This window comes from Hylobates moloch, unplaced genomic scaffold, assembly GCF_009828535.3.
Source record: "Hylobates moloch isolate HMO894 unplaced genomic scaffold, HMol_V3 SCAFFOLD_10, whole genome shotgun sequence".
Taxonomy (NCBI): Eukaryota; Metazoa; Chordata; class Mammalia; order Primates; family Hylobatidae; genus Hylobates; species Hylobates moloch.
In genome coordinates, this window is record NW_026652285.1 from 102836728 (window position 1) to 102905727 (window position 69000).

At 52.2% G+C, this 69000-nt stretch overlaps 2 protein-coding genes, 1 long non-coding RNA gene and 1 pseudogene across 3 annotated transcripts in view; 3 read left to right on the plus strand and 1 right to left on the minus strand.

Annotated features, from left to right (window-relative positions):
* The first annotated feature begins 8869 nt into the window (after positions 1-8869).
* On the plus strand, positions 8870-9445 carry LOC116474291 (large ribosomal subunit protein eL19-like; annotated as a pseudogene).
* A 12732-nt stretch (positions 9446-22177) lies between these two features.
* PRDM12 (PR/SET domain 12) lies at positions 22178-38685 on the plus strand. The gene is made up of 5 exons (XM_032165432.1): positions 22178-22400; positions 24149-24339; positions 25722-25877; positions 35585-35696; positions 38276-38685. Exons 1-5 carry the CDS (start codon positions 22178-22180, stop codon positions 38683-38685), a joined length of 1092 nt encoding a protein of 363 aa, XP_032021323.1.
* Positions 38686-50647: 11962 nt separating this feature from the next.
* On the plus strand, positions 50648-64582 carry EXOSC2 (exosome component 2). The gene is made up of 9 exons (XM_032165433.2): positions 50648-50807; positions 52397-52498; positions 54472-54517; positions 55054-55143; positions 56218-56283; positions 57732-57800; positions 58989-59165; positions 59896-60024; positions 60540-64582. Exons 1-9 carry the CDS (start codon positions 50686-50688, stop codon positions 60618-60620), a joined length of 882 nt encoding a protein of 293 aa, XP_032021324.1. The 5' UTR covers positions 50648-50685; the 3' UTR covers positions 60621-64582.
* Positions 57494-69000, minus strand: part of LOC131384345 (uncharacterized) — an 11959-nt gene continuing 452 nt past the window's right edge. Inside the window, exons 2-3 of the long non-coding RNA XR_009215099.1 lie at positions 58583-58749; positions 57494-57785 (exon numbers count right to left, since the gene is read on the minus strand). This is a non-coding gene — a long non-coding RNA (uncharacterized LOC131384345). The remainder of the gene's footprint in view (positions 57786-58582; positions 58750-69000) is intronic.

Genomic DNA, 69000 nt, shown 5'->3' on the forward strand with positions numbered 1-69000 from the left:
TGTGGCTCCTTCAGGCCGAAAAGGGGTGTGGAGAGCAGCCCATCTGCGGCCACGGCAGGCCTGTTGAGAGCCGGAAGACAAAAAGGAGATGTGGCATTTTTAACTGCACCTCTAGAGAATCGAGTTTGACGTTGAGAAATTGAATAGTAAAAGGCACTTGGAAAGTGGGGGGAGGGGGCCGAGTGGGAGGAGGGCGTAAACGCTGATGACGGTAATGGGAATTCAGGAGAGGGCATTACAGAGAAGACTTCCTTCTAATTCATCTTCCAAGCTCTGTGCCAAAACAGCATTTGGCATGGTTCACAGGGAGCGATTGTGTGATAATGAACCCTAAGGTGTCCCTTAATTGAAGACTGAGCATTGTGGTTTGTGCCAATAGTCATAAATGGTGCAGGCTTGCGGAGGATGCATTTTCTTAAATGTATCGGTAAGTACAGATTAGCGCTTGTCCCCAGTGAAATGCCCATACTATAAATTATGGAAATCTCTCTTTCTCTCTGATGCAATCTTTTATTGGGGGGAGGGGGTGTCGTACGATAGGAGGCGGGGGGGAAAGTTTGCAAGCATATGAAATTTGGCCTCTCATTAACATGGCGCCCAAGGAAGATGATTTTCATCAGCAGTCTGGTATACTGGAAGGCTAAAGTGCTTGAAATGTACCAAGTTCAGCGGTTGTGTTCCATTAAGAAAGATGCATGGTCATCACTGTAAGGGCAGTCGGGGTCGGGGAGGCGGGGTGGGTGGTTGCCCAGTCTGTCTTCTGAATGCATGCCCCACCCCCACCCGCCGCCGCCCATGCCTACTGGGTCTCTGCCAGCCTCCCAAGTTCAGGATTCATCAACGACCCTGCTGAGCCGATCCCAGCCCCACCCAGAAGTTTGGGCTGGGGTTGAGGAGTTCTCAGCCAACGGGCCTCAATCAGTACCCCTGGCCTCTCATCAGGTAGGAGGCACCATCTTTCCAGGGTCACTCGAAAGCGGTGACCACCCATGATGTCCCAAAGCCCCCACAGTAGGGTGGGCTGGGGCACAGATGGCACAGTGCAGTGCCTGGTCCATGAGAACATGGGTCACCCCAGAGCCGCAGCTTCTAGCTGGCTACAGCCCCACTGTCTCCCAGCCCCACTTCTGGTCCACTAGGGCCCAGCTGGGGTTTTTTAAGATGGGCTGAAGCAAATGGGCCTGATAGATGCTTAGAGATTAATGGCCAGAAAGTGGCTTGACACTCAATTCCGCAGGGGGCTGCCGGCCCTGGGTCTGTGTCTTGGGTAGGGTGGAAGGGGAAGCAAAGATAACCCTCACCGCCCTTGAAACAATGGTCATCTTGGCTGTCCTTTGTCTTGAACGTGTTTCTGTAGCATCTACCAAGGGGGTCCTGGCCCTTTCTAGGTACCTGCTTCCAAGGTGGTCTCTGCACCCTGGGAGGTAGAAAGGCCTAACCTCCCTATTTCACAGAAGAGGGCTCAGAGTCAAAGACTGAGACCTGCCTTTATTCACACGGGCATGGAGGGGCCAGTTCTGTACCAGGTTCTATGCTGCACTCCGGCTGGGGCTTCAGAGGAGAGCGTGACCACAGCCTCCTGGGGGCGCACTGTGTTTTGTAGTCACCACCAAGGGAGATGGTTGGCAGGATGGGAGAAGGTCTTGAAAGTTAGGGTTGAGTACCAACCATGGCCAGCCCTGGAAGTGCATTACAGTCAATCATCATTTTCAATTCCGTATTTGCAAATTCACCTACTCCCCGAAATGTATTTGCAACCCCCAAATCTACTCCCACAGAGCATTTGCGGGTCATTCACGGTGAAAAACGTGAGTTACCAGATGCACGTGTTCCCAGCTGAGGTGGAAAAGGCGGTGCTCTGCCTTCTGGTTTCAGCTCTCATGCCATAAATAAGTACTTTTCCTTGCAGTCTACTTAGTGCCACAGTTTTTGCATTTTGTTTCTTTTTTTTTTTTTTTTTGACAGTTTCACTGTCTAAAGTGGCCCCCAAGCATGGCACTAAAGGGCCATCTAGCATTCCTAAGCATAGGAAGGCTGAGGTGTAGCTGATGGAGACAATACATGCGTTCTGCTTCTTGCAGGCCTGAGTTACAGTGCTGTTGGCCATGAGTTCAATGTTAATAGATGAACAATATACATATGAAGTAAGGAGTCTTTATTTTTATTTATTTATTTGTTGAGATGGAGTCTTGCTCTGTCACCCAGGCTGGAGTGCAGTGGCACGATCTCGGCTGACTGTAACCTCCGTCTCCCAGGTTCAAGCAATTCTCCTGCCTCAGACTCCCGAGTAGCTGGGATTACAGACGCCCACCAACATACCTAGCTAATTTCTTTGTATTTTTAGTAAAGATGGGGGGTTTCAGTGTGGTCAGACTGGTTTCAAACTCCTGACCTCAAATGATCCACCCATCTGGGCCTCCCAAACAGCTGGGATTACAGGCGTGAGCCACCGTGCCTGGCCAATAAGGGGTCTTTAAACAAAAACACACATAAAACAAGATTACGAAGTGCTGATGCATGCCTGCAGTTCCAGCTACTAGGGAGGCTGAGGGAGGAGGATCACTTGAGTCCAGGAGTTCGAGGCTGTAGCGAGCTATGTCCGTGCCTGGGAATAGCCACTGCATTCCAGCCTAAGCAACATAACAAGACCCCATCTCTTAAAAAAATAAAAAAGAGGCTGGGCGCTGTGGCTTATGCCTGTAATCCCAGCACTTTGGGAGACCGACGTGGGCGGGTTGTCTGGGATCAGGAGTTCGAGACCAACCTGTCCAACATGGTGAAATCCTGTCTCTACCAAAAAGACAAAAATTAGCTAGGTATGATGGCACACACCTATAATCCCAGCTACTCGGGAGGCTGAGGCAGGAGAATTGCTTGAACCTGGGAGACAGAGGTTGCAGTGAGCCGAGATCGCGCCACTGCACTCCAGCCTGGGCGACAGAGCAAGATTCCGTCTGAAAATAATAATAATAATAATAAAATAAAACAAAATAAGATAAAAAAGATTGTCTACAGATTGGTGTGGACACTGGCTTGCAGGGACCTTGCCTTGTATTTCCCTTAGGAATAAGGGCTTAGTATTTGATGATTCAGTGTTTGCAGAGACTTCATACATCACTACCATGAACAACTAGAATCCACTGGCTCTTACTTTCCTATAAGGAAAATCTGACTCTTATCCCATTTTGGAGATGAGGAAATAGGATTTTGTTTGTTTGTTTGTTTCTGAGATGGAGTCTTGCTCTGTCACCCAGGCTGGAGTGCAGTGACGTGATCTTGGCTCACTGCAACTTCTGCCTCCCGGGTTCAAGCAATTCTCCTGCCTCAGCCTTCTGAGCAGCTGGGATTACAGGCGCCCGCCACCACGCCCGGCTAATTTTTGTATTTTTAGTAGAGACGGGGTTTCTCACCATGTTGGCCAGAACTCCTGACCTCGTGATCCACCCGCCTCGGCCTCCCAAAGTGCGGGGATTACAGGCATGAGCCACCGCGCTCGGCCAAGGAAACAGGTTTAAATAGGTTCTGATCAGAGTCACACCATGGTTGTGCACATGTGACCTGAGAGGTAACCAGGACTATGCTCCCCATTTTACAGATGAGGGCTCAGAGCGGCTGGAATCTGTCCTTACACAGGCACGGAGGGGCCAGTTCCATGCCAAGTTTGTGCTACACTCTGCTGGGGTTTCAGTGGAGAGCTACACTCTTGCTGAAGCCTCCTCAAACCTCAGCCTGGCTGCAACACCAGCCTGCCTTGCCACACCCACACATGAGCAGAGCCAGGCACATGTGCAAGGAATAGCTAACGTGGTTCTAGTGGGGCCTGGCGAGCTCAGCCTACCTAAGGCAGCAGAGTGTGAGGCCTGAATGTGTGGATGCTTAAACTTGAGTCTGGGTCCTGCCTGCACCTCATATGACCTAATCTCTGGTATCCTAAGTGTGGGGCTAGTAGCCACCTGCCCTCCTGTGGGGCTATGATAGGAGTCAATGGCACCGCTTCACACCTGGTTCTTAAAGAGCACCAAAAACTGGCAACCGGCCTGGTGCAGTGGCTCACATCTATAATCCCAGCACTTTGGGAGACCAAGGCGGGAGGATCGCTTGCGCCAGGAGCTTGAGGCCAGCCTGGGGAACGGAGTGAGACCCCACCTCTACAAAAAAAAAAAAAAATTCTAATTATCCAGGCATGATGGCGCACGCCTGTAGTCCCAACTACTTGGGAGGCCAAGGTGAGAGGATCCCTTGAGTCCAGGAAGTCGAGGCTGCAGTGAGCTGTAATCATGCCACTGCACTCCAGCCTGGGTGACAGAGCAAGACCCTGTCTCAACAAACAAACCAAAAAAAGCCGGGCGCAGTGACTCTTGCCTGTAATCCCAGCACTTTGGGAGGGCAAGGTGGATGGATCACCTAAGGTCAGAAGTTTGAGACCAGCCTGGTCAACATAGTGAAGCCCTGTCTCTACCAAAAGTACAAAAAATGTGCCGGGTGTGGTGGCAGGCACCTGTAATCCTAGCTACTAGAGAGTCTGGGCAAAAGAATCGCTTGAATCCAGGAGGCAGAGGCTGCAGTGAGCCGAGATTGCACCATTGCACTCCAGCCTGGCCAACGAGAGCAAAACTCTTGTCTCAAAAAAAAAAAAAAAAAAAAAACTCGTCAACCAATCGTAATGATTGAGTCCAGGATTCTGACTGCTGCGGTGGCTTTGTCTGCTCCACTCTGAGTGCCCGGGACAGCCTGTGTGATGTGATAAAGCATCAGCTCAGCACTGACCCACTGGCTTCTCCTGGGTGCCCCAGAGGTCTCCAGGATATCACGAGCCCAGGGACCCTCGCTGGTCCCCTGGAGTCACATTAGCTAAACGGCTGGGAAAGAACAATGCCCACGGGCAGGTGAGCCAACTCTAAGAGCAGCCAGGACCATCCCCCAACCCCACTGCTGTGAGTAACAGATGTTTGGGTGACAACTTGGTCCATGCATGGGTGGAGCAAGGCTATTCAATCCCAGCCCACAAGACATTTCAGGAATTCCTATTTCAAGCACATTTAAAAGGAGTCAAATCCTTGGGGTGTCTCCCTCTTGTATCAGATTCTGTAACCTTGACTTCTCCAAGAAGCAGCTGCCCTGGACCCTGACCAGGGACCAGGGTCCTCCAACCGTCCCAGCTGTCGCTCACTGCCAACCATTCTGCTGAGCTCACAGCAAGCCCCAGAGATCCACACACCCTCCATTCACGAGGGTGGACTCAGGGTCTGGAGGCTGCAGCTCTGTGTTTAAGAAAAAAGGACCAAAAATAACAACAACAAAAAAAAAAAAAACAAGGTGAGCAGGATGCGATGGCACCCACCTGCAATTCCAGCACTTTGGGAGGCCAAGGTGGATGTCTTGAGCTCAGGAGTCTGAGACCAGCCAGCCTGGCCAACATAGCAAAACTCTGTCTCTATAAAAAATACAAAAACTACCAGGGCGTGGTGGCACACGTCTGTAGTCCCAGCTACTTGGGAAGCTTAGGTGGGAGGATCGCTTGAGCCCCAGGGGTGAAGGTCACAGTGAGCCGAAATCACACCACTGCACTCCAGCCTGGGTGATAGAATGAGATGCTATCTCAAAATAATAATAATAATTAATTAATTAGAAAAATAATTAATTTTTTACAGGCTCACACCTGTAATCCCAGCATTTTGGAAGGCCAAGGTGGATGGATCACCTGAGGTCAGGAGTTCAAGACCAGCCTGGCCAACATGGTGAAATCCCATCTCTACTAAAAATACAAAAAAAAAAAAAAAATTAGCCTGGCGTGGTGGCACGCACCTGTAGTCCTAGCTACATGGGAGGCTGAGGCAGGAGAATCACTTGAACCTGGGAGGTGGAGGTTGCAGTGAGCCAAGACTGAGCCCCTGCACTCCAGCCTGAGCTACAGAGTGAGACTCCATCTCAAAAAAATAAACTAAAATAAGTACGGGCACAGTGTCTCACGCCTGTAATCCCAGCACTTTGGGAGGCCAAGGTGGGTGGATCACCTGAGGTCAGGAGTTTGAGATCAGCCTGGCTAACATGGTGAAACCCTGCCTCTACTAAAAATACAGAAATTAGCAGGGTGTGAGGCTGGGCATGGTGGCTCACGCCTGTACTCCCAGCACTTTGGGAGGCCGAAGCAGGCAGATCACTTGAGATCAAGAGTTTGAGACCGGCCTGGCCAACATGGTGAAACCTCGTCTATACGAAAAATGCAGAAATTTGCTGGGCGTGGTAGAGGACGCCTATAATACCAGCTACTCAGGAGACTGTGGCAGGAGAATCACTTGAACCCGGGAGACGGAGGTTGCAGTGAGCAGAGATAATGCCACTGCACTCCAGTCTGGGCAACAGAGTGAAACACTGTCTCAAAAAAAAAAAAAAAAACCTACAAAAGTTAGCCAGGCATGGGGGCACGCCCCTGTAGTCCCAGCTACTCAGGAGGCTGAGGTGGGAGAATCACTTGAACCCAGGAGGTGGAGGTTGCAGTGAGCCGAGATCATGCCACTGCACTCCGGCCTGGGTGGACTGAGCAAGACTCCATCCAAAAAAAAAAAAAGAAGAAGAAATAAATACCACTTGCACTTGTATCCGTTCTCTTTGGCTTTCTGCGGTTTGAATACATTGTGGCTGGGTGTGGATTGTGTGTGTGTTTGGTTTTTATTTGTTTTGCTTGTGTGTGCGTGTTTCTGTTTCTGGTATTTTTGTTGTGATTATTTGTTGCTATTTATCCAGATTGGTGTTCTCTGAGTTTCCTGAACCTGTGGTTATCTGCCTGTCATTAATTTTTTAATTTTTTTTATTTTGTAAGGCAGAGTCTTGCTCTGTCACCCAGGCTGGAGTGCAATGGGCAACATGGCGAAACCCCATCTCTACCAAAAGTACTACAAAATTAGCCCAGCATGGTGGCACATGCTTGCAGTCCCAAATACTTGGGAGGCTAAAGTAGGAGGATTGCTTGAGCCTGGGAGGCCAAGGTTGCAATGAGCCGAGATTGTGCCACTGTACTTCAGCCTTAAAAAAAAAAAAAAAAAAAAAAAAAAAAACCCAAAAAAACTTGAAAGTCACCACTCTCATTATTTCATTATTAAAATTAAAAAAAAAAAAAAAAAAAAACGGCCAGGCGCTGTGGCTCGCGCCTGTAATCCCAGCACTTTGGGAGGCCAGGGCGGGCGGATCATGATGTCAGGAGATCAAGACCAGCCTGGCTAACACGGTGAAACCCCGTCTCTATTAAAAATACAAAAAAAATTAGCCGGGGGTGGTGGTGGGCACCTGTAGTCCCAGCTAGAAGGTGAACTGGAGGCAGCTTGCAGTGACCGAGATGGCCCATACCCACCAGGTGACACAAGAGATCTGTCTCAAAAAAAAAAATTTTCTTGCAGTTGAAACTTTTCTTGAAGTTCTCTGAGGTTTCAGAGAACTGAGTTTGCAAAGGCAAAGCTCCACCCGAGTCAGGAGAGACAGGAGAACCTGGAGAATCCCAGCGACATCTGTGGACCAGGAGCAGAAGCCACGGGAGCCCTAACTGGGAACACAGATGGGAACTTGGATAAATTTCTAGAGGCTGAGTGTGGACTGGCATCAGAGGGACAAAGTCCTAGAGTCTTCAGTCTAGGGGGTCCCCCACACTTTCATGGGTTTCCCTCCAGGAATCCCACTTGATTCTGTCGAAGAAAGATCCCGGGCCGGGCGTGGTGGCTCATGCCTGTAAGCCCAGAACTTTGGGAGGCCAAGGCGGGCGGATCACAAGGTCAAGACATCCCGACCATCCTGGCCAACATGGTGAAACCCCATCTCTACTAAAAATACAAAAATTCGCTGGGCGTGGTGGTGGACACCTGTAGTCCCAGCTACTCGGGAGGCTGAGGCAGGAGAATCACTTGAACCCGGGAGGCGGAGCTTGCAGTGAGCCAAGATTACTCCAGCCTGGAGACAGAGCGAGACTCTGTCTCAAAAAAAAAAAAATATCCCACAGGCTTTGGCTGGGGTGGGGGTAGAGATCCTTGTGAAACACTCAAAGCCTTCTAGCCATGGCCCCATTCCAGGAGGAAGAGTTTGCCAGAGCCTAGCCCAGGTAGGGGAAGGGAATTCTCCTTCCAGCCCCCTCCATCCGCCTCCAGGCTTCGCAAAGAACAAGCACAGTGCTCAGGAGCCAGGCTGCAAGGAATGAGGTCAGGCAGGAACCTGAGCCAGAGAAGGTAGCAAGTGGCAGGGGGGAACAGTGACACCCCTGCAGGGATACTTGTGAATGTCACAGCCTCAAGACCCAGGCCCAAGACAGGACTGACGACAGAATGTTCCCTCTCTCCCACACCTCACCACACCCACAGGCTGCAGTACAATCACGGGAATCACAGGCGACAGAACTCAAGGCTCAGACCTCCCAAAGTCAGGAGGGAGACAACAATGAGGACAGTAGAAGACATGGAGCCTCTGGCACCTGCAACCGCAACAAACACCTAACACCGCCCAGCTCCTAGAAAGAAGATAATACAGCCTCGGCCGGACACAGTGGCTCACGCCTGTAATCGCAGCACTTTGGGAGGCCGAGGTGGGTGGTAGCTTGAGCCCAGGAGTTCAAGACCAGCCTGGGCAACATGGCGAAACCCCATCTCTACAAAAACTACAAAAAAATTAGCTGAGCTTGGTGGCACGTGCCTGTAGTCCCAGCTACTCGGAAGGCTGAGGTAGGAGGATCACCTGACTCTGGGAGTTAGAGGCTACAGTGAGCCTTGATCATGCCATTGCACCCCAGCCTGGGCAACACAGCAAGACCCTACCTCAAAAAATTTAAATAAATAAATATAAAATGCGACGGAGCCCTTTCCTTTCACTGCTACAGCTGCAGCCGTTGAGTATGCTCACACTTCAGAAGAGGCTCGTCTCTAGTATCCTCCACTGTGGCAAGAAGAAGGTCTGGTTGAACCCGACGAGATCAATGAAATCCCCAATGCCAACTCCCGTCAGCAGATCTGGAAGCTGATCAAAGATGGGCTGATCTTGCGTTACCCCAAGCCTGTGACGGTCCATTCCCGGGTTTAATGCTGGAAAAGCACCTTGGCCCGCCAGAAGGGCAGGCACTTGAGTATAGGTAAGCGGAGGGGTACAGCCAATCCCTGAATGCCAGAGAAGGTCACGTGGATGAGGAGAATAAGGATTCTGCGCCGGCTGCTCAGAATCTAAGAAGATTGATCGCCGCATGTATCACAGCCTGTACCTGAAGTTGAAGGGGAATGTGTTCAAACACAAGCAGATTCTCATGGAACACAGCCACAAGCTGAAGGCAGACAAGGCCTGCAAGAAGCCCCTGGCTGACCAGGCTGAGGCCCGCAGGTCTAAGACCAAGGAGGCACGCAAGCTCCGTGAAGAGCACCTCCAGACCAAGGAGGAGATCATCAAGACCCTGTCCCAGGAGGAAAAGGCCAAGAAATAAAAGCTCCCCCTTTGTCTGTACATAGTGGCCTCCGTTATTACATGGATGAGCCATTAAAATAAAACAAGCCTTTAAAATAAATAAATAAATATAAAATGAAATATACCCTCCTCACACTAAAGACCTCTTGACCTTAGTTCCTGTTATCTGATACTGTATGTCTGGATTTCAACAAAAAATTGCAAGTCATGCCAAAATGCAAGAAAAAAACACAATCTCAGCTGGGCGCCAAGGCTCACGCCTGTAATCCCAGCACTTTGGGAGGCTGAGGCGGGCAGATCACCTAGGTCAGGAGTTCGAGACCAGCCTGGCCAACATGGTGAAACCCCGTCTCTACTAAAAACACAACAATTAGCCAGGCGTGGTGGCGCATGCCTGTAATCCCAGCTACTCAGGAGGCTGAGGCAGGAGAATCGCTTGAACTCGGGAGGTGGAGGTTGTGGTGAGCCAAGATCACGCTATTGCACTCCAGCCTGGGCGACAAGAGCGAAATTCCATCTCAAAAAAACAAACAAACAAACAAAAAAAGACCTGTTTTTGAGACCTAACCTCCCCCATAAAAATCTGCGGCTGTAAAAGTGCAGCTCCTCCCTGTGTGGCAGGGGGCTCTAAGCACCCCCTCTAAGAGCTCTGGGGAACAAAAGGACATCCTGCCCAGCTAGGCAACAAGAATGAGAGGGTTTTTCCCTCGAAATTCCATGGAAAGCAGGAGCTGGAGGCTGCGATGGGCTATGATGGCACCACCGCTCACCAGCCTTCGTGACAGAGCCCAAACCTGTCTTAAAAACAAAATGAAACAAAACTTTTGCCAGACATGATGGCTCATGCCTATAATCCCAGTACTTTGGGAGGCTGAAGCAGCAGGATCACTTGAGGCCAGAAGTTTGAGACCAGCCTGAGTGAAACAGGGAGAGCCCAACACTACAAGAATAAGTTTAAAAATTAGCCGGGTGTGGTGGCATGTACCTGTGGTCACAGCTACTCAGGAGGCTGAGACTGGAAGATGGCTTGGGCCCGGAAGGTCAAGGCTGCACTGAGCCATGATCACACCACTGCACTCTAGCCTGGGTGACAGAGGGAGACCCTGTCTTAAAAAAAAGAAAAGACAACGTCGTCCCTATAGTTGATAATACCGTATTGTGCACTAAAAAATTTAAGAGAGCAGATGTCAAGTGTTCTTACCAGCATCCCCCCACCACCAGCCCCTGGCACACACACGTGGGAGCAGGGGGAAGCTTTTGGAGGTGATGAATATGTTTATTACTGTGATCGCAGTGATGGTTTCCGGCTGTATGCATATGTTCAAACTCAGCAAATTGTATATATTCGATATGTGCAGCTTATTATATATTAATTACATCTCAATGAAGCTATTTTAAAAATAAAAATTAGGGCTGGACGAGGTGGCTCTCGCCTGTAATCCCAGCACTTTGGGAGGCTGAGGTGGGCAGATCACGCGGTCAGGAGATCGAGACCATCCTGGCTAACACGGTGAAACCCCGTCTCTACTAAAAATGCAAAAAATTAGCCGGGCGTGGTGGCAGGCGCCTGTAGTCTCAGCTACTTGGGAGGCTGAGGCAGGAGAATGGCGTGAACCCAGGAGGCAGAGCTTGCAGTGAGCCGAGATGGTGCCACTGCACTCCAGCCTGAGTGACAGAGCGAGACTCCATTTCAAAAAATAAATAAATAAATAAAAATAAAAATAAAAATGAAAATTGGGCCAGGCGTGGTGGCTCACACCTGTAATCCCAGCACTTTGGGAGGCCAAGGTGGGTGGATCACTTGAGGTCAGGAGTTCGAGACCAGCCTGGCCAACATGGTGAAACCCCAACTCTACTAAAAATACAAAAATTAGCCAGGCGGGGTGGCAGGTGCCTGTAATCCCAGTTACTCAGGAGGCTGAGGCAGGAGAATTGCTTGAACCCAGGAGGTGGGGGTTGCAATGAGCCGAGATCGTGCCACTGCACTCCAGCCTAGGTGACAGAGCAAGACTCTGTCTCAAAAAAAGAGGAAGAAGAAGAAGAAGAAGAAGAAGAAGAAGAAGAAGAAGAAGAAGAAGGAGGAGGAGGAGGAGGAGGAGGAGGGAGGAAGAGGGGAGGAGGAGGAGAAAAAAAAAGGAAAAAGGAAAAAAAAAAAAAAAAAAAAAAAAAAAAAAAAAAAAAAAAAAAAAAAAAATTATTAAAATTTTTTAAAAAAGAAATCCCAGCCAGGCACAGTGACTCACACCTGTAATCCCAACACTTTGGGAGGCCGAGGCGGTAGGATCACCTGAGGTCAGGAGTTCGAGATCAGCCTGGCTAACATGGTGAAACCCCGTCTCTACTGAAAATACAAAATTAGACGGGCATGGTAGCTCATGCCAGTAATCCCAGCTACTTCAGAGGCTGAGGCAGGAGAATCGCTTGAACCTGGGAGGCGGAGGTTCCAGTGAGCCGAGATCGCACCACTGCACTCCAGCTCAGGCAACAAAGGTGAAACTCTGTCTCAAAAAAAAAAAAAAAAAAAAAAGAAATCCCATGGGAAGGATTCTAAAATTCTGGCAAGCATCCCTCAGCATGGTGTGGACACTGTCCACAGGAAACAACACCTCATGGCCAGAACCCAGCTGATTCTTCTTTGGCCTCTCGGTGTGTGGACAGCACCAGCAAGGGGCAAGTTCCCAGTAGCTGCCAGTGGAACTGACTCACCTTTAACTAAAGTCTCCAGTGACCAGGGGCTGCCAGGGCTGGGCTGGCCAAGCACCACATGACTAGCCCTTGCTCCAGGCCCCCAGCTCCAGGTCCAGCTTGATGCATTGTGGGTGTGCATTAAATATTTGCATAATTAAAATAAATACATGATGATCTGAGAGTCTGGCGTGTCCAGAAGGATCTGGAATACTTGTGTCTTCTTGAACATTTGGAGCAGCAAAATTCTCCTTCATTGTAACTACAACTAATTGAACTGGTCTTCAAATAAGTTTCTTCCCTAATTATCCAAGGTCTGACCCCAGACACAGAGGAGGGGACAGGTGGGAAGGAGTGAAGGGGGTGGGGAAGGGAATCTAGAATTAAACATCTCTGGCCGGGCGCGGTGCCTCACGCCTGTAATCCCAGCACTTTGGGAGGCTGAGGTGGATGGATCACCTGAGGTCAGGAGTTCCAGACCAGCCTGGCCAACATGGTGAAACCCCATCTCTACTAAAAATACAAAAATTAGCCAGGCACAGTGGTGTGCACCCGTAATCCCAGCTACTCCGGAGCCTGAGGCAGGAGAATCGCTTGAACCTGGGAGGAGGAAGTTGCAGTCAGCCGAGATTGCGCCACTGCACTCCAGCCTGGGTGACGGAGTGAGACTCCATCTCAAACAAACAAACAACGGCCAGGCGCAGTGGCTCACGCTTGTAATCCCAGCACTTTGGGAGGCCGAGGCGGGCAGATCATGAGGTCAGGAGATCGAGACCACAGTGAAACCCCGTCTCTACCAAAAATACAAAAAAAATTAGCCAGGCATGGTGGTGGGCGCCTGTAGTCCCAGCTACTTGGAGAGGCTGAGGCAGGAGAATGGCGTGAACCCGGGAGGCGGAGCTTGCAGTGAGCCGAGATTGCGCCACTGCACTCCAGTCTGGGTGACAGAGCGAGACTCCATCTCAAAACAAACAAACAAACAATAGAATTAAACACCTCCTTCCAGGCCAGTGTAATACACGTTTTCTGTCATCTCAACATTTGTGAGCATTGGACTCCCGTGAGGGCAGAGGGATAAGCAGATAGGACCCCTGAGAGTTTTACTCTCTGAGCTATGGAGAGGGGAAGGGCACAGGCTTAGAGAGCATTCGAGACTCTCGCCAAGCCTCGGTTTCCTCCTCTGTAAAAGTAGGCAAACGCGGGGACACATCTCACAGAGTTGCAAGGAGCTGCCTACGTGTGAATGTGCTGGACCCAATGCTTCACCTGGGAACAGAAAGGATCTCTTGAGGAGCAGGGTCACTGGTGCATTGTCCTCCATGCTGTTGACAGTTTGGGAGCTGAGGTGGTGGGGATGATATGGGAGGTGCTGGGGAGGCACCTCACAGGGTGGACAGGCCAGAGGCTGGAAGCAGAGGCCGGGGGAGACTGAGGCCCTGGCTGCAGGGAAGGGGAGGGAATGGAATATCTTCAGTGGGCCCAACCCACTGCAGCGGGTCCCTCCAGCTCTGATCTGGGGTCTGAGGACACATCCCGCTGTTTGTGTCTACTTAGGAGGGAGCATTTATGACTGGGCTTCACCATCTCTTTCCACATCCTGCCTGGGCCCCCGGGTTCTGAGGATCTGGGCTGCCCTGGCCTGTTGGCAGTTTCTGGAGCTGCCATCCACTTTGCTGGGATTCAGAGGCTCCCTCGTGCCACCCAGAGGAGGTAGACAAGGCCAGAGCCCTCACTGTCCTTCCCTAACCTGTCCATGCCATTGTGGCTCCATCTACCCTGTCATTCACTCACGGGCTGAGCACTCGCTGTGTGCCAGGCCCTGGTGCTGGCGCCTGGTGCTGGCCCTGGAGACCAAGGAAGATTCAGACCAGATGCCTGGCCTCCAGAAGCCCCAGTCCTGAGATGGGTCAGGAGGGAGCACGGAGTTCGTCTCTGCACACCTGGTGCCTAGTTTCTGTGCAGTAAACAAAAGCCGCTCCCTGCCCACTGGAACGGGCTCTCGGGATTGGCAGACAGCGCATGGATCCTCCGACTCATTGTTCCTCTGGCTTGGACAGCCTTAGCCAGGAAGTTGTAGTTAAGGTCCCAGGCTGGACTCAGGTTGCCTGGATTTCAGTTTCACCTCTCCTCTTTGCTCACTGTGTGTGACCAGGGGCATGTCAGTGAAACTCTGCCCCTTCCTCCTCCCAGCCTCTAATGTGATGGCAGGGCTGCAGTGGCCATTGGGTCACCATGAGAACAGAAGGAACCTCAGGCCTCACATCCTTGAACTGCTGAGCCAAGATCATAGACACGCACCCACCTCTGTACCCTGTTATGTGAAAAAATAAATCTCTTGTGACAGCAGCCTTTGGGGTCAGGTCCACTTTTGCTTGGGGACAGAGGTGTTCCTGGCTGAGATACTTAACTTCCCTGTGGCTCAGTTTCCCTTTCTGTGAGTTACAGATAATGACAGCAGCTACCTCAGGGTGCAGGGCTGAGGATGGATTGAGGTACCCTGGGTGCCTAGCAAATGTTCATTATATGATGACTGTTGTTCTTCATTCCAGCCACTCTTTGTAAGATATGGCTCACAGACTCCTTGCCGTCCTGGTCAACTTTCTTAGCATATGGTTTTGCTTTCAGTTATGTCTTTATAGGTGATATTTGCTACCTACCTTTGTTCTTTCCATATTTCCCAAAGCCATGTAGCCATGTGGTGTTTGTTGCTGTTGTTTTTGTTTGTTTTTGTTGTTTTGTTTTGTTTTGTTTTGTTTTGAGACAGAATTTTGCTGTTGCCCAGGCTGGAGTGCAGTGGCACGATCTCAGCTCACTGCAGCCTCCGCTTCCTGGATTCAAGTGATTTTCCTGCCTCAGCCTCCCAAGTAGCTGGGACTACAGGTGTGTGCCACCACACCCGGCTGATTTTTTGTATTTTTAGTAGAGACGGGGTTTCACCGTGTTGCCCAGGCTGGTCTCAAACTCCTGTGCTCAGGCAATCCTGAACCCACCTCAGCTTTCCAAAGTGCTGGAATTATAGGCGTGAGCCACCACACCCCACCTACCATATGTTATCTTTTATTTATTTATTTATTTATTTATTTATTTATTTATTTATTTATTTTTATTTTTATTTTTTTGAGACAGAGTCTCGCTCTGTCACCAGGCTGTAGTGCAGTGGCGTGATCTTGGCTCACTGCAACATCCACCTCCCTGGTTCAAGCGATTCTCCTGCCTCAGCCTCCCGAGTAGCTGTGATTACAGGCACCCATCACCACCCCCAGCTAATTTTTGTATTTTTAGTAGAGACAGGGTTTCTCCACGTTGGCCAGGATTGTCTCCAACTCCTGACCTCGAGTGATCCATCTGCCTTGGCCACCCAAAGTGCTGGGATTACAGGTGTGAGCCACCTTGCCCGGCCATATGTTGTTCTTTAAATGTAATGAAGGTGCCCACATTTTTCGTTCAGTCAAGTGCATCCTCTCTCCTATTAGCTTTTCATGCATCGTCTTTTATCCTTTACAAAAGCCTTCCCAATGGAGGTTCTGTTTTTGTCTCCATTTCGCAGATGATCAAACTGAGGCTCACAGAGGACAAGTGGGTGCCTTGGCTCCTGGCCAGTAGTTGCTGGAACCAGACTTGGACCCACATCTGCAGGTCTCTGGGCATTTCTTGATGGCCCCAGAGGACCTATTCACCTGGCGAGTGGTCTCTGGGGAGGGGACAGTAATAGGAATGCCAGCCACAAACACCTTTTCACCATTCACCATTTCACCATTCTGCAACTCGAGTGTGAGCTCATTCACCTGCCACATCAGGCATCACAAACAGGCCTAGTTATTGTTCCCACTCTACAAATGAGGTCACAGCCTTTTCAGCAGGAGCCCTCAGAGAATGCTGTCCAGAGAGACCTCAGAGCCACCAGGGCGACCTAGGAGAAGCTCTGACCTACCAGGGTACAACGCTTGGAAGGTGGTCTGAGAAGGCAAGAACTGGGTCTGCCCTGGTCACTCGGTGCCCCCAGGGCCTTGTATGGGACCTGGTACACAGTAGGTGCTCAAAAAATGTTTGTTGAACAATGCAGTGATTCCCCATGAGGCAGGAGATGGTCTGGATGGCAGCAGGTGACCTCAGGGAGCAGCAGTCAGGGCTCAGCCCCCTGACCCCAACCCCCTGTCTGCTCTGGGGCAATGCAGGGAGGACATTTCAGGTGGAATTGAGTGCAAGGTTCTGGAAGGCAGCAGGCTGCGCAGGGAAGTTGTGGAGGAAGGGCTGGGTGTGGGGTGGGAAGGGACTCGGGCAGAAGAGGAGGTTGTGAATGGGTCGGAGAGGGCTCCTTCTGGCTGCCCCTAGACCCACCAGAGGGGCAGGCAACAGAGGAGGGTGAGCTGGAGGCCGGAGGGGCCAGGAAACACGGAGAGGGAGGGCGCGCTGCCTCCCGCAGACCCCAACCAGCCTGCCCTCTTCATCCTTTCCCTCCTGTTTTCCCCAGGACTCCTTTTGCCCTCACACTCCAGTCTCTGTAGCACCCTGTCGCTCCCTCTTGGTGATCCAGCTCTTGAAAGCCTCTCCAGGCCTCGGGTTCTTTCGGAAGCCGTGCCTCTCCCCCTCTGCTTCCTTCATCTCCGCGTCTTTGTACCCCTGCGTCTCCGACTCAGCCTTTCATCTATTCCCTCCACCTCGGCATCGCCTTGCCTCAGTCTCCCCCCACCCCTGTCTCGCCCCCTCTGCCTCCAGAAGCCTGCGCCTCTGTCTCTCCCACCGCCCCGTTTCCTGGTGTCCCCGGCGTCTCTCTCGTCGGTCCCGCCGCCTTGATCGGCCTGGGCTGTGGCGCTGGCATCGCTGGCCTGGGGGCCGGGGTGTGGGCGATGGAGGGGGGTTCGAGAGGCTCAGGGGAGGGGCTTCCCCCCCTCCGCCCCTGGGCGCCTGGGGAGACTCGCGTGCCAGTCACCTGCCGGTCGGGGCGCCGGCTTCGCGCCTACGCACTCCACGTGGGCGCCCCGGGGCGCGCCTTTGTCTCTCCCGAGCCTCGAAGGCTAATTAGATTAGGCGGGGACAGGGGTGGGGTGGGAGAGGGGGCCGCTTTCCCCATTCACCGCGCCGAGGCCGCCACTCCGCCGGCAGCCCCGTGCAGGCCCGGCCCCGAGTCACGTCTGTTGAAACCATTTTTTTCGGCCTCGCGCCCACCCGCCTCCGCAGCCCGCCGCGCCTTTGTACGCGCCGGCGGGGGCGCCCTGGAGCCCTGAACCGTCGTACGGGGAACAGGGGATGGGGCGCGGGGAGTGGCGCGGGCCCCACGCGAGGAAGGAATTTCTTGGGCCACTGCGATAATGGGAACAAGAAAGACTCAGGCTCAGAAAGCCAGAGACGTGCGAGGAGGAAGCGGAGAGGGTGTGAGAAGCTGGAGAGGGGGCCGGAGCGCCAGCGAAAGAGGGGAGCGCTGGGGAAGGAGGAAGAGAAGGAGAGGGGGAGAAGAGAGACGCGGATGCTGGGCGCGCCACGGCAGCGGGCGGAGGAGGGGAGCGGACCGGAACCTGCGCGCGGGGGAAGCCAGGCCGGAGCGCAGCAGGGGCAGGGGAGGGTTGCCGAGGGGCTGTGCTGAGGAGCCCGGGGTGGAGGCGGCTGGACTGCCGGCCGCGAGACTCACAGACAGTGCGAGGCGGCGCGGGGGCCCCTCTCCCTATGCGGGGCTGGGGCGCGGGGGCTGGGCGGGGCGGGTGGGCGTCTGGGCGCGGCGCGGGCGCATTCTTCGCCTTTTCTTCCTCGGGCTCATTCCGGCCGATCGATACCTGCGCGGGACCTGCCCCCGCCGCTAATATCTTTTTAATGAGTTCGCCAGGCTTAAAGCGAGTGCGATCTGCCCTCCAGGGTGGATTTTCCCCCGGCAGATGTTTCGGGAGGAGGAGGCGCGCGGAGCTCCCGGGAGGGGGGACAAATCTCTCCCTCCGAGGGGCGAGAACAGGAGACTTTCTTCTAAAGTTCAAAAGAAAGACGGGCTTTCACTCGGCCCCCAAAAATGTATTTCTCGGCGGACAATGGGCTTCTTTCTGCGCTTCTGAGGGCCGGCGGGGTGGGCGGGGCGGGGACCCGTGCGCTTTGGCCCCGCCTGACCGACTCGCACCCCCCTCCCCCACACCCAGGCCGGGGCCCCAGAGCTAGGTAGGGCGCAGGAGCCGCGAAGGCGGCCGCCGCTCCGAGCGTCCCCCTGAAGCGCACTGTCGGGACCTGGCTGTCCTGGAGCTGAGCCCGGGTGCACCGGCGAGAACGAAAGCGTCGTGCGGGACCCTGGGCTGTCCCACACGCCCCCGGTCTCATAGGTGCCTCAGCCAGGCCGAAGGGACGCGCGCTGGTGCCTCGAGGGGAGGCTGGACGGACCTCCGGGCTTGGGCCGCGGCCTCCTTCCCCTCGGCGCTCCGCCCTGAGCGGGGCAACAAGTAGAAATTTAGCCAACCCCGGGCTGCTGCCGGGCCCTGAGCCTGTCTTGCCCGCCCCGGCGCAGCCACTCCTCCGGGTCGCCCCTGCTCTTCTACTCCACTTCCCCTTCAATGTCCCTCCGTGGGGCCGTCGGCCTGCCGCAGCAGCCCTCTCTCCTCTCCCGTGGGCTCAGGGGAAGGGGGCACCCGGGCGGCGAGGATGACCTCCGAAGAGCCGCGGCAAATTGATTCGTTCCGCCCGGAGCCGGGGGCCGCGTGAATGGGGGCCCGGGCGGCGGCGGCAGCAGCGATGAGGATAAAGATGTTCTCCCTGAAAGGGGGAGGAGGCGCGGAGCGGGAAGCGGGGCCATTCACTCCTGGCCCGGCCCCTCGGGAAGCCGCGCCGAAGAAAGGGGGCCGAGGCCTATTCAAGTCCTACGAGCCTCCCACAATGGACCGATATACTGGGGGCCTCTCTATTAACGCCCATGAATATTAAAGAGATCGCCAAGTGGCGGCCAGCGGGCGAGGGGGGCGACGGTGCCTGCGAGCTCCGGCCCGGCCGAGGGGAGGGGGGGCTTTTGCGCGAGCACATTCCGCGCCTGGGCCCCGCGGAAAATGACAAAATAACACGAGTCATCCGCTGGGAAAGCCCGGAATGTTTCCCCTCGAAATCTCCCCCCGGGGAGATGCGAGCACAGGGTCTTGCTCCCTATTTCAATGCACCTTGAGACTGGGCGCTACCTACAGGCTCCTTTTTCCCCGGGCGGGGGTCTAGGTGGGTTTGCGGCTAGACCAGAAGCACAAAATGTGAGCGCGGTTGAGATCTGGGCGCACCAGCTGGGAGGCCGTTCTGGGCTCCGCTTCTGCCCGGCTCCCAGCACTGGTCCCCGGGCTTGCGGGTCCAGAGGAGAGGAACAGGACTCCTTGGCCGCAGTCCGAGCCCGTGGTCACTGAGCCAGCGGAATCCAAGCCTCTGACTCTAAGCTGGGGTTCAGGACCCAAACGCTGCACCGCAGCACGGAGGATGCACAGACCTGAGGGCTTCCCGCAGTGGGACGTGGCCCTGGAGAGGGCAAAATCCTCGGGGTTGTCGTGGGGGAAAGTGATCTTACCCAAAGTGAGACCAAGCAAAGAAACTTCAGTTCACAAAGTCCAACTCAAACCACTGCACAGACAGGGACACTGAGGCCCAGAGAGGAAAGGGGCATTCCACAGGACACACAGCAGTCCTTATCCCCCTTTGGTCTCCTGGAGGAACTGAGGTCGCTTTCGGGGCTTGGGAGCTGCCGCAGCGCTTGGCTCCTGGCAGCGCTCCCGGACGTCGTCTCCCTCGCTCCTAGCACTTTGTCCTGTCCACCTGGGTCTTCCTAGAAGCCAGAAAGTAGGCGCCGGTGAGGCTCCCCTGCAGGAGCCATCGGACTCCATGCGCCCCCTCAGATTCGAGCTCTGGCCAGGGAGCCGATGTGACCCGCCGGCTGCGTCGGAAAATGAGTGGAGGGTTCGCGGACCCTAACCCACCTCCCTCCTCAGCAGCGCTGCCCTCTGCTGGCGCCCTGCCCAACGGTCCTGCCTTCTGCCAGGTGTGCCCTTCCTTGGGCTCCAGCCTTGGGCGGACCCGGCGCAGGGTCTGAAGGCCAGCTACCGCCGCCTTCCTCCCTTTGCGTCCCAAAGGGGACGGGGTATGCCGGAGACTGCTGGCAGGAACTGGGAACCAGGGGTCTGGAGTCTGGACGCCAGGTGTGAGACCCTCTTAGCCAAGGCGCGTCCGGGTGGTGGAGGGGCGTCTATGCCAAGAGGCGCTTGGACAGGGTCTCGCTTATGGGAGGTCAGCTCGCTGTTCTTCCACCCAAGTCCTCCGCGCTGCGGAGAAGGTCTGGAGAGTCCACACAGTCCGGCGGAGACTAATCCGTGAGCCTGACCCACGCCGAGAGGGTCCAGGCACCTCTGTTAGCGGCATCTGAAATTGTAGCCTCGTGATGGGAGCCAGAAGTGCGGCAGGTGGGGTGAGCTCCCTCACCCAGCATGTCAGGGCCTGGGGTCCGAGGCTTGAGGCTGACATTGGGGAGCGGCGAAGCCTGCAGGAAGCGGAGGCCTTCCGCCGGGCTCAGCAGCTACCTGCTTCGGGAGAGGGGATCGCTGGGCTCCTAGGGCCTCGAAACCGCCGCAAAGCAAGTCTACTCCTGGGATGATGGGCAGGAGGAATAGAGGGGAGGAAGGGAAAGAAGAGAGAGGCAGAGAAGAAAGAAAGAACTAGGAGGCAAGAAGGAAGGGGCGCCGCAACGCCACTGGCTTCCGGAGGTTGCAGCTCAGCAAGGAGCCCGAAAGCCGAGCCGCGAGCCGAACCCGCACTGAGGCCTCTCGCGGAGCTGCCTGCAGTTTCTGAGGGACTTCGCTCTCAGGCACGCCTGCTCCCACCTAGGAAGGGTCTCGGGACCCCTTTCAATCCCCCTATATCCCGTAGGAAATTCTTTTCCCAGACACAGGCTGCCAGTGCGATTCCGGTCCGCCCATCTCGACCCCCGACCTGGCCCCGCAAGGGCTGGGAGCCTGGCCACCCAAGAAGCTGTCTCAGGCCGGGACTAGCCCCAGCCCCGACGGCGGCTGCGCTCCGCCTCGGCAGCCCCGTGAGCCCGCGGAGGAGTTTCGCACCCGACTGCGCACAGCGAGCGAGTTGGCGCGGCCCGTTTGAAGCGAAGCGCCGGCTTCAGCAGCGCAGTCTGAGCAGGGGATCCGCGTGGCAACTGGGGCTGCGCGCGAGCTCGGGGCGACTGTGGCGGCCCGGGGAGTGCAGGGCCGGGGAGGGAAGAGGACTCGGGCCCTGGCCAGGGAGGCAGAGCGGTGCAGGGCTGGGCCGGCCAGCCGGGGCAGCAGAGGAAAGGTGAACGCCGGGCTGGGCCAGGCCGGTGAGCGTGGATCGGGCCTGAGGGGAGCGCGGCGCCCGAAGCCAGGCGCTCTTGTCTAGCCTGGTCCCTGGAGTCCTAGCGAGCCTCGCCGCACCCCCTCCCCTTCTCCGTCCCCTCCTCTCCTCAGAGCCGGCTGAGCCTCCCTCCCTGCCCGGCGCTTCCCACGGGGAGAGAAGAAAAAACAGGAGGGGGAAGGAAGGACCAGGAAGGGGAGGGAGGAGTGGAGGGGGGCTGTTTGGAGCGGTCCGCGGGCCCCCGCCCCTCGCGCTCTCGCGACGAAGGCTCCTCCAGCCTGGCGGGGTACAACAAGTCTGTCCTCCGACGTCAGGGGGTCATTAATAACCAATTAGGAGGGTCACTGCGGCTCCTATAAAGGCGCTGAGATTTTGCCAAAGGGAAGACGGCCCCGGCCGAGTGTGCGAGAGGCTAGCGCGCGTCTGAGAGCCCCTTGCTGCCGCTTCCCTGCAACCACCCGCCTCTCACCCACCCCGCACCCCCCGCACCCGCCTCCGCCTCCACCCTCCGCGCCGCCTTTGCCATCTCTACAGATTTCACCATCTCTCTTCCTCTCTCCCCCTCGTTCCCTTTCCTCCCAGTCGCCCCCTCACCTCCCGCTCCCTCCTGCGTCCTCCTCCTGTCCGTCCTCCCCCTGCTCTGGTTCCTTCTCCATCACAGCCCTCGCCTCTCGCCCCTTGAGCTCCCCTCTCGCCCGCCCACCTCCCCCGTCGGCCCGGCCGTCCCCCGGCGCCGGGGAGCTCCGGGCCGCCCATGATGGGCTCCGTGCTCCCGGCTGAGGCCCTGGTGCTCAAGACCGGGCTGAAGGCGCCAGGACTGGCGCTGGCCGAGGTTATCACCTCCGACATCCTGCACAGCTTCCTGTACGGCCGCTGGCGCAACGTGCTCGGGGAGCAGCTCTTCGAGGACAAGAGCCACCACGCCAGCCCCAAGACGGCCTTCACCGCCGAGGTGCTAGCGCAGTCCTTCTCCGGCGGTGAGTCCAGCCGTCGGGGCCCGGCGCAATCCCTCCTCCCGGCGACCCCCATTCCCGTCCTGGCGATGCGCGAGACGCGGCTGGGATACCCGGCCTCGCTGCTGCTCGCGCCAACCTGGGCTCTCCCGGCGCTCGGTGCACCTCAGTTTCCCCATGGGCCAAACTAGGACGCGAGCCACCAAGCCGAGGTGGGGCGCGGGGCACCTCCGCAGGCCACACGGCTCAAGGACCGACCCCGGCGACCCCGTCGCTCGGCCCCGTCGCCCCCGCCGGCCCCTCCCTGCCCCTCCCGCGCTTGAGCTGGCGGGTTCCCGGCATTTAAAGCCTTACTAGGCGTGTAATAGCAGTTGACTCAAAAAGAAGGGGTTTTAAATTCATTTAGTTAACTTGGGCTTGACCCGCGAAAGTTCCCACTTAAACCAAGAACTTTAAAAGGCAGCCGGGGCTGGGGAGGGGGTGGAGGGAGGGCGGGCGGGGAGAAAAAGCCGTGGGGAGAGCGAGGGAGAGAAAGAGAGAGCGAGAAAAGTTTCTTTTCTTTAAGATGTCTCAAGTTCTTATTCCTCATTCATCAACCCGCAAACAATATCTTTCCCTGGCTCTGGCATCTCTGCGCGTCGCCCTCTTTTCCCCCTTTACGATTTCTGTTCCTCTCTTAATTTACCGTGAAGACTAATTCCACTTCCATTCACGCTATGTCAACCATCTAATCCCCCCTTTTTGTAAGGGGAATTCCTCGGCCCCTTTTAAACAAGTCCCCTCCGCATTGAGCTACAATTTACTGCTACAGCATTCTTCCAGGGCTAATGAATTTAGAATTAGCAATTTCTTTCGAATGGAGCCGAATGAATGCGATCACTTTAACAGCGTGACAAATTGCCGGCCGCGCCGCAATGGACACCGTTTAACCCCCCCTTTCAGCCGGCCCGCTCGCCGGGTATTTTCCCAGGTAGCTTAGAGGGGATCCTTGTAAGACATGGAGGCCGCCCCTGTGCGCCTCGCCGCTCCCAGCCCGGCCGCAGAGGCCCGACAGGGGAACCCTCGGGGAGCTGGGGGCCGCCGCGGCTCCTCCCCGCCCAGAGAGACGACATCGGGGTTTGTCTGAGCCCGGGCGCCGCCCTCCCTGGCACCCCAGGGCCTGGGAGCAGAGAGGGACTCGGGCGCGCCCGGGGTCACACAGCGAGCGCGGAGCCTGGCCAGCTGCTGCCGGTGCTTCTTTGGCACCTCCAACACCTGCCAGCCCGAGGTCTGTCCCCAGCGCTGATCACCGCCCGGCTCCTCTGCCAGTGCCCAGAGCCTGGACGCACATGGGCTCCTGGAACCCGACTAGGCGAAAGAGTCTCCAGTTGGCCTTCACCTCCTTGCAGGACCTGGCCTCAGTTTCCCCGTGCATAAAACCGCTCGCTGCCGTTGGCTCATTAATTCTTAAACTTATCCGGGGCAGAGGATGGAAGAAGTTGTGAATGCTTTGAGAATTCGCGGAGAGACTAAAAACTCGCTTCTAAAAATGATCCCCAACGCACCACTCGCTTTCCAGGGCACGGAGGGTCCCCAGGTTGCAAACAGAGGGGAGGTCGTTGAGCCTCCGCACATCCGACTGCCCCCAACACCCGGGTGGCTTCTCTGGATTTGGGGCCGACTTGGGTTTGGCGGGTCTGGGCAGGACAGAAGCCGGGGTCCCGGCGGGGAAGGAAGGGCCGGGCCTCGGCTGCCTCAGGCTCTGACCGGTTTTCCTGGCCTCGCCGCCGCAGAAGTGCAGAAGCTGTCCAGCCTGGTGCTGCCAGCGGAGGTGATCATCGCTCAGAGCTCCATCCCTGGCGAGGGCCTCGGCATCTTCTCCAAGACGTGGATCAAGGCGGGAACTGAGATGGGCCCCTTCACCGGCCGCGTGATCGCCCCGGAGCACGTGGACATCTGCAAGAACAACAATCTCATGTGGGAGGTACGCGCGGGCTGGGGCAGAGGGGCGCAGGGGCCGGCGAGGGGCGCTGGCCGCGGGTGGGACTCGGGCGTCCGGCCGTCGCCGCTTCCACCCGGGCTGAGAGCAGCGGACGCTCGTGGCCTGGACGCCCCCTGAGCCGGGACTCTAAGCCGCCCGAGCCTGGAGCTCACCCCGCCTCTAGGCTCCTCCCAACCCGTGCCGAAAAATCCGACCCTCCTTCCTCCGGACACCCCGGCAGAGCAGGACTGTGGGTGGCTCCATTTGGCGGATGAGGGCACTGAGACCCAGAGCAGTCAGGTCGCTTGCCCAGGGTCCCCACGCGCCCTCCCTCCAGGCCACCTCCCAGCCACTTACATTCTTTCCCTGGTCCCGGAAGCAGCCTGGGAAGCCCCTCAAGGCCAGTCCTGGGCTGGGGGTGAGGTGGGGCTGGAAAGGAGAATGCCTGGTGAAAGTAGAATGACATTCACGATGACGGATAACCGTGGCTGAGCTGGCATTGAGTCAGCTTCTGTGTCCCCAGCCTGCAGTCACAGATGACCTCAGTAGCCCATGCCTTACTGTTCCCTGTTCACAGAGGGAAACGGAAGCTCCAAGAGGCTTCCATCCTAGGCCTTTCCACCCATCACAGTGTCAGTGCCAGGGAGGGCCACGCCTGTGCTTCCTCCTAACCTTGCAGAACCGGAAACCCACTGAGGCCAGGCTGGTGCACACCCTTCCTAATCCCGTTCCCTCGCCTGCTCCCCCACTCCAGCCCCCTCCTGGCGGACCCTGGAGAAGCCCAACTTGATAGAACTGGGGGATGGCCCAGAGGCCTCTCTTGACCTCACCTTCTCCCTCCTCTGGACGGCTGGGCCGCTAACCACCTTCTCCAGTTGCTGGGTCAGGAAGTTGGGGTCCAGTTTGACCTCCGAGTGGCCTTGGCAGCTCCCGTGAAGGGGTTTAGGCCAAGCTGGAGTGCCACAGTGACCCAGCCCTCCCTCCCTGGGCTCCAGGGTCCTCCCTCTCTGAGGCCCTGGCTGATGTTCCCAGTGCCATGGGGACTACCTCTGCATCCCTTGAAAGAGCTCAGGGCCACTTTGTCTGGGCAGTGATCCCTTGGAGACCCTTTTCTTCTGGGGATAGGGAGGACACAGCAACAGGAGTGTGTGTCATGGTCAGCCCATAGGGCCCTGGAAACTGATCCCCTGTGGGCCACTTCCAGCCAGCTAGCTTCAGGCAAGTCCCTGCACCTCTTCAGCCTTCCTTTCCTCAGTGGGAAAATGAAGCTTTATCCACTTCCTGGGGCTGTTGTGAGGATGGAGAGTGTGTGTGTGGATGTGCCTGGAAGATGGTACACATGGCATAGCCCTGCCATACCTGGTCCTTGATCCATCTGTGCCCAGGTGTTCAATGAGGATGGCACGGTGCGCTACTTCATCGATGCCAGCCAGGAGGACCACCGGAGCTGGATGACCTACATCAAGTGTGCACGTAACGAACAGGAGCAGAACCTGGAGGTGGTCCAGATCGGCACCAGCATCTTCTACAAGGCCATTGAGGTGTGTGTGTGTGTGCACTGTTGTGTAGGGACCAGCCGGTAAACCCGGCGGGGGGAGGCGTGCAGGGCAGCGGTGTGCAGGAACTACAGTGGACAGAGGGAAGCTGACACTGGCCTCGCTGGCTCTGCGCAGGCCATGGGGCTGCGGCAGATAGGTGGTCTCCAGACATCCCGCCCTCCAGGTGTGTGACCTCCATGGGAAGCTTTCTGCTGCAGATCAGAAATGATGGAGCTCTCAACTTGATGCCATTGGGAATGTCACGAGCATCTCAATAGTGAGGTCCCCGGATGTTGGTTGATGGTTTCCCGAGGTTCGGGGGTCACAGAGACACAGAGAAGCAAGATAGGGAGAGGCAGCCCAGGGAATGCGTTGGAGTGGGAGAGAGGGCGTGTGTCCGCAGCCATTTAGCTGTCTGATGGCCCTCATTCTGCACGCATGGGCACCAGTGGCTTACGGCTCATGACTCCAGACTCAGCGATGGCTCCCCATGTGTCAGCCTTCTCCCAGATGCTGGATATGCAGTATGGTATTTAATCCCCACACGGCCCCAGGAGGAGGATTCTGTGATTATTTACAGTTTACAGACCAGAAAACCAGGTCTCCCTCGGTGGCAGCAGACTTGGGGGTTTTGTAGGCCATCTGGGGGGAGTGTTAGCACTAATAGCTGTGCTTCCTGAGCCTTCTCAGAGGAGACAGACAGGGCCAGGTAACAGGCTGAACACGGTGGCTTATGCCTGTAATCCCAGCACTTTGGGAGGCTGAGGTGAGTGAATTGCCTGAGGTCAGGAGTTCGAGACCAGCCTGGCCAACATGATGAGACCTCATGTCTAATAAAAATACAAAAATTAGGGGCCGGGCGCCATGGGTCATGCCTGTAATCCCAGCACTTTGGGAGGCTGGGGCAGGCGGATCATGAGGTCAGGAGATTGAGACCATCCTGGCTAACATGGTGAAACCCCATCTCTACTAAAAATACAAAAAATTAGCCGGGTGTGGTGGCGGGCGCCTGTAGTCCCAGCTACTTGGGAAGCTGAGGCAGGAGAATGGCAGAGGCAGAGCTTGCAGTGAGCCGAGATGGCGCCACTGCACTCCAGCCTGGGCGACAGAGCAAGACTCCATCTCAAAAAAAAAAAAAAAAAAAGATAACAGGTAAATATCACTTCCTGTGGTGTGGCAGGGGTGAGGCTGAGCCAGGAAGGTTCAGAGGAGGGTGGGAAGAGGAGGGCTTCCCGGTAGGGCAGAGGCAGAAAAGATCCAAGTATCTGGCCAGTGGCTGAGGGTGCAAACCAAGCAGAGAGGTGGTCACCCGGGCAGGCCCACACTGGGACCCTCCCTGGACAGTGTCTTTTGGTGGGAAATCTGGCCCAGGAGCAGAGGGAAGCTACCCACAGGCTGCTGGGGGGAGGCTGGTAGCAAGTGCTGTGCAGAGGCAGGCAGGTGCTTCCCACCACACTTCTCTGCTCCCCTTGGGGTGGGGCTGGGGCTTGATGGAGATTTTTGAGTGTTCTGGAGGAGCAGAGAGTGACCGACCTTTAGTCCATGTTCCATTTTCTCCCCAGGACTCAGACCCTGAAGCTCTTTCTAAGACCCCTGGGGGTGCCAGGGCCTAGTAGCTTCTGGACGGGTTCCTTTGGTTGTCCCTGAATAACAAGGCCCCAGAGACTCTCCCAGAGATGAAAGCAGGGGGCCTAGCCTGGGTCCCAGCTGAGGGGTGGTGCTTGGAGGAGCAGGAGGTGGAGGATAAGAAACAGCTGAGTGGTTCCTGGATTGGGTTTCAAGTGAGGTAAGACGGCCGTGGGGCAGGGTGCAGAGAGAACTGAAGGTAGCCCAGGCCCAGGACAGAGGTGGCTCCTTGACCATCTAGCTGGGCCACCACATCCTAAAATTGGCTTCCAGTGTAGCTGAACCCCACATCTAACAGAAGGCACCCTCCCAGATCCTTACCCCACCACCCTCTGTCACACACATCTTCACCTTCATACCCTCTTTCCCAGCCATCCTGATACAGATGTGATGGAGGGCTCCAACCCATGCCCTCACCAACCCCACACGCACACACCCACCCACACGTGTGAACACCAGAGACAGACCAGAAACGCCTACATCATTTTGGCAAGAGGGCTCCAGGCCGAGGCAGATGTGGGGGCCTAAGTCTCATCTCGCTGTGCAGGTCACACCGGCTAGAGGCCAAACAAAGTCAGGAAACATGAATAGACATTTAGACAGAAATTCAATCCGAGGGCAAGGAGGCTGAAGAATATCTTCAGGGAAGCATCTGAGTTTATAGGATTAGGAAAAATGGTCATCTACATTCGATCAGGAATTTAAGTTGAAAAAAGAGGATCAGGCAGGGCATGGGGGCTCATGCCTATAATCCCGGCATTTTCAGAGGATGAAGTGGACAAATCACCTGAGGTCAGGAGTTCAAGATCAGCCTGGCCAACATGGTGAAACTCTGTCTCTACTAAAAATACAAAAATTAGCCAGGCATGGTGGCAGGTGCCTGTAATCCCAGCTACTCCAGAGGCTGAGGCAGGAGAATTGCTTGAACCCAGGAGGCGGAAATTGTAGTGAACTATCAGCAGCATTGCACTCCAGCCTGGGTGACAAAGTGAGACTCCATCTCAACAACAACAACAACAACAAAAGAGGATCAGGACACACACACACACACACACACACACACACACACACAACTATATCACATACGTGATATAGACAGATCCACCAATTTGGCTATCAGTGCTTTTACAGAGTTAGCAAGCCTTCTAAGAAGGGGTTGTCTGCGTGAATGACAAGGAAACAAAATGCCACTCGTTTTACTTTTAAAGTGGATACATTTTTTGTGGTGGCAGATTTCTCAAACCATTTTGTCACAATGTCAGATTCTACTTACCAGATAAATTGTGTGTCTGTGTGTATGTGGCCACCCTCGAGATGAGGCCGAGGCCCAGAGCTCATGCAGCCCTTCTGGGCTAGACCAGAAGATACTGCTGTTCCTCAGGCCACTCCCTGGGTGACTCGGGAATCAATCGGCTGTTTATTCTGTGCGTGTGGGTGAGTTAGCCAAGGAGAAGGACCTCTGCTGTGATGTTTTCTTAAACTTTCTACCACTCAGAACTGCCACTCATAGCTCATAACGGTAACCCATTACTTGCCAAAAATAGGAAGGAACATCTTTATTCAATAAGCAGAATATACTATTGCTGCTCTAAAACTTTCCATAAATACAGAATAGTAGCCTTCTCAACAGAGACGAAGGCAACGGGGCTTTAGGGCCCAGGCGGTCGGTCAGTGGAGGCTCCCCAGCAGGGCGTGCATCTGGCTGGATCCACTGATGTGACCCCTGCGGAACCTCCTGGCTTACTCCAGTCTCAGAATTTACTATAACTTCAGGTGCCTAAAATGACAGTTCTAGAAAATGCCTAGCACATAGCAAGTGGCCACTACATGTTGAAGGAATAAAAGGGTCTTAGCAACTTTTTTATTTATTTATTTATTTTTTTGAGATGGAGTCTTACTCTGTCGTCTAGGCTGGAGTGCAGTGGTGCAATCTTGGCTCACCGCAACCTCTGCCTCCCGGATTCAAGCAATTCTCCTGCCTCCCAAGCAGCTGAGATTATAAGTGTGTGCCACCACACCTGGCTAATTTTTGTATTTTTAGTAGATTTCCCCATGTTGGCCAGGCTGGTCTCGGACTCCTGACCTCAAGAGATCCGCCTGCCTCGGCCTCCCAAAGTCCTGGGATTACAGGCGTGAGCCACTGCACCTGGCCAGCAATTTTTAAAAAGTAGAATCTGCTCAGCCCTCGGGGTGCTGCTCTCTGTTACTATCCTCATTTTTATGATGGTGAAACTGAACTGTTACGGAGATTACGGGAAGTTGCTGAGCTGCGATGGGAACCTAGGCCCGTCTGAGTCCTGAGCTGGAGTGCTGAGTCACCATGCCATGTGGCCTCCCTGGCCAATAGCTATTTGCAGGAACTCTATTAATTGGTGTGTCGGGACATCTGTGGTACAATGGAAATTGATGTTTGTCCAGATGACATTGAGATCCTTTTACACTGGGGTTTCAGACCCTGTGGAGAAGGGGAGGGTATTTGCAGTCTCCTGGGAGCATGTTCAGTGGCAGGACGTGAATTTACAGCAGGAAAACAAACCAAAAATTCTGTCATTTCTAATTTATAATAAAAATTCAGAAAGTGGGGCAGGACAGACCTTCTGGGCTGATAAGGCCCAGAGAAGCATGTTGACAGGGCATGTCCATTTGTCAAAAGAGACTCAGGGGCTGGTATTCCAAAGTTTTGCTGATGTGGATTTTGTGGTACAGGACTGAGTTCCTTTGGGGATTGCTTTGTTTGTTTTGCGTCCTGAGCCTATCCCTGCTCCCCAGAAAAGTGAATGACCAGCTGATCCTGCTTCTCAGAGCCCCAGCAGAGAGCCCCGGCCAGCTAGGCCAGGCCTGAGTCTCAGCAGTAAAGAGTGCTGCCGAGGGGGCCTAGAGGGCACGGTGGCTGTTCTTTGCATCCAGGCGGTCAGCTGGCGGGACCCCGGGAGCCTCTGCACAGTGATCCCAGGGTTCCAGGGAAGAAGCTGCAGGTTCCTGGGTTTCCTGGGCTTGATAGCAGAAGTTTGTTGATGGCAGGTGCCTGGGAGCAGGCAGACACCAGAGGCCTGGGCATGGGGCACAGAAGGGCTGAGAGAGACTCCCAGTTCCCAGCCTCTGGGCAGGTGGGGCTGCTGGCTTCTAGCTGTCTGGAAATATGTGTCATTCTCAATTCCAGCAGGCTTTTTTTTTTTTCCTTTTGGAGACAATCTTGCTCTGTCTCTGAGGCTGGAGTGCTCAGCTCACTGCAACCTCTACCTCCTGGGTTCAGGTGATTAAACAATTCTCGTGCTTCAGCCACCTGAATAGAAGGGAGTACAGGCATGTGCCACCACTCCCGGCTAATTTTTTTTTTTTTGTTGAGACAGAGTTTCGCTCTTGTCGCCCAGGCTGGAGTGCAATGACGCCATCTTGGCTCACCGCAACCTCCGCCTCCTGGATTCAAGCGATTCTCCTGCCTCAACCTCCTGAGTAGCTGGGATTACAGGCATGCGCCACCACTCCCGGCTAATTTTGTATTTTAAGTAGACACAGGGTTTCTCCATGTTGGTCAGGCTGGTCTCGAACTCCCAATCTCAGGTGATTCGCCCGCCTTGGCCTCCCAAAGCGCTGGGATTACAGGCCTGAGCCACCGAACCTAGCCATTATTTTTCTTTTTCTTTTCTTTCTTTCTTTTTTTTTTTTTGATACAGAGTCTTGCTCTGTCTCCCAGGCTGGAGTGCAATGGCACCATCTCAGCCTACTGCAACCTCTGCCTCCCAGGTTCAAGAGATTCTCCTGCCTCAGCCTCCCAAGTAGCTGGGACTACAGGTGCGTGCCACCATACCCAGCTAATTTTTGTATTTTTAGTAGAGACACGGTTTCACTGTCTTAGCCAGGCTGATCTCGAACTCCTGACCTCGTTATCTGCCCGCCTCAGCCTCCCAAAGTGCAGGGATTACAGGCATGAGCCACTGCGCCCAGCCCAATTTTTGTATTTTTAGTAGAAACAGGGTTTCACCGTGTTGGCCAGGCTGGTCTTGAACTCCTGGCCTCAAGTGATCTACCCACCTTGGCCTCTCAAAATGCTGAGATTACAGGTGAGAGCCACCGCACCCAACCTGTAGGCTCTTCTTAATTGATTTTCTTGCTTTTAAAAAATAATTTTTGGCCGGGCGCAGTGGCTCACGCCTGTAATCCCAGCACTTTGGGAGGCCGAGGCGGGCAGATCAAGAGGTCAGGAGATCGAGACCATCCTGGCTAACACGGTGAAACCCCGTCTCTACTAAAAATACAAAAAAAAAATTAGCCGGGCATGGCGGCGGGTGCCTGTGGTCCCAGCTACTCGGGAGGCTGAGGCAGGAGAATGGCGTGAACCCGGGAGGCGGAGTTTGCAGTGAGCAGAGATTGCGCCACTGCACTCCATCCCGGGCAACAGTGTGAGACTCCGTCTCAAAAAAAAAACAACAAACAAACAAAAAAAACAAACATTTTATGTGTGTGTATAGAAGTAATATGTGCTCATTATTTTTTAAAAAGTCAGAGGCATGATGTAGATGGCATCATGCTACTCTCCATGAACTTTAAGTCAGCATTTTAAAATAGTCTCGAAATGGCAAACCCTTCTGGGGAAAGACAGGCAGCAAACCAGCAACAGTGGCTGACATCCAGAGTGGCAGAGAGTGAATTCTCATTTCATACCATGTGATATGTTTATACAATTTGGTCCATATGTCTGCATCGCTGTTTTAATTTTTAAATTCATTAGTAAAATTAATTTTAGTACATTAAAAGCATTCTTAGTAAATAAATGACTCACCCTTATACTGCAATAGTCGCCATCAGAGTTCTTATTTTATTTATTTATTTCTTGAGATGGAGTTTCACTTTGTTGGCTGGACAGGAGGGCAGTGGCATGATCTCAGCTCACTGCAACCTCTGCCTCCCAAGTTCAGGCGATTCTCCTGCCTCAGCCTCCTGAGCAGGTGGGATTACAGGTGCCCACCACCACGCCCAGCTAATTTTTGTATTTTTGGTAGAGACAGGGTTTCACCATGTTGGCCAGGCTGGTCTCAAATTCCTGACCTCAAGTGATCTGCCCGCCTCAGCCTCCCAAAGTGCTGGGATTACAGGCATGAGCCACTGTACCCAGCCTACTGTTACTGTATTTATATTTAATAATAGTTGTTTTCAACTAAAATTAAAAGGCTGGTGTTGGCTTAGTATTTGATGACCCCCCAGGCCTGGAGCCTGGAGGTGGAGTTCAGCTGGGAGCTTGCTGAGCTTCCCATCTCATCCCACATCTGTGCTGGAGGAGTTGGTTTCCCTTCTGGGGGAGATGGGGCTGGGAAGTGGGGGTACCTGCATGGGGCTGGTGTCCTTGGAGCATTCGGGCCCAGCCTGTGCTCTTGCTGGACACTGAAGGCAGAACCCTGGTCACCCTGGGCTTCCACTGAACCAGCGGCCTCTGCAACTCTGCTGGCTCAGCGAGCACTCCTGCAGGGACTTGGATGCGCCAAAAACCGCTGCCAGCTTCTCTGAGAGGTTGGCGAGCTCCAGGAAAAACAATCACTGGCGCTTCCATGTCTCGATTATAGGACAAAGAGCTTTATGCATATGCTCCATTGCACCCCAAAAACCACTCAGTGAGACTATGGCAATGTGAGGAAAGAGGCCCCACGACGTGAGGCGACTTGCCCCAGGTCACTTGCTCAGCAGATGGGGAGCCCTGGTGGATCCCACCATGTCTGACTCCAGACTGAGCAGGAACCCTCTGTGGGGCGTGTTCAGTGGTCTGGGGGAGGGTGCTGATTGCTTTGGAAGAACCATGACATCAACGTGTCGAGTTTCATCCAAGACTGGAAGCCAAGGGTCAGGACAATGTTGGAGGTGACTTACAACCAGAGTCTTAGAGTTGGGGGGAACTCAGGGACCGTGTTCCCTGACCCCCTTATTTGAGGAGCACAGAAAGGCAAAGTGACTTGCCTAAGGTCACACAGGGACCTGGTAACAGAGGGCTCATCTGCACCATCTCATAGACAGACTTCCTTCACAATTAATTTATGTTAAATATTTCAATTCCATCATCTGCTTTTCTGGGAGGTTCACAAAACCTCTTCCTTCCATCCCAGTGAGGTCTGGAAAAAAAGAATTTTAAAAAATGCAAAAAACAAAAACAAAACCCAAATCAGAACCTCTTTCTTCTCTGGCCCTTTCCAGCAGGGGTCTCCACCTCCGACCTGCTAGCCTCCTGGACAGTGGCCATTACTGTGAATGAGCAGAGAGGTCACCAGGGATCTTGCTGTGGTGCCAGATTCTAATCTGTCCACCTTCTTAGAGGCACCGCCTAACTTTCTGTGGCTTCTGGGACTGCACTTCATGTTTCCACACTGGCTTCTCGTCATTTACTGACCCTAAGGCTCGCCATGATGCCCCGTGAACCATGGGGGCATGCGGAAATGGATGTGGTGACTCTAGGCTGAGTCTCAGGATGTGGTGACTCTAGGCTGTCGCCTAAGCCCCCTCACACCCTCCTGTTCCCACCCCTTCTCTTTCGACCTCCCCTTCTTCTTCTTCTTCTTTTTTTTTTTCCTTGAGACAGGGTCTTGCTCTGTCACCCAGACTGGAGTGGTCACCCAGGCTGGAGTGTAGTGGTGCAATCTCAGCTTACTGCAACCTCTGCCTCCTGGGTTCAAGCAGTTCTGCCTCAGCCTCCCAAGTAGCTGGGACTACAGGCATGCACCACCACGCCTGGCTAATTTTTCTACTTTTTTGTAGAGACAGGGTTTTGCTATGTTGCCCAGGCTAGTCTCAAACTCCTGGCCTCAAGTAATCCACCAGCCTCGGCCTCCCAAAGTGCTAGGATTACAGGCATGAGCCACCACGCCCGACCTCCACTTTCCCTTCTTTTCAGGGGTGAGCAGAGCTTGCTGCAATGGTCTGAGGGTCTTCCAGGCTCTGACCAGAGGAAGGAAGACATAGTGAATGCCAGAGTTCTGAGTGTGGGCTCTGCAGGCTGAACCAAGCAGACACAGAGGGGGCCTTGTCTCTGACCACAGAAGCCAACGCGGGGTCCTGGCCTGGTTTCAGACACCTCTAGATGGAATCCCATGCGATCTTTTGTGCTTCAACTAAAAAAGGACCCGCCAGGAAAACAAACCAGCTGTTGCCTGGGGTTGTGTGGGTTTCTCTGGGCACATCAGATAGTGGCCCCCAGGGGCAGGTGCCAAGGCCAGCACTTCTGGGGTCCAGGCCTCAGGAGAGTGATAGGCTGTCCATTCTCTCATACGCCCTGCCTGGCTAGGGCCTGGAGCTTCCCCACTTGGGAGGGGTAACTGGCTTCCATGAGAGGCCTGGCAGGCAGGCCCCTTGGGATGTCCCAGAGTGTATGGTGTTTATCGTCAGTGCCGCCCCAGCAGCAGGCCCAGTACGCCTCCCTGGATCATCACTGCAAAACCCTCTGACCAACATCCTTTGCCATGAGCCTGGGTCAGGTCCTCCCCGAGAGCAGCAGAGCCCCAACGTCACTTGTGGGGTTCTCTGTTCATCCATCCTAATGCTTCTTTCTTAGCATCTGCCGTGTGCACAGAGACACTCAGAGCCCTGTGCTTGGTCAGGAAGTACCTGTGATGTAGGGTGCCTATGGGAGCTTTGGATAAGAGATATTTCCAGAACATTATCGCCTCAGGGTGTAGCCAAGTACCCTAGGTGCCCCACAGCCCCCACTTCTTGGAAACATCTGGCTCAGCCCTGCAGCCCCGGGGGCTGGCTGACTCTAGTTCCCCGCTGCGTAAGAACTGAAAAGGTTTCTAGTTTTCCATCTTCCATTACCCTGCTTGCTGTGAGGCATCCACTCTGGTGCTGGCAGCTTGGAAGCTCTCCTGTGGCCGGAGCTCGGACAGAGATGGCCTGGGGAGGGAGAAGGGGGCAGAGGGGCTCGACACCCCAGGGCCTTTCGTGTTTGTGCAGCTTGCCGGGACAGCTCAGTGGAAATGGGCCGGTGTGGCTTTCTCAGGGCTGAGACTGGGTCCAGGTCTCCTGGCTGTGAAGGGGTGCTCAGAGACCCCCAACTCTCGCCTCCCAGCTGTGGCCTCCCTGACGTCCTCTTGCCTTCTTCCCTGCAGATGATCCCGCCTGACCAGGAACTGCTGGTGTGGTACGGAAACTCACACAACACCTTCCTGGGGATCCCTGGTGTGCCCGGGCTAGAGGAGGACCAGAAAAAGAACAAGCATGGTAGGTGTTCCCCAGGGGGCCACTGAGACACAGACCCATGGAGAGGGGAGCCCAGGGAAGGGAGAGAGAAAATGAGAGAGGCAGAGAGGCTCTTGGCCTCCAGGGACCTTGGTTCAACGTCTGGCAGCATTGAGCAGATGAGACATACAGATCCAAGGAGGCTGATACCCCTGGAGCTGCCGCATGGGCCAGGCATGGGTGGGAGATGGTCCTCCTGCTTCCTGGCCAGAATAGACTGTCTGGGGGGTATGTGGGGGAGACCAGAGAGGCAATGAGGTGTGACAGGAGAAGAAATGAGCTGGGCAGCAGGAGCCTGGATTGAGTTCTAGTTCTGCTGTGCAATCTTGGAAATGCCCTGTGCCTCAGTTTCCTCATCTGTAAAGGGAAGGTCCTAGGCAAGATAATCTCTAAGTTCCCTTCTGGTTCTGACTGGCACAGAGTGGATGCTCCGTATAAGCCTGTTGAAGGAAGGCAGGACAGACTATGCGTGTGTGTGTGTCGGGGGGGACGCTGCCCATCACAGCAGAGACCATTTGCTCGACAACTATTTCTTGCCAAGAATTGGGCTAAACCTTTGGCAGATATCATCCCACTGGGTCTTCATAAAACCTCTGTGTATTTTTTTGTCTTTTTTCTTTTTCTTTCTTTCTTTTTTTTTTTTTTTTTTTTTTTTTTTGAGACTCAGTTTCACTCTGTCACCCAGGCTGGAATGCAGTGGCGCGATCTTGGCTCATTGCAACCTCTGCCTCCCAGGTTCAAGCAATTCTTTTGCCTCAGCCTCCCGAGTAGTTGGGATTACAGGCGTGTGCCACCATGCCCAGTTAATTTTTGCATTTGTAGTAGAGATAGGGTTTTGTTATGTTGGCCAAGCTAGTCTCGAACTCCTGACCTCAAGCGATCTGCCCACTTCGGCCTCCCAAAGTGCTGAGATTACAAGCATAAGCCACCGCACCTGGCCTGTGTGAAATTTGATTATCCATATTTTTATTTTATTTAATTTATTTTTGAGACAGAGTCTCTCTCTGTCACCCAGGCTGGAGTGCAGTGGCACTATCTTGGTTCACTGCAGCCTCAACCACCTGGGCTCAAGCTATCCTCCCATCTCAGCCTCCCAGGTAGCTGGGACCACAGTCGTGCACCACCACACCTGGCTAATTTTTTAAATTTATTGTAGAGATGGGGTCTCGCCATGTTGCCCAGCTGGTCTGGAACTCCTGGGCTCAAATGATCCTCCTGCCTCTGCCTCCCAAAGTGCTGGCATTACAGGCATGAGGCACCGTGGTCAGTGGTCCTTATTTTTGGAGGATGAATCTGAGCTGGTGAGCTACTGTTTATTAAGTCCTTGCTCTGCAGCTGATGTTTTACAAACATTAATTTATCTAGGCCGGGCATGGTGGCTTATGCCTGTCATCCCAGCACTTTGGGAAGCAGAGACAGGAGGATCGCTTGAGCCCAGGAGTTCCAGACCAGCCTGGCCAACATAGCAAGACCCCATCTCTACAAAAAATTTAAAAGTTAGCCAGGTGTGCTGGCACGAGCCTGTGGTCCTAGCTGCCTGGGAGGCTGAGGTGGGAGGATCTCTTGAACCCGGGAGGTCGAGGCTACAGCGAGCTGAGATGGCACCACTGCACTCCAGCCTGTGTGACAGAGCCAGACCGTTTCAAAAAAATAAAATAAAATAAAATCTTTTTGGCCGGGCGCTGTGGCTGTAATCCCAGCACTTTGGGAGGCCGAGGTGGGTGGATCTCAAGGTCAAGAGATCAAGACCATCCTGGCCAACACGGTGAAACCCCGTCTCTACTAAAAATACAAAAATTAGCTGGGCATGGTGGTGCACACCTGTAGTCCCAGCTACTAGCGAAGCTGAGGCAGGAGTATCACTTGAACCCAGGAGGCGAAGGTTGCAGTGAGCCGAGATCACGCCACTGCACTCCAGCCTGGCGACAGAGGGAGACTCCATCTAAAAAAAAAAAAAAAAAAAATCTTTTTTCACCGATCCTTACCATGCTTATGAAGGCGATGCTATGCTAGTATTATCTCCATTTCAGGAAGGCGAAAACCGAGGCGCAGTTCCATGGTACAGAGTAGGCATTCAGTAAATGTTTGTGGGATGAGTTAATGAAAGGTTTGGGGGCGGGGGTCATCACAGTTGCTCCCCTTTACGGAAGGCCTGCTCCAATCTAGGCACCTCTCAGGCACTGGCTAAGGCATGTCGGGTGCTTAGCGCAGAGACCTTCCATAGACGTCTTTTCTCATCTTCTCGGGCAACCGTACACCCGAAGAGGCAGTGCTAGGTTTCCATTTTACAGATGAGAAAGCTGAGGTTTAGCTAGGCTGAGTCGCTAAGTCCCCGAGGTCTCGCATCGCGATCGGGAGTCCAACTCCTATTGGACCCGCCAGCCGGGGTACCCTTCGCTGTCCCTCCCGTCCGTCTGCCACCGTTCAAGCAGCACCCACCCTCAAGGACGGACGGGCCCCGGGCGGGGGGCGCTGAGGGCCCGGGCTGCGGGGCGCCGGTTCTAACGGGGCTGCTCTCTCTCCTTCTCCGTCTCCCTTCCCCCGCCCCACCCCGCGGCCAGAGGACTTCCACCCGGCGGACTCGGCGGCTGGCCCCGCGGGCCGAATGCGATGCGTCATCTGCCACCGCGGCTTCAACTCGCGCAGCAACCTGCGCTCGCACATGCGCATCCACACGCTGGACAAGCCCTTCGTGTGCCGCTTCTGCAACCGCCGCTTCAGCCAGTCGTCCACGCTGCGCAACCACGTGCGCCTGCACACGGGTGAGCGCCCCTACAAGTGCCAGGTGTGCCAGAGCGCCTACTCGCAGCTGGCCGGCCTGCGCGCCCACCAGAAGAGCGCGCGGCACCGGCCGCCCAGCACCGCGCTGCAGGCACACTCGCCCGCGCTGCCCGCCCCGCACGCTCACGCGCCAGCGCTCGCCGCCGCCGCCGCCGCCGCCGCGCACCACCTGCCGGCCATGGTGCTGTGAGCGCGCCCGCGCCCCCGCCGGGCCCCGCGCGCTCCTGGGCCACCGGCACCCCGGCACCCCGGCATCCCGGCATCCCGGCATCCCGGCACCCCGGACCCGCAGCGCGACTCGCCCTCCCGCCCCAACCCCCGGCCTGGCGCCGCCGCGGAGCCCCGCGCGCTGGGGTTGCGCCCCAGCGGCGGACCTCAGGCACTCCCGCCTTGGCCCCTGTCGCAGATGAGGACACTGAGGGCGGCGTCCCTCACCCAGGCCACGCAGGTGGTGCGGCTGCTCTGCCGCCTCCTCTGGGAGGGAGTCTCCCTGCCTGGCCTCGCCCCCGAGTCTCCCTGCTGCTGTAGAGCCGGGCGCCCAGGCCGGCATCCCCCTCGTGGGTGGCAGGAGAGCGGACTTAGAGCCCCCGAGGGCCCCTCAGCAGAGGAAGGGGAGTCCCCTCCTCCGCCACCGAGAGTCCTGTGCTTCGGAATGAAGGGAAGGCGACCTCTTTGTCCGGGTGCGGCCGGGCGCGGGGGTTGTGGGGGCGCCATCTCCTCTTCCGGCCCCTGGGACTGGTGTCCTGAAGTGTCGGGAGGCCTTACGCAACCTTGACAGGTGCGGGCTACTGGGGTCCATCGGCAGCCGGAAGAGACCCGGAGAGACCTGCATCTTCTGGGCCCTTCTCTTCTTTAGGCCACCTTACCCCCAAGCCTGGCTCCTGGGGATGGATGAGGAAGGAGCTCTTTGCAGTGCACCAGGCACGTTGAGAGTGGAGGCACAATGGAAATCGTCTGTAGGACCCCAAGCAAGACCCTGCACCTCTTTGGGCCTCAGTTTCCCCATCTGTAAAATGAGGGGGTTGGACCAATGCCCCCTCCCCTTCCCCTGTGACATAGTGCCTGAGAAGGCGAAAGTTCCCCTCAACCCCTTCCAACACACACACCCCAGCGAGAGGAGGGCAAGACTGGAACCTCTGCCCGAGAGGTTAAGGTGGCTTCTGTGGCCAGGAAGCGCTTCCGAGCTGTGCCCAGTCCCGGGAGTTCCGCCCCGCCTGCCCACACTTCCCTCGGTCCCCGCCCAAGTTTCCTCAAATTCGGGCTGTGCGCGCCCTCTGGTGTCGCCTCTCACACTTTGCAGTCGTTTACCAGGATTCCCGTAGGGCGTTTTGTAAAATAAAGAAACTATAATATTAATGAAAAGTATAAAATGTATAGAGTTTTCAAGAAACTGTGTTCTACTTCCAGAAAATGGTCACTTTAACCTTGTAAATATTTATCTAAAATGATATTTACAAAACTGTGATATATTATTATTTGATTGTATATGTACAACTGTAAATACATTTGTACCTCTCTTGTATTCTAAAATAAAAATTACTTGGAACATTTATCATTTAGCATCTGAATGGGTGGACACTTTTGTCTGTATGAAGGAAATATAGAAAGTGTCTAGAAGCTGGAAAGGGGCGGTAGGAGTTGTTCCACTTACTGGTGCGTACAGGAAAATTTTCTCTATCACAGCTGGGGTGTCAGATCTCAGTGAGATGGGCCACAGTGCAAAGCAGCTGGAAACCTTGAAAGGGGCTGGGCAGATTTCTCCTGGTTTCCAGCTGGCTCAAACATCGGTACCTTACTTTGTAACTTCTCCCAAATATTTACTTTTTTTTTTTCATTTTAATGGCCAACTTGAAGGAGTTCAAGCAGCCAGTGGGAATGGGCCAAGATGGCCACCAAGTGCCCTCCCAATGCCTAGACTCTCCAAATGTTCTGGGCACCCATTCTCAGACCCTCTTGAAGAAGATCAGGGAGCAGGAAGACCTCGAGTTAAAGCCCGTGGGCTTCATGTTCCTATAGGGCCAGGCTTGCCTCTCCTCTCCAGGAAGGAGGTGCGTGCAGGGGAGTGTGAGTTCACACCTGTGCTCCAGCATACACCAGCCATGAGGGTGTCATTGTCCAACCCACCGGGTGTGTGGTTTCCTGGCATCCTGCAGGTAAAACTCTGCATCTTCATCCAGCACACGTATGCACACATGCGCACCTGCAGACACTTGGGAATTCACACTTGGACACACAGCCCAGCCCCACTTGGAACTTCGGGGGTGTACTCCTAAAGACCCCCATACTTTGAGGGATTTGTCCTGGACCCTGGAAATGGGGGCACAGGCAGGGTTGGGCACCTGATGAGTTCACTTGCAGGCCCCATCTGGGGTTCACTCCCTCAGGCCAGTGGGGGAAGTCACCTTTGGTTCTCCTCCCACTGGAACCTCGCTTCTCCTTTGACACCCCACCATTAGGCCCCCAATGCCTCCGGTGGCCCCTGCATTCCCCCCTCCCGTGCAGCCCCCATCCAGGCCTCTTGTTCCCTTGACCAAAGCCTATCTGTCCTGAGTCCCCCTCCCTTGGATGCCAAGGGGTGAAATGGCAGGTGCTTTTCCTGCCCACATGTTGAGACTCCCAGGAAATAATTCTGGCTTCCTGAATAGGGCCTCCCAGAGTCAGACCTCAGAGAGGTCAGTGAGTCCCTTGAACAAAAATCGAAATTTTTCTCTGTTCATCATTCTGTCCTGTGAAATCTCAGCTAGCAGATCCCAGGATCCCCATCCCAGGCTCCAGAACCCACCTGGTGGTAGCTGGCTGTAACTGCAGACCAAGGTGCCTCTGGTTTGCCCACAGATCTGTTTCCACAGAAGTGTGCTGCCCCGGGTGCCAGGGCCTAGGATACCAGGGTGAAAGGATGTGACTTGTGGTTTGCACGCTGGAGGGAGGCATGATGCTGAAAAGCCTAACCTCTTACTTTGCTTGCATTTCCAGCAGAGGCCTAAGGCCCCTTTCCTGAGATTGCAGCCACCCTAATCAAAGACATGCAAACACAGCCACGGCAGTTTCTGTGGGCCAGCCCTGGGCTTGGGGCTTTATTTTTATTTTTATTTTTGAGATGGAGCTTTGCTTTTGTTGCACAGGCTGGAGTGCAATGGCTCACCGCAACCTCTGCCTCCAGGTTCAAGCAATTCTCCTGCCTCAGCCTCCCGAGTAGCTGGGATTACAAGCACCCGCCAGCACGCCCGACTAATTTTTTGTATTTTCAGTAGAGATGGGGTTTCACCATGTTGGCCAGGCTTGTCTTGAACTCCTGACCTCAGTTGATCCACCTGCCTTGGCCTCCCAAACTGCTGGGATTACAGGCATGAGTCCAGCCAGGCTTAGGGCTTTAAACACATGCATTCCAGAAATCCTCCTCACAAACCCACAAGTGGATACTACCCCCCAATCTTTTCCCCCAATGCTCTTTTAATCAATGTCCATTTGAAGTACAAGAAAACAGAGGCATAGAGAGAGTAAATAATTCGCCACATCACTCATTCAGTGAGAGGCAGAGTGGGGTTCCCTTCAAGTGTCTGACCCCAGAAGCCATGCCTGTGACTATTAGGCCACATCACCTCCTGGTCAGCCTGCAGATTCAGTCCAAAGGGCTTTCTGCATCTCCCATGGGGATGCAGTGTAGCCCAGCACTGTATATTGACCTTGTATTTTTCAACCTAGCAAAACTCACTTATTCATTCCTGTACTTTTTTGTAGGTTCCTTAGGACTTTCTAAGCACAAGATCATGTTACCAGTGAATAAAAACACTTTTACTGGTTCCATCCTAATTGGGATGTCTTTTGTTTCTTTTTCTTGCTTTATTGCATGGTCCAAGACCTCCAGTAATAGAAGATTCTAGATAGAGGCCAATGATCTGGGTCTGAAACTCCACTCTGCCATTCACTAGCTGTGTGATCTTGGGCAAGTCAATTAATATCTCTTTGCCTCAGGTTCCTCACATGGAAAGTGGAGTGATATTTAGCTCCTAAGGTTGACACGAGGATCAAATGGGATAATGTCTATACATGAATACATACATGACTCAGTGCTTGGCACATAGTATATGCTCAAGGAATTGGAACCTTTGTTAATACAAGCATGCCTTTGGCAGGTGAGAAGGGTGGCAGATGCTCCTACCACTCACCCCACTGGGCAGCCCCCAGAGGACATCTGAGGCAGCTGTTTGCACTCCCTTCCTTCAGCCCTTTCTGATGCCCACTATTCTTTTTTTTTTTTTTTTTTTAGACGGAGTCTGGCTCTGTCTCCTAGGCTGGAGTGCAGTGGCACGATCTCGGCTCACTGCAACCTCTGCCTGCTCAGTTCAAGCAATTCTCCTGCCTCAGCCTCTCAAGTAGCTGTGACTACAGGCGTGCACCACTATGCCTGGCTAATTTTTTATATTTTTAGTAGATATGGGGTTTCACCATGTTGGCCAGGCTGGTCTCGAACTCCTGACCTCCCAAAGTGCTGCGATTACAGATGTGAGCCACCGCGCTTGGCCAATGCCCACTATTCTTGAATCCCTTGAACTAGAGGAACAGATACTCTGAGTTTCCAGCTTCCCTCCTGCCTTGCAGGCGGCCTGTTGGGATCTATGTCTGTGGATGAGCAGGGGAAGTTACGGACAGTGGCAGGTTAGTTGCCAGGCATGGCTGTTTCTTCACAGTATGATTGCCTCAGGATAGTCAGACTTCTGATGTGTCAGCTCAGGGCTTCAAAGGCAAGTGTTTCAAGAGAACCAGGAGGGCTGGGTGCAGTGGCTCACGCCTGTAATCTCAGTACTTTGGGAGGTGGAGGTGGGTGGATGACGAGGTCAGGAGATCGAGACCATCCTGGCTAACACGGTGAAACCCTGTCTCTACTAAAAACACAAAGAATTAGCCGGGTGTGGTGGCGGGCGCCTGTAGTCCCAGCTACTCAGGAGGCTGAGGCAGGAGAATGGCGTGAACCTGGGAGGTGGAGCTTGCAGTGAGCCGAGATTGGGCCACTGCACTCCAGCCTGGGCTACAGATTGAGACTCCGTCTCAAAAAAAAAAAAAAAAAAAAAAAAAGAACCAGGAGGAAGTTGCACAGTCTATTCTGACCTAGCTTTTGAAGCCACATAGAGGCATTTCTGACATATGCTGTCCATCAAAGCAGTCACAATCCTGCAGTGCAGTGGCACAATCTCGGCTCACTGCAACCTCTGCCTCCCGGGTTCGAGCAATTCTCCTGCCTCAGCCTCACGAGTAGCTGGGATTACAGGTGCCTGCCACCACGCCCGGCTAATTTTGTATTTTTAGTAGAGACGGGGTTTTACCATGTTGGTGAGGCTGGTCTCAAGCTCCTGACCTCAAGTGATCCACTGGCCTCGGCCTCCCAAAGTGCTGGGATTACAGGCCTGAGCCACCACGCCTGGCCAGACCCCACTTCTTGATTGAAGAAGTATGAAAATATTCAGGGACATGCTGAATATGACCATAGACATTGACACTCTTTCTAATACTTTCAGAACAAGTGATGCTTTGATGAGCATCCTTAGGCTGAAATCTGTATGCTCATCTCTGCTTAGAAAGTTTATGCAGTTAGCCAGACGCAGTGGTTCACTCCTATAATCCCAGCACTTCGGGAGGCACAGGTGGGCGGATCACTTGAGGCTGGGAGTTCGACACCAGCCTGGCCAACATGGGGAAACCACAGCTCTACTAAAAATATAAAAATTAGCCGGGCGTGGTGGCAGGCGCCTGTAATCCCACCTATTTGGGAGGCTGAGGCACGAGAATCACTTGAGCCCAGGAGGCAGAGGTTGCAGTGAGCCAAGATCATACCATTGTACTCCAGTGAGACTCTGCCTCAAAAATAAAAAAAGGTTTATGCAGTTATTTTTACCATTTTACCATTTCAATGGAACACAAGATGAACCCAGTAGGTGGATGAGGATTGAGTCAAGAGTTTTGGGCTAGAGAGTCCCTGCTGCCTCTGTTTTCATGTTTTTCAGGATTTCCTTGCCAGTTACTTTCACCTGGAGTTCACCTGTTCCCCACCCCAACTCCCCAGGGTCCATGGTTCCCTCATTTCAAGGCTCATTCAAATGCTTCCTCTGTCAGGCAAGCTTTTCTGTCTGTCCTCCCTCTCCCTTCCCCATCTTTGAACATCTTAGCACCTTGATGACAGGGGCTTCAAATGATCCAGCTCTGTGGTCCCACAGCACATAGCTGGTGCCCAGCAAATGCCTGCTGAAAAAGTTTCTTCATCAGCTCAACAGAGATTTACTGAGAGATGTTTTGTTGTTGTTTGTTTGTTTGTTTTAATGGAGTCTCACTCTGTCAACCAGGCTTGAGTGGAGTGGCACAATCTCGGCTCACTGCAACCTCCGCCTCCCAGATTCAAGCAATTCTCCCGTCTCGGCCCCTCGAGTAGCTGAGATTACAGGCGCCTGCCACCACGCCCGGCTAATTTTTGTATTTTTAGTAGAGATAGGGTTTCACCACGTTGGCCAGGCTGGTCTTGAACTCCTGACCTCAAGTGATCCACCCACCCAGCCTCCTACAGAGCTGGGATTACAGACGTGAGCCACTGCGCCCGGCAGAGAGCTGTTTTAAGGGTCCTGAAATCTGACATGGTATGCCGACATAGAAATCTTTGTTCTAGAAACAAGAGGCAGGGTGCACCGTGCAAAGCTGCACAGGAAAGCTTCGGGTTGGTCAGGAGGCAGAGGGAAGGAGGGCAAAACGTGAGCAAGAGCCTTTATTGTGGTTTCCATGGGAAGGAATGGGTGAGGCAAGGTAAGCAGGCTTAGGATTGGTTGGTTTGAATAACTGCAGTAGGTGCTGGGGTTTATATAAGGGCTTTCCCTAGTTGTCTGGCGTCTGGCCTTGGGATGATCAGGGCAGTTGGATACTGGCCCTGAGTAAAAGAGCCTAATAAAGGAGGTGTTTGTGGGTGTGGGCTCTGGATTGGGTGGCGTGCATTTGCAAGGGTCGTTCTGGGTGAGTTGTTCACTATCTCCAGGAACCGGTTAACCCTGGGTGGGGCAGTCCCTCTGGGAAGAGCAAGTCCCCAAGATCTCAAAGCATCTGAGTACAGAAAAGCAAAGGCGCTGGGCATGGTGGCTCACGCCTGTAATCCCAGCACTTTGAGAGGCTGAGGCAGGTGGATCACCAGGTCAGGAGTTCGAGACCAGCCTGGCCAACATGGTGAAACCCCGTCTCTACTAAAAATATAAAAATTAGCCAGGCGTGGTGGCGGGTGCCTATAATCCCAGCTACTCGGGAGGCTGAGGCAGGAGAATCGCTTGAACCCGGGAGGCAGAGGTTGCAGTGAGCAGAGACCACACCATTGCACTCTAGCCTGGGCGACAGAGCGGGACTCTGTCTCAAAAAAAAAAAAAAAAAAAAAAGCAAAGGCATGCTTAATACAAGGGCCTACTATATATCAAGCATATATAGGAAATGGGCAGTGAACAAAATGGACAGTCCGGGTATTTGTGGGGCTCATATCCTGTGGGAATACAGGCAATGAGCAGACAAGCAAATCTGTATTTTGTAAATATATTGTATTTTTTCAACAAATATTTTATGGCTTCCCTGTGTGCCAGGCCTGGTTCTAAGCATTGATATATGATGAACAGAACAGATAAAGTCCCTGTTTTCAGCACATGCATGTTCTAGTGGGGGGAGACTGCAATCGATGAACAAAAAAAAAAAAAAGAAAATTGAAGCCCAGGCATGGTGGCTCACACCTGTAATCCCAGCACTGTGGGAGGCCAAGGTGGGCAGATCACTTCAGGTCAGGAGTTTGAAACAAGCCTGGCCAACATGGTGAAATCCCATCTTTCCCAAAAATACGAAAATTAGCTGGGCATGGTGATGGGTGCCTGTAATCCCAGGCTGAGGCAGGAGAATGGCTTTAACCCAGGAGGCAGAGGTTGCAGTGTGCTGAGATGGCGCCACTGCACTCCAGCCTGGGCGACAAGAGCAAGACTCTGTCTCAAAAAAAAAAGAAAAACGAAAAATCAGTGACAAGAAGTAAAACAGGATCAAGGGATTAAAAAAAGGACTGGAAAGTTATTCCAGATAAGGTGATCAGGGAAGTCTTCTCTGAGGATGATGTTTGAGCACGCCATGAGTGAGAAGAAGGAGCCAGCCCCACAAAAGCCTGGGAGAAGAGAATTCATGCAGAAAGAGACCAGAGTGAAGGGCCCTGGAGTGATGAGGAGCTTGGTGCTGCGGAACCGAGGGGAAGCCAGCTAGTCTTGAGGCAGGAGAATAGGGTCTGGAGGCAGGGAACATAAGGCTGATTCACACTGACTTTCTAGAACTAAATCAAAAGGAAAACCCCAACTTTCCAAGTCCAAGTAACAAAAGGACCAGAGGCTACTCCCTTAGCAATCCCGGCTTTTCTGTGTGACAGATGAAAAACTGAAAGTACCTCTGATTGGTCCCTTCCCACAACCAGTAAGGCTGGTAGGGGGCCAAGTCTTCATTTGCATAGGAGTTTAACTTTGTAACTTCACTTCAGCCTCTGATTGATCACTTTCCACAGCCAATCAGACATTTGCATAGGCTGTAACTTGTAACTTCAGCCGCTGATTGGCCACTTTCCACAACCAATCAGACTGATCACGGGCCACTCCTTCATTTACACAGGGTGTACACCAAATAACCAATGGGAAACCTTTAGAGGGTATTTAAACCCCAGAAACTTCTGTTAGGAGCCTCTTGAGTTTCTTTGCTTGGGCCTTTCTGGCCCTATGGAGTGTACTTTCGTTTTCAGTAAATCTCTGCTTTTGTTGCTTTATTCTTTCCTTGCTTTGTCTGCGTGTTTTGTCCAAGACGCCGAGAAGCTGGGCACCCTCCACTGTTAACAGTCTGGCTGCAGCATAGTGAGTAACGCAGTGGGTTAGGACGAGAATGAGGTCAGAGACAGGCAGGAGTCAAGAAGTGCTGGAAGCAGGGAAGTGATTTAATCTGTTTTTAAAGCTCCCTCTGGCTGCTGTGCGGAGATTGGATGATAGGAAGGACAAAAGTAGAATTAGGAAGACAAGCTAGGAAGTTATCTCCCTGGTAAGAGATGCCGTTGATCAGCCTGGGGCAGTGGCTGCAGAGAGGCACAGATGCGTGGCATCAGTGAATCTTAGACCTTTTCCGCCACTGAAATTACATAGGGAGTTAAAACACGCACAGACTTCTAGACCTTACCTTTGCAGAGCCTTGTGAAAGGAAAATAAATCTTGGGGCCCCAAAATCACTAAGCTAAAGGGAAAAGTAAGTCAAGCTGGGAACTGCTTGGGGCAAACCTGCCTCCTGTTCTATTCAAAGTCGCCCCTCTGCTCACTGAGATAAATGCATACCTGATTGCCTTCTTTGGAGATGCTAATCAGAAACTAAAAAAAAAAAAGCAACCATCTGTTTCTTTCTTTCTTTTTTTTTTTTTTGAGACGGAGTCTCACTCTGTCGCCCGGGCTGGATTGCAGTGGAGCGATCTCGGCTCACTGCAAACTCTGCGTCCCGGGTTCAAGCCATTCTCCTGCCTTAGCCTCCCGAGTAGCTGGGACTACAGGCGCCAGCCACCATGCCCGGCTAATTTTTTTTGTATTTTTAGTAGAGACAGGGTTTCACCGTGTTAGCCAGGATGGTCTCGATCTGCTGACCTCGTGATCCACCCACCTCGGCCTCCCAAAGTGCTGGGATTACAGGCGTGAGCCACCACGCCCGGCCTCAACCATTTGTTTCTTATCTATCTGTGACCAGGAGGCCCCTTCCCAGCTTCGAGTTGTCCTGCCTTTCTGGACCGAACCGATATTCATCTCATATACGTTGATTGATGCCTCATGTCTCCCCAAAATGTATAAAACCAAACTGCGCTCTGACCACCTTGGGCACAGGTTGTCAGGACCTCCTGAGCTTGTGCCACAGGCACACGTCCTCAATCTTGGCGAAATAAACTTTCTAAATTAACTGAGACCTGTCTCAGATATTGGGGGTTTACAGCCTCAATGCCTAAGGAATCTATACTTTTTACAAGCCCCCTGGGATGTGCTGCTCTGTCTCCGGGTTCCCACTTGTCTACTGGTGGTAAAGGGGTAAGTGTGGCCCGGCTCGGTGGCTCATGCCTGTAATCCCAGCACTTTGGGAGGCCAAGGTGGGCAGATCACTTGAGTTTAGGAGTTCGAGATCAGGTTGGGCAACATGGTGAAACCCCGTCTTCACAAAGCAAATACAAAAAATTGGCCGAGCCTCGTGGCATGTGCCTGTAGTCCAAGCTATTCAAGAGGCTGAGGTGATAGGATTACCTGAGCCCAGGAGGTCGAGGCTGCAGTAAGCCATAATCGTGTCATTGTACTCCAGCCTGGGTGACAAAGACTGTCTCAAAAAAAATAAAAAATAAAAAAGGGTGCGTATGATGATGCAGAAAGAGGAGCACTGCGGATGGGAGAGGAAGAGTCTGTCGTTTTGGATTCTAGTCCCAGTTACGAGTCTGTTTGGGGTGCTCGGTGGCCCCAAGTGATCATCAGGGATAGCAATGCCTACCTCGAAGATGGGCTGAAAGTGAGGAATACATAACATAGTATTTGTAAAGCACTCAGCAAAGGACCAGCCGAAGCACTCGGGTTATGTTTGGTAAAGGGTGCAGGTTCTGGGGTAAATCGCGTGCGGTTGGAACACACATCGGCTTTGCTGCCATCTGCTAATGTGAATTCCATTCCTTTTAGGGCCTCGATTTCCTCCTCCATAAACTGGTATCCACAATGCCAACCTTGTCACAGGCTCCGTGAATGTGAATGCTGTGAGAATGCGAGGGGTAAAGGCGACGTCTCTCCCTCCCGGGAAGAACTTGGATGGTGTCAGGCCTACTCTCTCCTCCGCCTAGGGCCGCTCGCTGGGCCTGGCTCCCTGGCTGCCGGGCTACGCGGGCTCAAAGGACACCATCGCCCTCTTATGGCCGCGGCAGGACTGGACCGAGGGGCTAGGCTCTAGCGCCTTCCTCCAGGCAAGGCGGAGGGCGAGGGTCTGGCAGTCCACTGACCCAGGGCCTTGGGGCACTAGCATTCATGTCATCGACTGCCTGGCAGGGCTGGCTTTCTTAAGTGTGGTCGTGAGCCTTGCTTAAGTGGAAGAAATGCTGTCGCTTTGGAGATTTATAAAACAATTGGCTCGACGGATCTTTCTTCAGGAGGCGGACTTGGTTTACCAGCTTTACTGACCACAGCTGATGCAAATGATTTCATTTAATCCTCTTTAGAGTCCCTGTGCATGGGGAATTACCATCCCCAATTTGTTTCTTGTGAATGCAGGGCAAGGAGAGGGAGAGGGTAGTGGGGGACGGGGAGAAGGGGCGAGGGGTACGCTCCTATTAAAATAGAGCCGCAGAAAAACCCACAGTGACAGCTGTCTGTTCTCCGCTGAATCCTTATAACAGCGCCTGGCACACAGAGAGCGCTCGACTCGCTGTTTAACTAAATGCAAGCCAAGATCTTCGCATTATGTGTGCTCTTCCCTTCCCTACCAAATATACCTGGCTTGCAAGGTTTGACCTGTTTTCTTAGACGATTTTTAACTTGTTTCCAAAAGAAATGTTGGAGTAAATTAGCTTGTTCAAAGGAGTCTTTATGAAAGGACAGAACCAAGTGAAAAGTATCTAGAGCCCGGTTTTGGGGGTATAGATGATGATGTTGAGCCAGCACCCACAGGGCGGCCGCAATGTAGAATCCTGGGGCTACTGGGAACCGTGTGGAAAGGGGCTCTTCTTTCTGTTCAAATAGTGTTTTCTGTAGATCCCATCTCTCCACCCTCCTGAGCTCTCTCTTACAAAATATCGGATTTCGGCAGCTTAGAATTGGACAGAAACTCAGAGGTCCGTTTCTCAATTATATCTAACCCTGGTAAACAATAAATGGGATGATGAGTACAAGACAGTTTTGGTAAAAAGTCACACGCCACACAACGTCAGATTTTATTATTCCACGGGTGCTCCCTTGCCAACAGTAGACATGGCAGCTCGACTCCCTTCCCTTCGGGTTCGCCTTATTGTTGCCAATTGTAAACATGGCCTCTAGGCCGTGAGTTCTCATTGGCAGCTGCCCTGAGTCCCCGCCCTTCCCCGCCCCTCCCAACGCGGCCGGGAGTTGCGGAGTCGGATATCGCGGCTCCCGGCTGAGCTGCGCCTGCGCAACTCATTGGCGCCAAGATGGCGGTGGAGATGAGGCTTCCAGTGGCTCGCAAGCCTCTTAGCGAGAGACTGGGCCGCGACACTAAGAAACATCTAGTGGTGCCGGGGGACACAATCACTACGGATACGGGATTCATGCGGTACGTGGGGACTTGGGGGAGTCGAGGCTTCAGAGAGCGGCTTCAGGGTTCTCTGCACGTGGTCCAGGCCGCGTATCCCTGTGTGTGTAACTCTCCGCGGGACCCAAGGCACTTCCTCTGAGCATCCTACTCGCCTCGCTTCCGAGTCTCGTGCTTCTTGCCCCCTGCATCTTGTGTGTCCCCGTCTGCATTTGTCTCAGCTTCCTGAAACCCTCCACTCCTGACCTCGGGTGGCTGTGACTTTTGGGTCTTCTGCCTGAAGTCCAAATCTTTGAGCCTTCCTTGTGGGAGACCTGGAAAGCTGGGGAGGGTTAGGCGCAGGCTCTTTTCCAGTTTGCAGCTCTCTGAGGGGACGGTGGGCGTTCTTGGCCGCCTCCTCTTCAGTTTAGAATCCGTAATTGTTCGAGCTTAGGGCAAACAGTTACATTGTGCTGCATGCACCCATTTATACACATTTTGAATCTAAGGGGTGTAATATAGTGTATTGTGGTTAAGAGGGAAGGCTCTTGAGTCAGACAGTTGGGGTTCCAGTCCTGCTACCATCACATCTTATTAGCGGCATTGCCTCTCCATGGTCAGTTTCCTCATCTGTAAGACAGTGATAATAACAGTATGATATGGTAATGAGGATTAAATGAGACAATTATGTAAGAAAAGAAGTAAAACCAGCCATTATATCATCATAGATAACACTAGTGTTTCAACCTTTTTTTTTTTTTTGTACATGTATATGTACAAGGGGCACAGCATTCATAGCATCGCCCTTTGCCCTGTTAGTTTAAGGTTAGTGGATACTAGGAAATTTTTTTTTTCTTTTTTGAGACGGAGTCTCTCTTAGATCAGTCGTGCGATCTCGGCTCACTGCAACCTCTGCCTCCTGGGTTCAAGTGATTCTCCTGCCTCAGCCTTCTGAGTAGCTGGGATTACTCATGCGAGCTACTCAGGCACATGCCACCATGCCCAGCTAATTTTTTTTTTTTTTTTTTTTTAGTAGAGACAGGGTTTCACCATGTTGGCCAGGCTGGTCTCGATCCCCTGACCTCAAGTGTGATCTGCCCGCCTCAGCCTCCCAAAGTGCTGGGATTACAGGCATGAGCCACCATGCCTGGCCCCTAGGAAATCTTAAGATTCATTCTTTCATTAATGCTTTCAACATATATTTTGTGCAGTTGGGTTATTATGGCAGAGTGAAAAATCTCTGTCCTGGTGGAGTTCTAACAGGGAGAGATAGATAATAAGCGCAATGAATAAGTTATTCAGAATGTTAGGTAATAATGCAATAGGGTAAAAAGTGGAGCAGGGTCAATGGTATAGGGGGGAGTGGTGGCAACGGGGTGGGCTGTGTTTTCAATGGCACAGTCAAGGTAGGCCTGCTGCAGAAAGTGACACCTGAGCAGACCTGAGTGAGAGGAGTGATGTCCAAGTAGCTGTCTGGAGAAGGAGCACTGAAGGCAGAGGGAGCAGCCAGCACAGAAGCCATGCTTTGCAGGGGGAGCCTGTTAGCTGTGAGGAACCCATTGTTTTTGAAGGGAGAGAGGTCACCTCGAGTTACCCTCCTATCCTTTCTTTGTATCTTCGCCTTGCATCAGGGGCCATGGAACGTATATGGGAGAAGAGAAGCTCATTGCATCTGTTGCTGGCTCTGTGGAGAGAGTAAACAAGTTGATCTGTGTGAAAGCTTTGAAAACCAGGTGAGAACAAAAGGTGTGTATTCCCTTTCTTGCGGCATCCAGGTTGTACTACCAGGCTTTTCCTGCCCCCTCCTTATCCCCCACCCCACCCCTGCCTGCCCTGTCGTGCTGTAAGTCTGAGGTTTTGACCGTGACTATAGGTGGGGTGGTGCAGATCAGTGCAGGCTTCAGAGGTTTCCCCATGTTATGTCACCACTCCAAGCCTTGGTTACCTCCTCTGCAAAGTGAGTATAATAGCATGGCCTACTTCATAGGATTTTTTTTTTTTTTTTTTTTTGAGACGGAGTCTTGCTCCGTTGCCGAGGCTGGAGTGCAGTGGCGTGATCTTGGCTCACTGCAGCCTTTGCCTCCTGGGTTCAAACAATTCTCCTGCCTCAGCCTCCGGTGTAGCTGGGATTACAGGCGCCCTCCACCACGCCTGGCTAATTTTATTCGATTTTTAGTAGAGACAGGATTTCACCATGTTGGCCAGGCTGGTCTCGAACTGCTGACCTCTGATAATTTCCCCCCACTGGGCCTCCCAAAGTGCTAGGATTACAGGCGTGAGCCACTGTGCCTGGCCTAGGATTTTCTTTAGAATTCAGTGAGATGGCACATGTAAAGTATTTAGCACAGGGCCCGATACCTAGAAGCATTCAATGAAGGTTAGCCCCAGAAAGCAAGCCAGTGGGGTTGGAACAGAGTGAGTGAGGGGGAGAGAAGGGGCAGATGTAAGCAGAGAGCTGAGGTGGGCGGGCGTGGGCCTGCCTTGTAGCCAGACTAAGCATTTTGGCTTCTACTTTGTGTAATCTGGGAAGCACTGGAAGGGGTGGAGCAGAGGAAGGACTTGATCTGGACTTAAGCTCACTCTGGCTGCTGATGGGAGATTGAAGGGGGATAGGGCAAGCTTAGGGAGGTGGATTAGGGACCATACTCATGATCTGAAGTGATGGTGGCTTCAACTAAGGTGGGAGCAGTGGAAGGTGGAGGAGTGATTGGAATCTACACAGATTTTATTTTCTGAATGTTTTTTTAAAATCATGAAAAGGTATTGGGTTTTGTATTCTTTGGGCTTTACTGTACATAGGACCCAGTCAACTGTGAATAGAAATAATTTTACTTCTTCCTTTCCAATTTGGATGCCTTTTATTTCCTGCATATGTTCTAAGGGTAGAGCCAACAGGATTTGCTACTAGACTTGTCCAGGAGCGTGAGAGAGAGAGAGAGGAATCGAGGAACTCTCCAAGGTTTTTGGCCTGAGCAACTGAGGGGATGGAGTCACCATTGACTGAGATGGGGATAACTCATCCCCTATCTCGGTTTGCTATGGAGGACTGGGGGGGCTGCGGGAAAGCTTAGTTTTGGGCTTGATACATTGGAAAATGCTTGTTAGTCATCTATATGGCAGAGTTGGGTAGCTAGCAATTGAGTAGGATTTGGAATTCAGGAGACTGGCACAGTCACAGCACAGAGTGGTGTTTTAAAGGTATTAGATTGAGTGGCCGAAAAGTGAAGAGTTCTAAGGACTTAGCCTCAGCACCGAGTACGTCTCATTAGAATCATGGATAAGGAACTAGCTTGAGAGGAGCAGGCAGTGAGTGAGTGGAGGAGACATGAGCAGACTCGTGTGGTTGGCGTCCTGGCTCAGATTTCCCTTCTCTTCCTTTGGCTGGTGCACAGCTCATCCATGTGCCACAGGAAAATAGTCCCTGTTTTCCATTGTCATGTAATCGAACAAAATAGGGGTTTTTGGCTAAATGAACTACTTGGAATAGTGATATGTCTAAGGATAGTTAATGGAGACTTTATACGTGGAGGAATGTTTGAAGTTAGCAATTTCTGAAAATAAGTCCAGACAATATAGTTACATGAATTTGCTGAATGTGGCGCCTATTCCAGGCTTTCACCCTGTCGAACTGACATCTCAAATGGTGTGTGGTCTTGTCAGAAAGTCTGCTCACAGATGGATGAATCCCTTGTGTTTTATCTTTCAGATACATTGGTGAAGTAGGAGACATTGTAGTGGGACGAATCACAGAGGTAACGTCGATATCAGATTGGTGTTTACAAAGTCGAGGCAGGCTGGCGATTTCATTCATGGGACAGTCATTCCACTTGTAGTTAATGAAAAAGGCATTCATTGCATTTGGCTATTGTGTGGCCTCTGATGTAAATATGTGGCTTGTTCGATTTCAGATTACTGGTTAATTTTTGTTTGTTTGTTTGAGATGGGGTCTTGCTCTATCGCCCAGGCTGGAGTGCAGTGGCGTGATCTTGGCTCACTGCAACCTCCACCTCCCGGGTTCAAGCAATTCTCCTGTCTCAGCCTCCCACGTAGCTGGGATTACAGGCACTTGCCACCACGCCTGGCTAATTTTTGTATTTTTAGTAGAGATGGGGTTTCATCATACTGATCAGGCTGGTCTCGAACTCCTGACCTCAAATGATCCACCAGCTTCGGCCTCCCAAAGTGCTGGGATTACAGGCGTGAGCCACCGCGTCTGGCCTTACTGGTTATTTATGATATGAACTCCTGTCCCTGGAGCATGTGTCCAACTGTGGAACTTGGCTTATAGGTTCAACAGAAGAGGTGGAAGGTGGAGACCAACTCCAGGCTGGATTCGGTCTTGCTGCTCTCGTCCATGAACCTTCCTGGAGGAGAGCTGGTAAGGACTACAGCTGGGGCCATGGACTAGGGCCCAGTGGGCTGGGGGGAGCCGTGGGACCCTTTGTTCTACCAGAGGACTTTGCTTTACACTGAGGTTGCCCCTTTGACTCCTGTTTGTCTGTTGTGAAGTTTGCTGCCTGGATGTGTATGTACACTGTTCACCTGGTCCAGGTCTCCCGAAAGAGGGAGCAGTTGGCATATAATAGGATCAGAAACATCCATGGGGTGGGATCCCAACAGAGAGTTGGGGAGAGAAGCCCTTAGATGCTAGTTGTTAATAGTTTTCCTTTTCAGACATATCAGCCTTGCACAGTGAAGATGTTCCTTGAAAAGTTGTCTTTACATTAGTTTTTTGTGAATTGAAAGGCATTTGGTTATTCCAGACAACCACAGTAACCAAGCCACAGCCTTTTGTAAAATGCCATGGTTCAGCTTGATCTTCAGTCCAGCATGTATTTGCAGAGAGGCTTACTGTGCCAAGCTCTGTGCCGAGTGCCAAGCTCTGTGCCGAGTGCCAAGCACGACTGAGTTCCCCAGCAGGGGATATAAGATAACTGACCTAGTCCCTGGCAGTAGAATAAATAAGCTGTGGTTATACAAAAGGAGATTTCAGTGAGAGAAGCTCGTAGGAAAGACAGGCATTGGAGTTGATCCTGGAAGGATGGAGAGACTTTAAATGACTAGTTCAGGGAATCTGAGATAGAGGGAAATGTGTGAGCAGAGATATATCCAAGCAGGAGTTAGTCTGGTCCTGCTGGACCGCAGAGGGCTGTCATGGAAGATGAGTATGGAAATGTTGGCTGGGTGAGATTGGGAGGGGTGTGAATGTTGCTCAGAGAAGGGAGGGAAAGAGGAAGAGAAGAGGAGCTGTGGTAAAGTCTTTTGGGATGAAAAGTCGTGATTATCACTGATTGCCCTCAAGTGGCTTGGGTTACCTACTCCTGCCATAGTTCTCAGTGCTTGAATATTGTGGTTGGCCTCAAAAATCTCAAAAGGAAGTGAAAGAGAAAGAAGTGATGGAGACCTTTCTGAGGATCTGGCTTAAGTAATGTCATTTCTTTGTGTATTTCAGAGGAGAAGATCTGCAGAAGATGAGCTTGCAATGAGAGGTTTCTTACAGGAAGGGGACCTTATCAGTGTATCCTGCGCTTTGCACTCCAGCCTCTTGATGCTTTTCTATGGGACTGGGAAGTGGGCCTTCCACTGTATGTCTCTGACGGAAGAACCGTGTCATCCTTGCAGGGATCCGAGTCTTAGACCAAGTGTCGGGCTCTGCTGCATCCTTTCTCAGTCTCCTTAATTCAGGCTGACTCCCCAGCTCTTGTTCGGACCTGCTGCTAAGTCATTTCTTTGGGTCTTGTAACTTACGGTGGCCTGTGCTTTAGGCTAGGCTTTTGTTAGTGATGTTAACTTTTAGCGCAGGGAGTGGAAAAGGTGTTGTTCACGTCAAGACATTAATGACAGGCCGAGTGTGGTGGCTCATGCCTGTAATCCCAGCGCTTTGGAAGGCCAAGGAGGGAGGATTGCTTGAGCCTAAGAGTTCAAGACCAGCCTGGGCAACATAGCAAGACCCCCCTCTCTACAAAAAAATTAAAATTAGCCGGGCCTGGTGGCACATGCCTGTAGTCCTAGCTACTCAGGAGGCTGGGGCCAGAGGGTTGCTTGAGCCCAGGAGCTCAAGGCTACAGTAAGCTATGATCACACCACTGCGTTCCAGCTTGGGTGACAGAGCAAGACTCTGTCTCTGTTTTATCTTTTTTTAAAAATTATTATTATTTTTTTAAATGACGGAGTCTTGCTCTGTTGCCCAGACTGGAGTGCAGTGGTGCGATCTTGGCTCACTGCAACCTCCGCCTCCCAGATTCAAGCAATTCTGCCTTAGCCTCCCAAATAGCTAGGATTACAGGCGTGCGTCATGCCTGGCTAATTTTTGTATTTTTAGGAGAGACAGGTTTCACCATATTGGCCAGGCTGGTCTCGAACTCCTGACCTCAGGTGATCTGCCCACCTCGGCCTCCCAAAGTGCTGGGATTACAGGCATGAGCCACTATGCCTGGCCTCTGTCTTTTATTTATTTATTTATTTACTTATTTTGGAGACAGAGTTTCACTCTTGTTGCCCAGGCTGGAGTGCAATGGTGCGATCTTGGCTCACCGCAACCTCTGCCTCCCAGGTTCAAGCGATTCTCCTGCCCCAGCCTCCCGCGTAGCTGGGATTACAGTCATGCGCCACTACACCCGACTAATTTTGTATTTTTAGTAGAGACGGGGTTTCTCCATGTTGGTCAGGCTGGTCTAGAACTCCTGACCTCAGGTGATCCACCCACCTCAGCCTCCCAAAGTGCTGGGATTACAGATGTGAGCCACCGCACCTGGCCTTCTGTCTCTATTTTTTAAAAAAAGATATTCATGACAACCAAGGGGAGAGGTGAGGTCACAGTGATGTCCTCTGGGTCTAAGATTGTTGAGCCTGGACCATTGGAGAGGGGAGGAAAAGATGGAGGTGTGGGGTCAAGGGGCAGAGGCTGCAGAGGACAGGACAGCGTGTGGCTGAGGCTGCTGTTTGTTCCTTCATCACCCTGGCCAGGCTGAGGTCCAGGCAGTGTTCTCTGACGGAGCTGTCTCTCTGCACACGAGGAGCCTGAAATATGGAAAAGTAAGTCGGGCTCTTGATGTTCCTGTTTGCTGACTGAGACTACAAGGCTATTTCTGAATCCCCATAGCTCTCTGGAATTCTGGCCTAAAGAACCCCAGTAGCTAAGCATTAATAGAGGCTGGCATCCCACAAACTGATCGTGTTCCTTAAACGTAACATCAGGAAGGTCAGGGTTCACAGGGTCATGGGTCAGTAGCCTTGTAAAAAACAAGTTTTATCCTTTTTCTCCAAGGAGACTGACTTCCACCAGAAGAGCCCCTCCAACTGTGGGCTGGGAGGCGCAGCTGTCTCTCTTCCTCCAGGGGGCGCTGCAACTCAGCACTGGGGCTGAGGCTGTCCTGGGAACAAAGGCAGGCTGGGCCTGGTTAAACAGCCCTTAGACGAACGTCCAATCAGTCCAGTGGATGTTATTGCTGGCAAAGCTTGCCCTGTCATCTGAGCCTCTAAATGGAATTTCACTGCTTTTCTTATACGAAGTTGCATTATTGAAGCTATTATTTTAAGGAGAGCATACTTCCTAAAACGAATTAGGATTTACTAGTCTCTTAGCTTTATCTGGGTGAAGGTTTTTATTTTCTGAGCGGAACAAAAACCTCTTCCCTTAATGGAGTGGCTGCAGCCAGCCACGTTGATGTACCTGGAGTAGGCAGAGGACTGCTGCAGTATGCTGACTTTCACAACCCTGGGTCCTGCGGACTCGCCCTTGGCAGGACGTGGACTTGAGCTGTCCTGCCAGGACCAGACATGGATTTGCACCCATCTCCAGCCATCTCCTTACCTACCCAGAGGCACACATCTCACAGGCAAGATGAGTGGGGTTCAGGTATGAGCTAGGGTCATGGAACAACGCAGTGCTCCTGGGCCAGCAGGAGGCTCCAGCTCACTTCCTCATTGGCTTCAGCTTCTCTAATGTCTGGCACATGAGTTCTGGCTTACAGTGCAAGGAAGACTGCAAAGGGAAATGACAGAGAAGAGTATCGAAAGTCACCTTCTGCTGGGATGTATGAATAGCCTGAGTCCCAAAGTGTTCTCTGCAAAAATGTGTACTATGTGTATGCATGTAGGCGACAGCAATTATAAACAGGAAGGACACCAATTTGAATATACTTAGGATGTATATTCTGCAGTCTCCTTTTCATTCATCCCACTGATCCTGCAGTGACCTAGCTTTGTGATATATTTCTTTAGCTAGGTCAGGGGGTTTTGGTCCAGGTTTCCCCCTCCCTGGTGAAACGGCAGAAGACCCACTTTCATGATTTGCCATGTGGTGCCTCAGTGATTCTCGGCAACAATGGCTTCATCTGGATTTACCCAACACCTGAGCACAAAGAAGAGGAAGCAGGGGGCTTCATTGCAAACCTGGAGGTGAGCAAACACTGTGGCCATTGTCAGTGGGATGGAGGGGGCTCAGTCTTTGCTGTGTTTTTGTGGCCAGTGAAGTTGGTTGTTTTTAGCCATGTTACTGCTGTAGGCTGAGTCACTGACTTTCCATCAAGGTGTGTTCATGAACCCCATATTATCTTCTCTCTTCTAAGGAGATGAACTCAGTGAATGGTTTGATGTTTGTTGGTGGAGATGGCAAAGTTGCAGGGTAATAGCCGAAGAGCCAGTGAAGAAGCCATTCTTTTTCTGTTTTGTTTGTTTTGTTTTGTTTTGAGACAGAGTCTTGCTCTGTCACCCAGGCTGGAGTGCAGTGGTGCCATCTCGGCTCACTGCCAGCTCCGCCTCCTGGGTTCAAGTGATTCTCCTGCCTCAGCCTCCCGAGTAGCTGGGATTACAGGTGTGCCCCACCATGCTCTCCTAATTTTTGTATTTTTAGTAGAGATGGGGTTTCACCATGTTGGTCAGGCTGGTCTCGAATTCCTGACCTTGTGATCCACCCGCTTTGGCCTCCCAAAGTGCTGGGATTACAGGCATGAGACACTGCGCCCTGCCCCATTCCTTTTAATCTCCCTTGGAGTTAGCTGTTTGGTTGATTTGGAGTTCTGGGGTAATATTGTCTGAGTCATAAATGATTTATTTGTGAATTTCTGTGGCTGGTCATGTATTTTGATCCTGTTTATATTTCCCTTCCCTTCTCTGTGTCTCCTTATAGCCTGTCTCTCTTGCTGATCGAGAGGTGATATCCCGGCTTCGGAACTGCATCATCTCGCTGGTAACTCAGAGGATGATGCTGTATGATACCAGCATCCTGTACTGCTATGAAGCATCCCTTCCACATCAGGTACTCTCCGCAGGGCCTCTCCCTTCTTCACTGATCAGTGAGCCGCTCGCTCTGTTGTTTGTTCAGAGACAATATGCACGTATCCCCAATACTTTCCCAACATCCGTCAGTATGAACTGGTCTGAAACAGCCTTAATCAGTGTCTGGTAGATCTTTCCCTAAGATACTTGCAATATTCTCAATGCCTAGTGTCAGTCTAAGGATTTTGGGGCGGGAGGTGTCAGGTGGGACTAGTTTATGAGAGCAACCTCTGGACTGCGTCTTACCTATCGCAAATTTCAGCCAGCTTTTGGATGAATGTCAGAATAATATCTTTGTTCTTGTCGGCTATATCCCAGAGAATCTTGCTGATTTATTAGGCTGCTTCTAGCAGATCATATCTTGTAACGCTTAGTCTCTGAGACATGAAAGGAACACAAAGTTTATGTTAACGGCTTGATTTATGTTTGGATTGGCTTGGTGGTCTGTTTATGGTTGGTTTCTTTTCTGAACAAATGCCTTTTCCCTTTTTTCAGATCAAAGACATCTTAAAGCCAGAAATAATGGAGGAGATTGTGATGGAAACACGCCAGAGGCTTTTAGAACAGGAGGGATAAGGAGGCGCTCCAGAAGGACAGGACTGTGGACCTTGCAGGAGTGAAGACTGTGATGTGTGGTCCCCATATGTGGCTCAGCGAAGACTTGAGAGAGCATCCGTTTGTCTGCATTGACGGCCCTGTGACTGCCTCCAGCCCACAGGCCTGCTTTCTCCTGTCCTAACACCAAGCCTGGGTGGCAGATGAACGGTGCTTCCTGGGTTGCCAGCTGAGTCCCAGCATTAGGGAATAGTTTCAGCTCTTTCAAAGTGCACAGTGTTCCAGTCGAATGGACTCCCATCCTGGAATAATATGGAGAATCCTTTGTCTTCCACTCACTGTCATTCACAAGGCACAGTGCCCCGTGAAATTGCCCCAATAGAAAACATGGCGTCCCTGACCTCCAAATGGTCTGTTTTGGCCTCTATTCCTATATCCTTTAAATGACTGAGAATGTAGCTGGTAAAGTTGGAAGAATAAAGTTAACCAAGCAGGCCAGGTGCGGTGGCTCACGCCTGTAATCCCAGCACTTTGGGAGGCAGAGGCGGGCAGATCACCTGAGGTCAATAGTTCGAGACCAGCCTGGCCAACATGGTGAAACCCCATCTCTACTAAAAATACAAAAAATTAGCCAGGTGTGGTGGTGCGCACCTGTACCAGCTACTTGGGAGGCTGAGGCGGGAGAATCGCTTCAATGTGGGAGGTGGAGGTTGCAGTGAGCTGAAATCGCGTACCGCACTCCAGCCTGGGTGACAGAGCGAGACTCTGTTTCAAAAAAAAAAAAAAAACCAAGCAGCCTTTTGCTTGGTTGGAATCTGATTTTCTGTTGCATATTCCTTGTAGCCATAGATGCGATTATGTTCACACCAGGCTGCCTTAATCTGTCCTGCTTGGAGAGTGACTTGTAAGATGCTGAATTATTCATGATAATAGAGTGAATGTTCTGGGTCCATGTACTCAGATAAACATGAAGAAAATAAGCTAAGAAAAATGGAGACTGGAAAAGCAAAGCTGTTTTCCTCCTATAATTGAAGTAGTGGTGCATTAACTTGTGGATAATTCAGAGTTAAAAGATAAAAAGACGCCAGAGTTCTCGCTGAAGAATGTGAGAATTCCTGTGCATTGTTTTTTCTGATGACTATCTAAAAATGGTGCCCTGATGTAGGTTTGGGGGAACCTTCCTAAAAAGGGTACTATGTGCCTATAATCCCAGCACTTTGGGAAGCTGAGTGGGCAGATCATCTGAGGTCAGGAGTTCAAGACCAGCCCAGCCAACATAGTGAAACCTTGTCTCTACCAAAAATACAAAAATTAGCCGGGTGTGGTGGCACAAGCATGTATGTAGTCAGCTACTCAGGAGGCTGAGGCATGAGAATCGCTTGAATTCGGGAGGCAGAGGTTGCAGTGAGCTGAGATCGCACCATTGCACTTCAGCCTAGGTGACACAATGAGACTGTCTCAAAAAAAAAAAAAAAAAGGGAAAAAAAAAAGACGGTCGGACATGGTGGTTCATGCCTGTAATCCCAGCACTTTGGGAAGCTGAGGTGGGTGGATCACAAGGTCAGGAGATCAAGACGATCCTGGCCAACACGGTGAAACTCCGTCTCCACTAAAATACAAAAAAAAAAAAACCATAGCCGGGCATGGTGGCTGGCACCTGTAGTCCCTGCTACTTGGGAGGCTTAGGCAGGAGAAGGGCATGAACCTGGGAGGCGGAGCTTGCAGTGAGCTGAGATTGTGCCACTGCATTCCAGCCTGGGTGACAGAGTGAGACTGTCTCAAAAAAAAAAGGACTATATGCAAGTGCTGTTTTCACATATGTGATGAACTATTTGTTTGTTTGTTTGTTTTTGAGACAGAGTGTCACTGTGTTGCCAGGCTGGAGTGCAGCGGCTCGATCTCGGCTCACTGCAACCTCCACCTCCTGGGTTCAAGCAGTTCTGCCTCAGCCTCCCAAGTAGCTGGGACTACAGGCATGCGCCACCACGCCCAGCTAATTTTTGTGTTTTTAATAGAGATGGTTTCACCATGTTGACCAGGCTGGTCTCGATCTCTTGACCTCGTGATCCACCTGCCTCGGCCTCCCAAAGTGTTGGGATTACAGGTATGAACCACTGCACCCAGCCATATTTTTTGATATTTATAAACGTCTTTTTTTTTGTTTTTTTGAGACGGAGTCTTGCTCTGTCACCAGGTTGGAGTGCAGTGGCATGATCTCAGCTCACTGCAACCTCCGCCTCCTGGGTTTAAGCGATTCTCCTGCCTAAGCCTCCTGAGTAGCGTAGCTGGGATTACAGGCACGTGCCACCACACCCAATTAATTTTTGTATTTTTAGTAGAGGTGGCGTTTTACCATGTTGGCCAGGATGGTTTTGATCTCCTGACCTTGTGATCCCCCCGCCTCAGCCTGCCAAAGTGCTGGGATTACAGGCGTGAGCCACTGTGCCCAGCTATAGATGTCTTAACATCGTTTTCTGTTCTGTTGTTCTGGGTAATAATAAGGAGCTGAGGACAGCTGAGGAAGGGCTTGGTAAACAAAATGCCCTTCCGACAGAGCCCTAACTACTCCACGTAAACCTAGGACAGTCTCAATGGTAGTAACTTTGAACGCTGCATTTGATAACTTTGAAATACAACTTGGCGCTTTTTCATTAAATGGTATGCTTCTCTATAACAACACAATAAACAACTTCTTACCTCACTTTCTTTTTTTGAGACAGGGTCTTACTCTGTCACTCAGGCTGGAGTGGGGTGGCATGGATCACGGCTCACTGGAGCCTCTACCTCCCAGGCTCAAGTGAACCTATCTTAGCCTCCCAAGTAGCTGGGTCCACAGGCATGTGATGTACCACCATGCCTGACTTTTTTTTTTTGTTGTTTGTTTTGAGAAAGGGTCTTGCCCTGTCACCTAGGCTGGACTGCAGTGGCACAATCACATCTCAACCTCCTGGTCTCAAGCATTCTCCAGCTTCAGCCTCCTGAGTAGCTGGAACTACAGGTGCTGAGCCACCACATCCAACTAATTGTTTTTGTTTTTGTTTTTCGGTAGAGATGAAGTCTCACTACGTTGCCCGGGCTGGTCTTGAACTCCTGACCTCAAGCAACCCTCCTGCTCAAGCCATCTTCCCACCTTAGCCTCCCAGAGTGTTGAGATTACAGGCATGAGCCACTACGCCCTGCCTTTTTTTTTTTATTTTTACAAATTTTGTTGTTGTTGCCCAGGCTCAAGCAATCCACCCACCTTTGCCTCCCAAAGTGCTGGGATTATGTGTGTGAGCCATAGCTCCTGGCCTCTTTTTTTTTTTCCCTATCCAAAGTTATATTACTAGTTTTGGGGAGTTGGCAGACAATTGAATATTCTATAGGCTGTGTTGCAGCTTTAGATGGATCGACCTGTCATGTTTTTGAGGTTATCCAGGCTGTATACCTCTGGAGAGAAGGGAATGGCAAAGAGTGGGAGTCTGAGTCAAGTTTGGTTTTGTTTTTTTAAGAGACAAGGTCTCTGTAATCCAGGCTACAATACACTGGCACGATCATGGCTCACTACAGACTTGGGCTCAAGCAATCTTCCCGCCTCAGCCTCCTGAGTAGCTGGGTTTGGTTTTCCCCAGGGCCATATGTCAGCTTACTTACCCTCCTCACTTGGTGTCTCCCAGCCTGCCAGCCTATGCTGTTCATCCAGTATCTGCTGAATGGTGATTACCTACTAAGTGGAACTAATATAAAAGTCTATCCACAAGCAATTTTTGGTGATTAGTTCCTTGCAGTGGCCCACTAGAGGGCGCTGTTGTTAAGTGTAAATCCAGTAGGTGTTTTTTTTGTTTGTTTTGTTTCTTTTTCTTCCAAAAAATGGAATAAACTGAAATCTTTACATGGTACTGAATCCCTTTAGCAACTTGGGGGGTTGCTTTAACTGAATCACTTTTAATTAAAATATATGAACGTGAAGGGATTTATTCAATATTTGACAATATTACTCAATATTACTTTTTTTTTTTTTTTGAGGCAAAGTCTCGCCCTATCCCCTAGGCTGGAGTGCAGTGACGGGATGTGAGCTCACTGCAACCTCCGCCTCCCGGGTTCACGTGATACTCTTGCCTCAGCTTCCTGCATAGCTGGGACTACAGGCACCCACCACCATGCCCAGCTAATTTTTGTTTGTTTTTCTGAGACAGAGTCTCACTCTGTCACCCAGGCTGGAGTGCAGTGGCGTAATCTTGGCTCACTGTAACCTCCACCTCCCGGGTTCAAGCGATTCTCCTGCCTCAGCCTCTAGAGGAGCTGGAACTACAGGCACGTGCCACCATGCCCAGCTAATTTTTTGTATGTTTAGTAGAGACGAGGTTTCACTGTGTTAACCAGGATGGTCTCTATCTTCTGACCTCATGATCTGCCCGCCTCAGCCTCCCAAAGTGCTGGGATTGTAGGCGTGAGCCACCGCGCCCAGCCGAATTTTTATATTTTTAGTAGAGATGGGGTTTTGCCATGTTGGTCATCCTGCTCTTGAACTCTTGAATTCAGGTGATCTGCCTGCCTTGGCCTCCTAAAGTGTTGGGATTACAGATGTGAGCCACTGCACCCAGCCAAGCGATATTTATTTCTGATTGTCAGGCATTTGCCAGGCTTTGGATTCTAGTTTTTAAGCCCTTAAAACTATCATTCAGGGCCTACGTTCTCAGGACCTCTTGAGACTGTGCCTCGGTTTTTTAAAAAAGGATCATTCTACAGTATCATACAGGCATTTTTAAAGTACAGTGCATCGGCCAGGTGCGGTGGCTCACACCTGTAACCCTAGCACTGTGGGAGGCTGAGGTGGGCGGATCACTTGAGGTCGGGAGTTCGAGATCAGCCTGGCTAACATGGTGAAACCCCATCTCTACTAAAGATACAAAATGAGCTGGGCGTGGTGGTGGGCGCCTGTAATCCCTCAGGAGGCTGAGGCAGGTGAATTGCTTGAACCCGGGAGGTGGAGGTTGCAATGATCTGGGATCGTGCCACGGCACTCCAGCCTGGGTGACAGAGTGAGACTCTGTCTCCAAAAAAAAACAAAAAGTGCATCTCTAGAAAAAAATATTAGAGTCTGGGCATTGGACATGGGGCTCACCTAAAACGAGAAAATAGCAAAGTGGAAAACTAGGGATAAGGCTTTAGATCAGGTGCAGTTGACCTCTGCTGTGACTCCCAGGAAGCATAGTCCCAATCTTTGTGGAAAACCAAACGAGATCTAGTTTGATCCTCATGAACCCTGTCTCTACAAAACACCACCACCACCAAAAAAAAAAAAGAAAAACGTAGGTGTGGTGGCATGTGCCTGTAGTCCCAGCTACTTGGGAGGCTGAGGCCAGAGGATAACCAGAACCCAGAAAGTCGAGGCTGCAGTGAGCTGAGATTGTGCCATTGCACTCCAGCCTGGCCAACAGAGTAAGGCCCTGTCTTCAAACAAACAAACCAAATTTAAAAAACCCAAAACCCTTGTAAAGTAAGCTATGACCTCCATTTACGGGTGAAGAAATGAACTCAGAATTAAAGGGACTTGATGAAGCCCCTTTGCAATTGTGAATCAATGTAGATTTAAGCTCTAGGGAGGTGTCATAATGCAGTCCTTTAGAGGATGGACTGGGCTGACTGAAAGTTTGGACCCAGAAATTTAATTCCAGCATTGAGGCTGATCTTTTCTTTGGATTTTTATTTTGCTTATTGCCCATCCCTCCATGTAGGTTCCATGAGGGCAAGGGTGGGTCTCTTCCCCCACCACTGTGTCTCAGCACCTAAAGCAGTGCTTCACATACAGATATTCAGTAAATGCTTCTTAAGTGAATTGTTATTTATTTATTTACTGAGACACGGTCTCACTGTGTCCCAGACTGGAGGGCAGTGGCGTGATCTCAGCTCACTGCATCCTCCGCCTCCCAGACTCAAGCAATTCTGCCTCAGCCTCCCGAGTAGCTGGGATTACAGGCATATGCCACCATGCCCGGCTAATTTCTGTATTTTTAGTAGTGAGGGTTTTCACCATGTTGGCCAGGCTGGTCTCAAAACTCCTGACCTCAAGTGATCCGCCTGCCTTGGCCTCCCAAAGTGCTGGGATTACAAATGTGAGCCACTGCACCCAGCCGTGAATTGTTAGTTTAAAAAAATGTGTATTAGGGGTTCTGATTTGACTGCTCAATTTTAAGCTAAACTAGAGAATAAAGAATGTGCACGATGGCTCACGCCTGTAATCCCAGCACTTTGGGAGGTTGAGGTGGGTGGATCACGAGGTCAGGAGATCAAGACCATCCTGGGTAACACGGTGAAACCCTGTCTCTACTAAACATACAAAAAAATTTAGCCGGGTATGGTGGTGGGCGCCTGTAGTCCCAGCTACTCCAGAGGCTGAAGCGGGAGAATGACATGAACCCGGGAGGTGGAGCTTGCAGTGAGCTGAGATTGCGCCACTGCACTCCAGCCTGGGCGACCGAGCGAGACTCCATCTCAAAAAAAAAAAAATGGAGAAAATGACTCAAGTATGAATGGGAATAAAAAGAAAGCACAATCTCCAGAAGGAATAATTAGGATATAATCAGGATAAGATAATGGGTAAATAGGCCAAGTGCAATGGCTCATGCCTGTAATACCAACACTTTGGGAGACCAAGAGGGCGGATCACCTGAGGTCGGGAGTTTGAGACCAGCCTGGCCAACATGGCGAAACTCCATCTCTACAAAAATACAGAAATTAGCCAGGTGTGTGGTGTGTGGTATGTGCCTGTAATCCCAGCTACTTGGGAGGCAGGAGAATCACTTCAGCCTGGGTGGTGGAGGTTGCAATGAGCAGAGATTGTGTCACTGCACTCCAGCCTGGGCAACAGAGCAAGACTCTGCCTCAAATAAGTAAATAATAAAGATAATGGGTAAATAAAGGAGAACAAGGGCATTGACAGTTGAAGAATGACACTACAGAACTAAGATTGTCAGCCAGATGATTTTGTGAGAGAACAAAGCTAAACCAAATCACATCCGAATTTTTAAATTCCAGTTTTAAATCTAGGCACAATTTTTCATGTTTTCCATTCAGTACCTTCCAAGTAACTAATTCCTCTTGAAACCAGTATCAAAAGTAAGTGTCATCTTTAAATGCAGCAGAAATATTTCTAAAATACTTAATAGCTGAATGTACAACACTCATCATGCAGCTGTTCCTCCCATATTAGTAGCAACTTGTGAAAAATCAGTGGTCTCAGATCAACAGGTTTTTGATACTGAATGGTACAGTGGGAACCATAGGTTTTGGAGCAAGGTCAGTCTGGGATGAAATTGTGACTGTCACATATTGGCCAAGTGACCTTGGGTAGGTAAGTCACATCTCTGTTTCCCCATCTGTATTATGGGGAATAGTATTACATGCCTCACTGGGCTATAGTGAGGATTACATGAGATAATGCAGTTTATGGAGTGTAAACAGTGCTGGGTGTAAAGTAGGACCTGTGATAAGTGGATCCCTCCTTAGAAACGGGATCTCGGGCCGGGCACAGTGGCTCACGCCTGTAATCCCACCACTTTGGGAGGCCAAGGTGGGTGGATCACTTGAGGTCAGGAGTTTGAGACCAGCCTGGCCAACATGGGGAAACCCCGTCTCTACTAAAAATACAAAAATTAGGCACGTGTGATGGTGTATGCCTGTAATCCTAGCTACTCGGGAGGCTGAGGCAGGAGAATCGCTTGAACCCGGGAGGTGAAGGTTGTGGTGAGCTGAAATCCTGTTACTGCATCGCAGCCTGGAGCGAAACTCCATCTGAAAAAAAAAAAAGAAAGGAAGGAAGGAAAGAAAAGAAGAGGAAAAGACAAGGAAAGAAAGAAAGGGAGAAATGGGATGCCTGTCAGGTGCATCGCTCTGGGGAGACGTGGAGAGCCTGTAATAGGGACCAAGGTGCTTTTTAGTCGCAGAACATGGATTATTTGTCGGGTGTGGCTTTGGCACATCTAGGTCATTGGTTCTGTAGACTTGCTAAACCCAACCATCTGGGCATTTTCTCGGCTAATATAGAGGATGTTTTCATGTGAACACGTGTTCACCTGTGAAATGATTATAATGTTAAAGGTTCGTTCCGGGGCAAACATCTGATAGCGCCTGGCAAACCCAACAAATGCCTTTTCTGTAATGAGTAAGCCTCCTAATGCCCAAAGAAACAGTTGAATTCGTTAGCAACATGTCGGATGTTTTCCCTATGTCTGTATATTTCTTGGCTAGTTTTTTCTTGTTTGTTTTTTTGTTTTTTGTTTTTTTTTGAGACGCAGTTTCACTCTTGTTGCCCAGGCTAGAGTGCAATGGTGCGATCTCGGCTCACCGCAATCTCTGCCTCCCGGGTTCAAGCGATTCTCCTGCCTCAACGTCCTGAGTAGCTGGGATTACAGGCATGTGC

Bases quoted from the DNA above. Each gene is read 5' to 3' on its own strand.
- PRDM12 (XM_032165432.1), top strand. From the start codon at position 22,178: ATGATGGGCTCCGTGCTCCCGGCTGAGGCCCTGGTGCTCAAGACCGGG. The intron at 24,340-25,721 runs GTACGCGCGGGC...ATCTGTGCCCAG, and splicing joins ACAACAATCTCATGTGGGAG to GTGTTCAATGAGGATGGCAC. The intron at 35,697-38,275 runs GTAGGTGTTCCC...CCCCGCGGCCAG, and splicing joins CCAGAAAAAGAACAAGCATG to AGGACTTCCACCCGGCGGAC.
- EXOSC2 (XM_032165433.2), top strand. From the start codon at position 50,686: ATGGCGGTGGAGATGAGGCTTCCAGTGGCTCGCAAGCCTCTTAGCGAG. The intron at 57,801-58,988 runs GTAAGTCGGGCT...ATATTTCTTTAG, and splicing joins GGAGCCTGAAATATGGAAAA to CTAGGTCAGGGGGTTTTGGT. The intron at 60,025-60,539 runs GTACTCTCCGCA...CCCTTTTTTCAG, and splicing joins AAGCATCCCTTCCACATCAG to ATCAAAGACATCTTAAAGCC.